The following is a 72,089-nucleotide window of genomic DNA, read 5'->3' as shown; positions in this document are numbered from 1 at the left end:
CAAAACTTATAGGATGGAGTAGGAAGTCCCTACCTTGAAGCGAAGAACTCGAATGGAGAAGATGACGAAAACCAAAGTGCTCCAAACCCAAGATTGTTCAGATTAAACGGAAGCCCTCAACCCACTCTATCTTTTTAACAAAGGGCTTAGGGTAGAAATACACTCTAAGTAGATCAAACCTAAGAGAGAAGGTGTGTATGGAGAGGGAGAAGACGGTTCTAGGGTTTTAAAATAAAAAAGGAGATGAAAAATGATCCTGAAAGTCGGATCTCGGATTTTTATACCAGTCGCCCCGCTCGAGCGTGGAAACCCCCGCTCGAGCGCCACTCACAGACTCCCGCTCGAGCGGCCAAACTCCCGCTCGAGCGGCTAATGCACTCTCCCATAAGTTTTTGCAGACAGGTCCCCGCTCGAGCGCCCAACTCCCCGCTCGAGCGTCACTCACGACTTCCCGCTCGAGCGTCCAATCCCCCGCTCGAGCGGCCAACACTACACAGAACATACTGGATGGGTGTATTCCCCGCTCGAGCGTCCAAACCCCTGCTCGAGCGGACAAGCCAAAATCTGGGCAACTAGACTTGGTTCCTAAGCTCAACCAACCTGCTCCAAATCTTCCCAATACAACCCAAGACTCAACATAAGAGAATAATGAATGACAACAATAATTATACAATGACGGAATCTACGAAACCTAAGTCCGAATACAATAATCAGATGGGAAAAGACCGAGGTCGCTATAAGAATAAACAAAACATGCGAGAGGAGGAAAAGAAGTGGATAAAACAAGTAGACTACATGATGCTATGATGAACTAGTATCCTAACATACTTGAATACTGAATACTGAAAATAAACAGAGTATAGGTACTAAAATAAATAAAATATGAGAGTTTTACCTACTGGTTTGCTTAAACCGAAGAACAATTCAAGAAACGGGAAGAAAACCAAGCTCTTCTTGCTTGCAAACCTCCCTCAAGTTTAGGTTTCTGATATAGTTTAAGTTCTTCAACCTTAGGATGATTTTCAAAAGTCTAGAGTTGTTGTGCGTAGGTTATTTTCGGAACTAAGGGAAGGGAGGGAGAGAAAGTGGGTGTTTTGCTCTCAAAACTTACAAAAATGCTCCAAAAATCTTAATCCTTTGAATGGGGGGGGGGAGAGACCTTGTTTATAGGCTTGAGGAATCGTGGGGCACAAGTTAGGGCAACCTCCATTGCTTCCTTTGCCGCGCTTAATAAAAATGCACCAAGATTGAGTTACCAAAAATACGCACAACTAATGTGTGCACGCACTTTTTTCATTCGTACACGTGCCATGCATGCACAAGTGCAGGGTCTCATGTCGTTGGCTTGCTTGTGGCCCAAGTAAGCCCGAATTGCCTTCTAACTTAATTGGCTGTTATTCTTGAGAATTGAAATTTATTATAAGCTTTGCTTGATCACTGCTTCCGCTGTATATTATGATCATGCCATTATTTTACTTGTGTATTTGGAATGGAAAAAGGGACGGGGTGTATGCGTGTTTACTGGGAATTCCAAGCTCTTGATGTGAAAACGAGTTTTACACCGAGGACGGAATCCCTGAAAACTATGAAGAGCCATTGCTTCCCTAGAGATTAGAATTTCTATTTCTTGTATTTAGGATAATCTATTTGTATCAAGAAAACTGATCTGTAATTAATGACTTGAAAACTTTTATCTATTACTATTATTAATATTTTCTTTTAATATAATTATTTATATTTTGTGCTTAATTATCTGTATAATGTTGTGTATCCACTAGTTAAACCCTAGTATATTGTTGTATTATATTACCTTGATGTTCCCAAAATTTAGGACGTAACAGTTGAATTGGGGGACCTAACTCCCCCATCTACAATAGCAATTAGAGAGAGGCAGTACAAGTTAGAACCCCCCTTTAGGTCATCGATGGGCTGCTAGAGACAAATGTGAACATCCTTTGGGATGTCAAATTGTTGAAGAAGGTCGGCAAGGGTAGTGGGAGATTCAAGAAAAAGGCAGTAGTAACCCATGAAGTCTAAAAAGGAAAAAAAAGGAATGAGAAGGAAAGAAAAAAAAAAAGACTTACATTCACCGAAAAAGCAGAACTAGGTTTTCTGTGCTAATGGAAGAACGACGGTCAAAGTCTCTCTCTACTTCTTCTCATCTCTCACTCTTTGCCTCTCCAAAAAGTGATAATGTGTTGTGGAGGGTTTAAGACGGCTGATAGAGGGTATTATACCCTTTGAATTAATGTGATAAAATGTGCATATTGCTTTGCCTGACGCACGCATCAGTTTGGATCCAATAAATGAATGGCGTGTATCCAAGTCAGAAGAGTTGTGTCAGAAGAAGAGACGCCTATTCAGAAACGGTGGTGCGAAGGCTCTTTTGAAATCATTGCGTTGATTCGAATCTCAAGAAAAATGGACAAAAGCCTGAGTAGCCCATTCCCAGTAGGAACTCCAACTTCTTCTGAGTCTAGGAGTTGAAAAAGCCAGAGTTGGGGGGCAATTGTGGGAGGAAAAAATGAGCTACAACGGAGCAGGTGTAACACTTGTGTTCTTTAAAATATATTTTATTTCCATTACTCCTCGTTATTGGGTGTTTGACATGTTGTATCATTGTATTGGTGGAGTGAGATTTGATTTAAACTTGTTAGAACCGTTCCTTCAACCTTAGTTTTGTCAGAAAGTGACTTGGGAACCTTGAAATTCTATTCTGGGTGTCAATACTTGGCCAGAAGATGTCGACACTTTCTTCTTTTCCCTTTCTTTATTTTACCTTCTATTTTATAAAGCCGACACTTGGCTGGAAGGTGTCAACACTTGCTTTTTTTCCTTTCTTTCTTTTGCTGTTATTGTTTTAGGTTGACACTTGCTGAAAGTGCAAAAAGGTTTCAGCCATGTTTTTGGGCCCCACTTTTTAGATTTTTGACCAAATATTTTTTGTATTCTTGAGCCCTTTGACTAGGGGTGTAAATCTGGCCCGGCCCATGTCGAGCCTCACGAGCTCCTGCCAAAATTCGGGCCGGGCCAACCCACAGGCCAAAAGCTAGAGCACGTCGAGAGCTACATTTGGGTGTAAGTGGATCGTGATTTCGCAAGTAGGAATGCCTTTAACCTTATATATCTATATTTTGATATGACTGTGTGATTTTTCCTTAAATCTAATGAGGTATAAAATTAATGATTTTTATAAAAAATGGATAATTCATAAAAATAGGGTTTCACTCAACCCTCTTGAATTACTTTGAAGGTTTTGATAAGATTAGTGATTGGCTTGAGGACTCATTGATTAATAAAGGACATGAGCAAAATTTCCAAATTTTACAAAACCCTAGAGTATGATTTTGGTTTCAAATTGATGTTTAAGATGAAGTGGAGTTGGTATTTTGTTAATATGTTAGGAAAGAATGTGGTGGGATGAATTTTGGGAATTTGTTGTGATTAGAAGTGATTATGTAAATTATTTAGAAACTACATGTTATGTTGTGTGTTGTACTTTGTACCTCCATAGGAAAATTAGGTGCTCACGTGCCCGATTGTGTGAGAACAATAAATGTGAGAAGTGTTTTGAGGTGTCCATGTGTTCGATCATGTGAGGATGATAAATGTAGAAGGTTTGAGGTGCCAGTTGCCCATTCATGTGAGAATGGAAAATGTGGGATTGTTCTTAGAAAAATTTACACATATATACATATCAATTAGCTTTTAATGAAGGCTCTTTGATGCATTTGTTCATTCGTAAGGGTATGAGGTAATGGGTTTTGATGTGATCATATTTATATCAAATGTTTATATACTTTGTTAAATGTGTTTCTACTGAGCAACTTTGCTTATTCATATCAAAATTAACATTTCAGTTCAAGATGAGGGAACAGTACCCATTGAGTAGAAAATGAAGAAATTTCTTTTGTGGAGCACTGATGCTCTTGTGATTTTCCTTTCGTGAAATAGCTTTCGAGCTAATTTGTCTGGATAATATTCTTTTTTTTTTCTTTTTTTTTTTTTTTGTGTAATCACAACCCTTGTCTTGAAAAGATGTATGCCCTTAAGGTGTTTAGTTGTATTTCTCTGTCTAGCTCTTTGAACTACGAGTGTTCTAATTTGTATTTTGCAACAATGTTTTATTGATGTAAACATGTATTCTTTTGGAAAAGTTTAATGAGAAAGAGAGGTATTTGGTCACTACACCGATATTTCCAAACCTATACTCTTATTTTTATATTAACTTTTATTATGAAATGGTTATGAGTTAAAAAGGATTGTATATTGTTTAAAAATTGGGGCGTTACAGTAGGACCAGAAGTCCAAGTCCAGAATAGAAAAATAATAGGTCTAGAGGACTAGAAGTTGAGAATCAGGGGAACAGGTCCAAAAAGACCAGGACTAGGGAACTAAGTCCAAGTCCAAACATGTAGAACTAGAATCAGAGGAGCAGAAAGTGTGCCCTTGAAGGGCAGACTCAGTCAAGGTGTGTTCCTAAATTCTTGGTCGAACTAACTCTTGGAAATTTGCGCCTAGTGGAACATGATCCTTAAGGAAATAGGGTTAACGTAAGGAGTGGAAGGAGAACAAACAGCTCACAACGACTAGTAGGAACAGAGTATAAATACATAGAACACACAAGGTTCAGGTACGCAATCAATTTTACCTATACTTACACTCGATTTTTATGCTCCTCCACTTACAAGTTTACTAACTTAGGCATCGGAGAGTCTCCAGGATGCTCCCTAGCTAGACCCTTTATCTTCTTTGAGTGTTTTTAGGTTACATAAAGTTCAATAGCCGCCGAAGCACCGCCGGAGCTTGGTGGTTTGATTTTTACCCACCACACTAATAAACATATAATTGCTTTATGCAATTTCGTGATCAGTTGGAGAGATTACCTCCTCACCACACTTCCTACAGACAAAATCGATATTCTACTGTGTGACAACAATTTTTAGCTAAATACTTCAACTGGTTTATTGTTAATTATAAAGATAACATAATGTAAAGTCTGTGATTATTTGAAAAAAGTAAATTATGGAGCATAATTGCCAAAATGACATGTTACTTTTTATGAGATTATATGATGAAGCAAAATCTAGACGAATTAGATGTAATGCTAGAAGAGTATGATGGTAACTATGATCTTAGTGATGTTCATGGGTGACGAATAAGTATGGAATCTAGATAATGCTATGGACTGACAAAACTATGGGCAGATTAATAAAACCACCTGTCGGGAAGACCACATTACTAGCATGTCTTCATTTTATTTACTATGTAAAATACTTTATTATTATAAACATTGAAGTTTGGATTTGAAGTCCAGTGGTGCCTATACAATGATCTTCAGTTGTAACAAAGGAGACATGAATTCCTTGGAGTACTTTTGAGTTAAGAAAGAAGTGTAAATCTCAAACCTTCCTAGAATATATATATATATATATATATATATATATATATATATATATATATAAGAGGCTCTAAAGTTACAACATGAAACCCATATTTTTATAAAATTAAAATAATATATTTTCTAATTTTTTTGTATCATTATTTATATTATTTTGAATTTAATATTTTGTATATTTTTATATTGAAAATTTATCCAAAAAATTTTTTGCTTCATATTATTACTCAATATTATTTTCTAAGCTTTTTGATACTTTTATTATATTTTTTCTCGGAATTTTTTCAGACCAAATTACATTAAAACATAACATTTTTGTACCAAAGCCCCAACTTGTAGCCCAAGTTGATTTTTGTCCATGTCCAACACCCTCCTTCCCTAACCCTCTCTCTCTCTCTCTCTCTCTCTCTCTCTCTCTCTCTCTCTCTCATCTACATATATATATATATATATATTTATTCATCATCATCCCTCATCCTCACCACCTCTGAAAACCAAAGTTTTAAAAATTAGACTGGTGAGCAAACCAAAAAAGGGATTAGGTGGATAGGCCATTGGTTCAATTGGGGGTTAAACCGGAATTGAACTGTGACGTCATAAATCTATTAAACATTATATTTAAATAAAATTATAATTGAAAAAAAAAACTAAAAATGTTAAGTTATCTTAAATATTTCTCCTAATATTTTTTATTTTTTCACTAAAAAATATAAAAATACATTTTAAAATATATTAATTTTAATTTGGGAAGAAATCCAAATATTCAATGTTCCCTTCATATGATTTTAATTCAAATAATTTGATTGAAAGAAAGAATATCAAAATTTCAAGTCTCCCTCCACTAAATTTGATTGAAATAATTGAATTGAATACCACATGGATTTCTTGAGTATTTTTAGAAGAATTTTTGTTCTTATAAATAGGTAAAGACTTTCACAATAATTTCAATCTCTCAATGGGATTCCTCACAAGAGCAGACCCTTAAAAAAGAGTTTTGAATTAAAATTTTCATATATATATATATATATATAATAAGAAAGAAAAAGTAATAAAAAAAGTATTCTAAAATATCCATACAAAAAAAAAGAAAAATAAAAAGGAAGAAGTCCAAAATTTTCATTTTCAGTAACTCGGCTTGTTCATCTAAACTGTGACTAGGTCATCTAGTTTACCGATTCAACTGCTGGTTTTACCGATTCTCCCTAATGCGCTATTTTTTTTTTTTTTACTTTGAACGGTTCAGAGGGTATATCTGGATTGAAAGCTTGACCCGTCGACGGTTTAACCAATCGAGCCAACTAATTTGGTACTACTTTTAAAACCATGCTCAATACTCTCTCTTTTCCTTCTCTTCTCCCTCAAGAACCATCACCACTGACTTCACCTTCACCGCCTGAACCACCACCCACGAGCTCCATCATCATCGCTGCTCTTCATTACCAAACTCACCTGCATCACTCTTCATCACAACAAGGTTTCATTGCCACAATTACCATTACGCAATTGTCATGACCTCCATTAGTTGCAAGCTTCTCCACGATCGTCGCTACTACTGGACCGCCACCACCATTATCACCTAACTTTGTTACCATCTAGAAACACTCTCCATAGTGTGCTATAGGTGATGAAAAAGAAGAAGAAGAAGAAGAAGAAAAAGAAGAAGGAGGAGGAGGAGGAGGAGGAGGAGGAGAAAGAAATAAAATTGGAAATGTTTACTTTGAATTTTCAAAACTGGTTTTTGGACAACTTTCAGCATGCCGAAACCACCCATTACAGGAAGGAGTGAGAAGGCAAGATAGCATAGAACAAAGTACGAAAACAAGGTGAAAAGATTGGCGAACGAACGGAGTAAAACCATTAAGAATCGAGAAAGTTATGGAGTCCAAAAATGGATCGAAGAAAAGTCTGAAATTTGAAAAAATGGGTTGTGTGTGCTGCTGGGTGGCTGAAGATGAAGTTGGATTTTATCTAGTGCTTCTCAGCCTATGGTGCTACGGTGTATCCTAATGCATTTCGGCTAATCGAGCGGTTCGATGACTTCAAAAATGACCAATTTTAGGTTTTCTGGCATGTCAAATCTATTTTTTGGGTTAGATCTTGTAAATTCTGAGTATAAGATTATGATCGACAATAGACAAATTTGAGAGAATCATTTGGAAGATCAACAATGAGATTGTGTCCAATCGACATGAAATTTTAGAAAGACGATCATGGAGCTAGGATGAGCGTATCCAGTGGTTACAATTGTAAATCGAACAATAAAAAAGTTAAATAATAAATCGTTAACAATCTACCCGAAGTAAGAACATTTTAACCCTTCCTTTCTCCTAACTTTGTTTTACTTTTTCTTGGTTCTTTTACTCTATTTGTAGATGATGATATATGTGATATTATATGTTGGTTAGATAGTATAGTGCCTGAGAATGGTGATTATAGCTTGATTTATTATTTGCTCGGTCAGTTGTCCCTATTGTTTTAGAAATTATTAAAATAACAAATCTTTATGAAATCAAAATCTTTTTGAATAAGAAATTCTTTGGTGTATGTATAGCATGTATGAATTTTGATAAAGTCTAAAAAAATGTGTTGTAATAGGCTAAATAATTCTTCAAAGTTTTTGAAAAAAAGTATCTGAAATTATGTGTGAAAGTGTTCTTAATTGTGAATATGCCATATCTCTTTTGTGATTTAGTTTCATGATATCGTATATGATTATTTTATGAACTTATTTTATCATGTCTTAGTTGCCTCATAATTAGGCTTGGTCAATATTGTGCTGATTATGCATTGTTCTAACCAAAACTTAATGAAACTAATTAAGAGGAAACCTAATGGGATGGTAATGGGGTTTGCAATCACTTGTAATAATTTTATAAGATAATTGAATTTGTTTCAACGATAATGGATTGAAAAGATAACTGTAAATTGTAAGTGCTGGTATTGTAATGAGATGTGATATGACATGTTTCTATAGAGTTGGAATGTGTTTCCTATGGGTGAAGTCTTGCGCAAGTGTATATTCAAACCCTAACGTGGCACATGAGGTATTCTGCCTGCTTAATGGAATTGGAAGGTATAAGGCTGGCAATGAGGGTCTCACACAGGGAGAGTCAAGGCTGGTTGGACCATAAGGCTAGCCAAGCCCTGGCTTTAGGCCTCTAAATTTAGGAAGGCCCAATTTTTTTAATATAATGTTATAGGTCCATGTGATTCATTATTTATTTTTTGAATAAAAAAAGCCCAAAACAAAACAAAAAGACCCAATTTTTTGATATAATTTCATAGGCCCATGTGTTTTTCTATTATTATTATTATTATTATTATTATTAGACAAAACTAATATATCTAATAGAAAATGTAACAATTGTTTTTGGGTGATCGCTCGAGCTGTCATTTGGTAGCTCGAGCAGAGATTTATAGCTCCCAGTATCTCGTAGGTTTGCAGGCGAGACTGCTCGAGCGAAGGAATTGTCACTCGAGTGTAAAATATGAGCTCCCAGCATTTTCACAATAGCTCTGCAAAACTTCTGAGACCTTGCGTTTACTGCTCTAGTGGTGGAAAGTTCACTTGAGCGGTCCCTTTGCATTTTGGTACTTCGCTCAAGAGGTGGAAGTTTCGCTCGAGTGGTCATGTCGAGACAGCATATTTTAAACTCTATCCAAATACATTTTTGACACACTTTTCCATCTTTCTCTTTCTTTTCTCCCCTTTTTCGAAAACCCTAACCTTAAAACTCTAGATTTCATCTATCAATAGCAAGAATCTATCCTTGTGTCTTCATCAAAGTTGTTACCCTCACCAAAGGCTACGTTTTGAACCGATTAGATCGCATTATTTTGGAAGTTCATTGTGTGGATCTTCATCTCTCCCTCCACAACTTTGAGGTACGAATATCTTTAGGCTTGTATATTTATATTTTGATCTAAATAAGTGTGAATCTTGTGATGTATAGTACTATAGAGATGAGTGATATATATATATATATATATATGGATGGGTATGTGCAATAAGGTATTTATTTGAGAAATTGATGATGGATTATGCTTTCAACTATAATAGGAAATAAATGTGCTTGAATCAAAGAAATGAAACATTGGTGTAGAAAACCCCCAAATGTTTATATGAACCCTAAGGGATTGTTCATGAAATTGATGAGGTTGATGATTGATGGTTTAAATTTGGGAATCCTTGTGATTGTCGGTGTTGTGTGAAAATGTAAATGTTATGAAATGTGTTTGAGATGCCCACTTGCCCGATCATGTGAGGACAATGAATGTGGGGTTGTGTTTGAGGTGCCCACTTGCCCGGTCCACTTGAGGGTGGCGAATGTGGGAATGTTGTGAGACATTCACTGGCCAGTTCGTGTGAGGATGACGAAAGTGGAAAGGTTTGAGGCGTCCACATGCCATCCGTGCGAGGACGAAAAAAGTGTGGAGGTTGATTGTGAATTGTATTTTGTCAAATAAAACTTATAATCCCAATGAACATTGGGCATGCATAGAAAAGTCATGCATATTTAAATCAATTGTTTATATACTAGGTTAAATTTATTTTCTACTAGGCAAATTACTCATTCCTATTTTTTTTACTAACATTTCAGGTAATGAAAAGCCCCAAAACCATTTATGAAGAAAAAGATACTTCTTTTCCTTTCTGTTGAAAAAGCCTAACCTTTTGTGAAACATAATGTTGTAATGAAACGATGAAACTCTTTTTCTACTTTTATTTTGAGCTTTGTAATTTTGTATTAATGTCCTAATGTAACTAGTAAACTAGAAGGGCAATGTAATTGGTTTATGATTTTCTCTAACTCACTGAACAGGGAGATGTATTGTTGGAATTGTTTTGTATGTAAAATTTGCAGTTCAATGAGAAAGAGAAACATTTGAATGGAATTGTACTGTGGATATATGTGTAGAAAGTATATTTTAACTATTCTATGTACATGATAATTGGTGGGATGTTACAAATTGGTATCAGAGCAAACCAGGTTGAATACCTAGAGCTCGTGGGAAGTGACCTTGTCACATTGGGTTATCATGCTAGGATGGGGAGTTGATGACCATATTTGGTTATGGATTTATGTGAAAAGATATGGGATCAATTCTCTAGGATATGACTTGTGTTCATTACATTCATCGAAGTCCCTTTGGAAAGGCATCTGATCAATGCTTTTTCCACTAGAAAATACTTGGACATCATGAAATGAGTTGATATCCTAGTAGAAAGACCTGTATGTGTTTTGTTTATTTACATGTTTAATTGTTGGGAATGATATTAAGACTTGAGGAGAAAGTGATGAACTAGTATATGAATCGTGAGTTAATCTTTTTCATGTCTACCTTATATAGGATGTCTGGATGTGGTGGGGGTTGTGGCAGGCCTTCGTAGGGGTGGTCGAAATATTCCGACGCAACCAGAGATCCCTCCTCAAGAAGATGGAGTGGTTCAAAACAATGTGGCCACTCCACTGGCCTAAGATGTTATGGGAGTATTGGCTCAAGAGATGGCCAGAGCCCTCAGGGAATCAATGGATATTCCTAGGGCCGAACAAGCTACTAGAACAATTAAAGGGAAGACTAGAGTTTCATTCCTTAAAAAGGAATTTTTTTGTTCAAATCCCGCCAAATTTCTTGGGGGTGCTGAACCGTCAAAGGCGGATGAATGGCTTGAACAAATCGCCAAATCTTTTGAGATCTTAGACATTCGAGACGATGAACTTTGGGTGGTACTCACTCGTTACCTGTTGAAGGGGGATGTTAGCCAATGGTGGAAGTATGCTAAGGGTCGAATTAAGCATACTTGGGAGGCATTTTCTCATGCCTTTCAAGAGAAGTACCTCTCTTCCACTGCAAGGGAATGTTTGCGGAGAGAGTTTGAGGAACTTAAACAATCCGACTCCACAGTGGCAGAGTTTGAAGCTACTTTCACAAGCCTATCTCGTTTTGCACCTGACTTGGTAGCTACTGAAGAACGTAGGTGTCTAGAGTTTGACAAGAGACTGAGGCCAAAAATTTTGATGAAAGTGATGGGAAATATAATCCAAGACTATGATCGGTTAGTTGAGTCCGCGGCACATATTGAGATTATGTTAGAAGGTGAGGAAAAGAAGCAGCAGCTTAAGGGACAAGGGCTTACCGAATCTCGAATGGGTCCTATGGCATCCAAGAAGTCAAAGAGTTCTACATCTTCTCATCTACCACTGTTACTGGCGGCATCACAAAACTCCATGTTGGGAAAGAGTACGAATAGTACGAGACAAAGTGGGATCACTTGTTATCAGTGTGGTGAGCGGGGCCACAAATCTATTACATGTCCACGAAAGGGTAACCAACAACGTCAATCTTCTACTCATCTTCAGAACTAGACCTTGGGTGAGGGTCAATCACCCATTTGTTATCAATGCGGCTAGCCGGGTCATATGAAGAATTTTGTCCCCAGCTTACCAGAACAGCTAGTGCTTCAGGATTTCAGGCCGGATAGAGCCAAAGACAGACTCATCATCTAGTTCAGTCTGGACAAGCATCTCGAGCTATACATAGAGCTACCTTTGCACAATCCGTACCACATGCCTATCAACAAAGGAGTGAGCAAAGTAAATAGAGGCCTCAAGGAAGAGTTTATGCTATCACCGCATCTGAATAGTCGACTGGACCTATGGTGATACGAGGTACATATCTTATAGAATTACCACCACATCGGGAGGTCGAGTTTTCCCTGAAGACCTAGGGTGGTTTGTGGGTATTTAGATGTTTTCCCTAAAGACCTTATCGAATTACCACCACATTGGGAGGTCGAGTTTTCCATAGACTTAGTGCTGGGTATCGCACCCATTTCCATGTCACCCTATCGATTCGTTCCAGTAAAGTTGCTTGTTTTGAAGGAATAGTTGCAAGAGTTGTTAGATAAGGGTTTTACACGTCCTAGCACCTCGTTATGGGGAGCACAGGCCTTTTTTGCAAAAAAGAAGGATGATTCCTTGTGGCTATGTATCGATTATCATAAACTAAATATAGTCGCGGTTAAGAATAAGTATTTGTTGCCTAGAATATATGATCTTTTTGACCAACTCAAGGGCTCTCAATGTTTTTCAAAGATAGATCTAAGATCGGGCTACCACCAATTACGTGTGAAAGAAGAGGAAATTCCGAAAACAGCCTTTCGTACTCGTTATGGCCCCTATGATTTCCTTGTAATACCATTTGGTTTAACCAATCCTCCTGCCACCTTTATGGACTTGATGAATCGGGTTTTCCGTGAATATCTTGACAAATTTGTGGTAGTTTTTGTGGATAATATTCTTATATATTCACCCTCCGAGGAAGAACATGAGGTGCACCTTCGCATTATGTTGCAAGTACTTAGGGAGCATAGATTATATGCTAAGTATGAAAAGTGTGAGTTCTAGCTTTCTGAGGTGAAATTCTTGGGCCATGTTGTTTCTAAGGATGGAGTTACAAAACATTCTTCAAAGATTGAGGCGGTACAGAATTGGGAGCGACCTAGGAATGCATTTGAGATCCGCAATTACTTGGGTCTTGTCGGTTACTATAGACGGTTTTTGAAAGACTTCTCCACATTAGCTTCTCTGTTGACTAAACTAACGAGAAATGGGGTGAAGTTCGTTTGGGATGAACAATGTAAGAAATCCTTCTTAGAGCTGAAGACTAGATTAACCACTACACCGGTCCTAGTCATCTCAGAAAGGGGTTTGGGTTACACTGTGTACTATGATGCCTCTAGAGAAGGTTTCGGATGTATTTTGATGAAAAGGGGTAAGGTAATGGCCTATGGTTCGAGCCAACTGAAGAACCACGAAAGGAATTACCCAACTCATGATTTAGAATTAGCTTTAGTTATTTCTTCCCTCAAATTATGGAGACATTATTTATATGGGGAGAAATTTGAAGTGTTCTCAGATCATAAAAGCCTTAAATACTTATTCTCCCAAAAGGATTTGAATTTACGTCAAAGAAGGTGGATGGAAATTTTGGAAGACTATGATTTCGAATTACACTTCCATCCCGGAAAAGCCAACGTGGTAGCCGATGCCTCGAGTAGAATATCCATGAATACCCTGGCCAGTCTTGTAATTAGGGAATGGGAAATGTTGGGTGATTTGAGTGAATTTAATTTGTATCTTGGCAAATCTTCTGAGCATGCTACTTTGTTTTCTTTCCTTGCACAACTGACACTTGTAACTCGAGTTACGGAGGCACAACAAGGTGACTTGGAAGTAAAAACAATCAAGGAGAAGATTACGCAAGGTAAGAAGGAAAAGGGTTTGAGTATAGATTCTGATTCTAATGTCCAGTATCTAGACTATGTCATTGTACCTGAGTCATATAGAGAAGAAGTACTTTGAGAATTTCACCACTCTTGCCTTGTAGTACATCCAAGGGGTACAAAAATGTACCATGATCTTGGTCGACAATTTTGGTGGAGAGGTATGAAGCAAGATATAGCATCATTCATGTCCAAATGTCTAACTTGTCAGCAAGTCAAGGCAAAACACCAATGGTCCACCGGTTCATTACAACCCTTGCCTATCGCAGAATGGAAGTGGGAACATATTAGTAAGGATTTTGTTTTGGGCCTCCCTAGAACACAAAGGGGTAATGATGCGGTTTGGGCGGTAGTGGATCGATTAACTAAGTTACCTCATTTTTTTACTATGTATATAGGGGACTCTGTTGATTATTTGGCAGAACTTTATGTTGTCAAAGAGATTGATCGGCTTCATGGAGTTCCTATGAGTATTTTCTCAAATCGAGACCATCGTTTCACCGCATGTTTGTGGCAGAGCCTACAAACTATTATGGCCGCACAGTTAACTTTTAGCACTACGTACTACCGCAAACTAATCGATAATCCGACCACACTATCCAAATCTTAGAAGATATGTTGAGAGCTTGTGTGCTAGATTTTAAAGGTTCTTGGGAAAGATGCCTACCTTAAGTGGAATTCACTTACAATAATAACCATCAAGCTAGTATCGGAATGGCCCCTTTTGAAGCTTTGTATGGGCGACCATGTAGGTCACCAGTGTGTTGGACCAAGGTGGAAGATTCAGCTATGCTTGGATCGGAGTTAGTTCATGAAACCACTAAGAAAATAGCTCTCATTCGAAAACAGTTAGTTACGGCTCAAAGTCGATAAAAGAGCTATGCAGACCGAAGAAGAAGACCCCTCTCTTTTGATTTAGGCGATCACGTATTCTTAAAGATATCACCTATAAAGGGTTTAATGAGATTTAGGCAAAGCAGCAAGTTGTCACCAAGGTTCATTGGCCCCTTTGATATTATAAAACGGGTGGGAGAAGTGGCTTATTGCCTTGTGTTGCCCCCGCAATTATCTGGAGTGCGTAATGTGTTTCATGTTTCTATGCTTCGCAAGTATGAACTTGATCCTTCCCACGTTTTGGACTGGACGAGAATGCTTCTTACGAAGAAAGACCAATAAAAATTTTGGAGACTCGAGAACAAGTTTTGAGCGCCAAAATCATACCTTTAGTGAAAGTATTATGGCACCACCACGGAATGGCCGAGGCTACTTGGGAGTGAAAGGATGAAGTTCGTGAGAAATACCCGGATTTGTTTTCTGTCACATGAACTTCTTGTTTGTAAATCATTGTATGGGTGATTGAAAAGGGATGTGAATGAAAGAACTCTAAATTTCCATGTATGTGTTTGAAGTTAACTTTCCTTTTTCTTTGATTTTAGAAGTAATGAGGTTGAGATTATTATTAAAGTGCTATCAATCTTGTTGGAAATTGTTAGAATCGTTTGGCAGGAACTATGCAAATTTCAAGGATGAAATTCTTTAAGAGGGGTAGGTTGTAACCGCTGTTTTTGGGTGACCGCTCGAATGGTCATTTGGTCACTCGAGCGGAGATTTGTAGCTCCCAGTATCTCGCAGGTTTGCAGACGAGACCGCTCGAGCGAAGGAATTGTCGCTCGAGCGTGAAATATGAGCTTTTAATGTTTTCACTATAGCTCTGCAAAACTTCTGAGACCTTGCATTTACTGTTCGAGCGGTGGAAAGTTCTCTCGATCGGTCCCTTTGCATTTTGGTACTTCACTCGAGAGGTGGAAGTTTTGCTCGAGCAGTCATGTTGGGATAGTAGATTTAAAACTCGATCCAAATACATTTTTGACACACTTTTCCATATTTTCTCTCTCTGTTCTCGCCTTTTTCGAAAACCCTAACCTTAAAACTCTAGATTTCATCTATCAATAGCAAGAATCTATCCTTGTGTCTACATCAAAGTTATTACCCTCGCCAAAGGCTACGTTTTGAACGGATTAGATTGCTTTATTTTGGAAGTTCATTACATGGATCTTCATCTCTCCATCCACAACTTTGAGTTAGAAATGTCTTTAGCCTTGCATATTTATATTTTGATCTAAATAAGTGCGAATCTTGTGATGTATAGTATTATAGAGATGAGTGATATATATATATATATGGGTGGGTTTGTGCAATAAGGTATTTATTTGAGAAATTGATGGTGGATTATGCTTTCAACTATAATAGGAAATAAATGTTGTCCCGATCTAAACCCGCCCCTATAGGTTTAGCGTTGCAACCGGCCAATAATCCGAGATTACCAAAAGTCTTCCTGTATAAATCAAAATAATCGGGGCTAGCGGAAGCTTATAGCATAAAGACAACAAATATTCCATTGAGCTGTGTAACTATATGCACAAATTCATATGTATATAAACGTTAATTTACTGACTATACAATACATACGTAATATCAGATACAAAAATATCGTTCATGTACATATATACATATAACAAAAGCCCAAAAATATGATCACAAACTATACAATGGTCTTCTGGACCTAGTCCCAACTTGGAGGCACCAAAAACTCAGTAGGGCTTCAACGGGTGGCCCAGCTAAAAGACCCCTTCTAGGCTTGATCTCCAGGACGCTCACCTATACATATATATACAAACAGTGGGCTATAGCCCGGTGAATAACGTTAAAGTAAAGAGGTTAGCGAGTGAATTTCATACATTTCTTAATCATAACACAAATTATATCATAATCATTTTCATATCAGAACATAATAGTGGTACATCCAATAGAATAGAACATATCGTCTTCCGACTAGAGTAATCGGTTCTGGATACCGATTAAACACATCACCACATTATCACGTGGCTAAGAGATCTTGTAATCACTTATTTGTCATGGACCCGTATTAACATGTTGTCCCCCATGACTTGGGACCATTCCTTGGATGCCACAGTAGATTCAAAACCAAATATTTGTTCACATTTACAAAATACCATTTTAGAAAAACATAACTTATCAAATAGCATTTAAAATATATTTCATATAAACATATCTTTACAGTAATGTTACTCACAGTGCTTGGTCGGATGGTCCACCTTAACAACTTAATCTGCAGAAACATATCCAAGCATAACATGTCATAACATATTCAATTTATGCAATTGGTTCTTAAACCAATTCGTTAAATTGTTTCTATTTCTTCTTTAATTTCCTTCATGTTCATGCTATGCATATGGATGTGTATTACACATGAAAACCATACAAATGAAGGCCCGGAAGATAGAAAAATGGAAGGAAAACGAAACTAGAAAAATTGCCCTACAGGCTGCACTAGCGGTAGTAAAGCAGAATGCAACTTTGAGCAAAAGAGGCCCGGCCGCTCGTGCGGTGGCCCAGGCCGTTCAAGCGGTCTGGGTGTAAAACCAATCCGAAAATCTACTGAAATTTAGAACTTCCTCCTTGCAAAATCAGCTTCAATTTCATGAAAATCAAGGCCCAAGACTCTTAAAAACATGTTGAATTAAATATATCTTACACGAACAAAATCATAATTTCAAATCAAAACTCAATGTTTCATGTAAAGGATCAAAACCTTGATTTGATGTGTCAAATCATAGTACATGCACATTTGAATTCCAAACCTACAAATTCTTGGAAGTTCCTTCTCATTCCAAAATCCATGCAAGAAACAAGTGATTGAACATGAAGAATGCCATGTATGCAATGTTCTTGAGCTAATTTTCCACAAACAATTCCGCTCTTTTATGTTCACATAGGTGTTCAACCCTAGACTTGTCTTCAAACTCTTAAATAACCATGAATCATTCATTCAAGGCTTCAATCTTTTAAGATGATAAGTGGAAAAACTCTAATCTCATGAAATTAGCAAGGAATTCTTACCTTAGAAGGTTGATCTATGGAGATTTGCTTCTACTTTTTCCTTGATCTTCTTCTTTCTCTTCTTTCCTTCTTGAGGCCTCTAGAATTCTCTCTGTCTCTCTCCAAAAGATATTTTTGTTAAACTAAATCTACCACTAAGGCTCATATATATACAATATTGAATTAAATCCAATTAATTCATTTTGAATCAAATTTTTACAAAACTTCTCATTAAGTCCTAAAAATCATGTCGATCATAACTATGTACTTAGTTTTGGTTTTTGGCGCCTTTAAGACCTTTAATTTTCCGTTTAAAGTTGTAATTCCAACAAGTTTTTCTACAATCAACAGATATAAGTTCAAATCCTTCTAATTCATACCATTAGACATGCAATTTCACAACAACACATAATCAAGTAGCACATAACAATGAAATCAGATGACTAATTAATTAGATGCATGTCTGTGTCTTTACAAATGTGCTTGAATCAAAGAAAGGAAACATTGGCGTGAAAAAATCCCAAATTTTCATATGAACCCTAAGGGATTGTTCATGAAATTGATGAGGTTGATGATTGATGGTTTAAATTTAGGAATCCTTGTGATTGTGGTTGTTGTGTGAAAATGTAAATGTTATGAAATGTGTTTGAGGTGCCCCCTCATGGGGTTGTGTTTAAGGTGCCCACTTGCCCGATCCACGTGAGGGTGGCGAATGTGGGAATGTTGTAAGGCGTCCACTAGCCGATTCATGTGAGGACGACAACCGTGGAAAGGTTTGAGGCGTCCACATGCCATTCGCGTGAAGATGGAAAAAGTGTGGAGGTTGATTGTGAATTGTATTTTGTTGAATAAAACTTATAATGCCAATGAACATTGGGCATACATATAAAGGTCATGGATATTTAAATCAACTGTCTATATACTCGGTTAAAGTTATTCTCTACTAGGTAAAATTGTTCATTCCTATTTTTCTTTTCTTTTTTTACTAACATTTCAGATAATGAAGAGCCCCAAACCCGTTTATGAAGAAAAAGAAGATAAAGATATTTCTTTTCCTTTTTGTTAAAAAAGCCTAACCTTTTGTGAAACTTAATGTTGTAATGAAATGATGAAACTCATTTTCTACTTTTATTTTGAGCTTTGTAATTTTGTATTAATGTCCTAATGTAACTAGTAAACTAGAAGGGCAATGTAATTGTTTTATGATTTTCTCTAACTCATTGAACAGGGAGATGTATTATTGGAATTGTTTTATATGTAAAATCTGTAGGTCAATGAGAAAGAGAAACATTTGAATGGAATTGTACTGTGGGTATATGTGTAGAAAGTATATTTTAACTGTTCTATGTACATGATAATTGGTGGGGTGTTACAGAAAATATAATTCTGAATATCAAAAACTTAAGAAAAATAAAAAAATCTTATTCAATCTTAAAAAGGAGCTCTTGATAAATTCATTACAACTAATAAAAATATAACAAAAAATTTAGACGAAAATTCTATGGATTAGCTAGATTATCAATTGAAAAGATTTGTTAGCAAAACTTGAATATAAAGATTTAATTAATATTTTTGCATCTCAAAAAGTTAGAAAAATAAACTTTAAATAAAATTTTTATTAAAACAAATATTATATAAAAGTCCACAATTTTAATTATTGCTTTAGGCCATAAATTATCTAGAGTCGGCCTTGGAGAGAGTATCCTTGGAAGACCGTTCCCTTGGGGTAGACCATGATGTCAGCACTCGAGTATGTAACCAAGGTGTGTGGGCATCCTTGGTAGTTGTGCTGTAAGCGGCACATGGGTTATTATGCGATAAGCGATGCATTGGTATTTTTTTTAAACGAAGGGGGAGTCAGAATTGCCCGTGATTAGTGTTAGTGGTTGGGCAAGAATGACATTCCATGGGAGAATTGCGTAGAACTAACTTAATTGACTGAATAATATAAGAATTGGAATTGATAAGAATTGTGACTATACTTTTGAATGCTTTCACGATGTGATTATTATTATTATTGTTGTCATCATGTCATCTGATGGATAAAATATTTTTGCTTGATTAATGCTTTCACTGCATAATATCATCATGTGCATTCATGTTTATCCTTACTTGTTATTATTGTCATATCTGTACTTGTTCATATTATCAAGAGGTTTAGAAAGTAGGGGTTGGGTATTCTTATTGGGCTTTGCAGCTCACGGCTTTTGGCATGACGTTCAATATCAGATTCAGAAGGATTCATTAGCAAGGAGGATTTTGTAAAAGAGCTCAGGAAGTTGAGGCAAGCATGGGCTGATGTCAGTGTTTCTATTCCATGTTTACTTTACTTATAATTTGTAAAATTAGGGCAATGTTGTCTGTAATATATAAACTCTAATGTATTTTTATTTATTATTGGATGTGAAACCTTAGCAGGACCCTATATTTCTTTGTTATTATATCCCCTGATATTGTCACATACGATCAGTTATATATTTCCATATTTATGCAAAACTATTTATGCAAAACAAATGAAGACAAAAGGAAATTATTTATCCTAGTAATCTAGCAAATAATCAATGTTTCACTAATTTAATAAATTGTTAATTCCCTCACTATTAATCATACTAATCAAACAAAACCTAATAATATTAGATGGACCGTCCACTGTTCTCCAATTGGGCTTTGGATAGAGCCGAGATTCTATTTGCACCCAATCAATCATTAAGTATGCCCAATTTCTTAGTATAAATTATTTAGGGTTATAATTTACTCTCAATATCTTAAATTACCCTTTAAGATACATCTAAATAATAAATAAATCAAAAAACCTAAATTATGTCACTTTGAAAAACCCTTTCAAAACTCTTTTGGGTATCTCAAAATTGTGATGATTTGGTAGATTCGTACACATACATAACTGACATTTGGATTCCTTCTTTTTGGTTGTTCGTAACTATGGCTGAGACGGATGAAGAACATAACAGAGATGTAGCAATGGTGATGGAAAATTTGCCATATGTAAGGGTAAGTTCCAAAACGTCGTCTCCATTCAAAAACCCTTATTGCTTGTGTGTCTTTATCACATCTACAGGATTTCCTCATTGACGAGGTGTCATCTTCTTATTAAAGCTCCATATGATCTCTAGACAAAAAACTTGGAGAGAGGATCTGAATCTAGATGGAAAGCAAGATATTCTTGTGAAATTTCATCAACTTCAAAGTCCTAAATACAATCACACAAAACGATAAAAGTAAAATATCTATATAATAATGATGTTAATGATAATGGTGAGTTTTGGTGGGGTGGATTGGAGTTTTAGAGTAAGGAAGAAGATGAAGAGAAAATAATTGAAACTTGAAGAAGAAGATGAAGAGAGTTGAATATGAAAAATACGTATAAGTGATTTGGTGGTACCATGTGAAAAAAAAAATATTATTTTAAGATTTAATGTGTATTGTTCTTATTAGTAAATTTACATTAGGGTATAAGCTAATTCTATTTACACACTACGAATACTCTCAGTACATACCATTAGTAGATTAAATTTATATTCTAATAATATCCTTTAATGAAACGACCATTAAGGACAACATGGAGTGTATTCTACCCATTCAAAAATTCCATATTTAAAAATACAAAATACTCTATACACACCATCATACCTATAGGGTTTAGGGTTTTAACAAATATTTCTTCATCATCATTACCATTAACATACACTCATGATATCATTCATTATCAATTAACTCACTTCATTATCTACTCCATAATACTTATTTTTCAAACTCAAAACATTATTGCTTTTGAAGATTTAGGGTTTAAGAACATTGAAATCAATTATTTTTGAAGATTTGCACACCATGGGTGACACTGAGATGGTTAGTTCCGATATAAATATTGAAAACGTTAATTTGAACATTAAAAAAGCTAGTTCATGACTTAGTTTTTTGGTTTTTTATTTATCTCGTTCGTATGTTGGGAAGATGAGTTTGTTCGTTGTGTTCAGATAACCAGAGTTGAACTTTTACATAATGTTCGATTATATATATTTGAACAAAACAATTTTGTTTAAATTATTAAGATTGACCACATATTAAATTTTCATACGTAAAAAATTGAACATTTTAAGTTAGTTCGGTTAAAATAAATTAAACTTTTATTCGTTGTTCAAATATAAATTTTTGAACACATTAAGTTTGCTTAACTTTGTATTTTCTAACACATGACTAATTTGATGAATTTGTTAAATTTTTTACATAATTATGTACCCACTCAATGTAGCAATGTTAAGACTGATTGTGTTATTGACTACAAAAGTGAATTTGTTACTAAAGAGGTACGCTCATGTTTCTTCATCTTCACCATTAACATATACTCATGAATCAAGGGTGAAAATGGCAATTTGAAATGACAACGAGAGATGAGAGTTCAACACCAACAATGAAGGTCAGCACTAGCGAAGATGGAGGCCGAATAAAACATTTCATCGGCAATTTGAAACGACGAGACGAGACGACAAGACAAGACACGACGAGAGTTCAACACCAACTATGGAGATCAACATCAGTGAAGATGGAGGCCAAATGAAACCTCTGCCAGCAATGAAGATCAAGACCGATGAAGATGGTCTCTGTTTTGAAGATGTGGGCTTTTTGTTGTATATAGTGGTGAAGATGAAGAGTTTTTGGTGTGTGTAATTGTGTGTATTCAAATAGTTAGTGGTGTGTTAGTATAGGGTTAGTAATGGAAAGTTAAGGTGTGAAACCCTAAATATTATTTTGTGTGTGTACTAAATAATGATGTGTACTAAGAGTATTAGTAGTGTGTAAATAGAATCACCCTAGGATATTATAGGAACTATATTTTTTGAAATTTGAATTGGATGTACTAAATTACTATTTGGGTGTAAATAGAATCACCCCAAACATTGAGAAGCCCCAATACCCCAATCAAATCTTTAGGCCATTAACAATCCACTTGGTCAACTGGCCACAAAAAAATAATAAATAAATAAATAAATAATATTCTCCATAGAGCCAGTAGACCAAAAAAAATTGGTTATATGAATGAGAACACTAATGGGACGGTCTTATTGACCAGATTTATTCACCTATAAGTCCTGCTCTTTTTTTAACCTATTAATAAACTCAAGATGCCCTCTCCTTCTTCATTCTCAACTATAAATACTGCAATAAGTCCACCCCTCCTCCAGTAACCATGTCCAATCACTAGCGACCATGTTCGACCGCCAGCTTCATTCACCGGCTGCCAACTCTGACCATCAGCGAATCTCCGGTGATTTTTTCTAGCAATGATTTTTTACAATTATCCAACCATTTTTTCAAGCAAAACAACATCATTCTCCACTACATCACTAATCCCATCACATCCTCAGATCCAGTGGTGACAAGAAAAAGGAAGGAGCAAGTAAATATCAATGATATATAAACACCCAACACTTTTTTTCAGACACTTAATAAAATCACTACCTCTCACTCTTACATTCACACACATAGAATACACACTCACTCACTTATTTATTCACAGATACACACCAATATACTTAAACACCCCCCCTCCCCCGAAAGAAAAAAAGAAAAAAAAAAGAGATTGATAAATTTATCATTGTAAATTTATTCATTAATAACCAGATTTTACAAATAACAAATCTTTACAAACAGATTGATGGAGATCCATCAATATGTACACACACACACACACACACATATATATATATAGAGAGAGAGAGAAAGAGAGAGAGACTCAGTCTCATTGGTAGGAGCTTCGACAACTATGTCATGATCAAATTGATGTCTAAAAATGGCCAAATTTGAAGTCACTGGTAAAGATCAGAGTTGGAAATGACTAGATCTAAAGGTCACTAGTGATGGCAACAAAGGAAGAAGATTACGGTGAGAAGTGTGCGACGTTGACAACGACAAAGGAAAGTGGTGTTGTTTAGATCAATGACGGTAGATTATAGATCAGTAACAATAGTAGCGATTGGTGAATAGTGGTGGCGACCAAACAACAACGGTAGTGGCAAGTGCACGGCATGAAGACAATGGTTTAAGTCTGACTGTGCCTGTGACAACCCCATCACGTATTATACTTTTATTTATTTAATTTTGAATGTTAATTGTGTGGTTGATGTGTATTTGTACTCATATCTGTTCATTGATGAATTATCTGTTGTGATCGCTGCTTTAAATCTAAAATTGAAGGTTTTAATGACTTCAGAAACCAAAATTGTTCAGTTTAATTAGGATGACATAATTTTTAGAGCCTATTGGTAAGTTTGATCAAAAATTGATTCAATTCAGAAAAATTAAGTTTTGATTAATTAACTTAAGCCTTAATTAGCTAAGTTAATCCTTAATTAGCATCTTAAGTTAATCAAACCTATATATATGAAGAGATGAGTTGAGTCATTCATTTGAGGGCTCAAAATTCAACCGAGATACATTTTAGAGAGAGAGAAAGAGAGAGAGAGAGAGAGAGAGAGAGAGAGAGAGAGCTCAATTTTAGAGAGAGAAGGCTTGATCTTAAAGTTTTGCAAGGAAATTGAAGAATTGTGAAGAGGAACTCAAGTTTTTTCTAGAATTAGTGCAATGGAAGACTTTAGGTATGTGTTTAACTCTTAATTTATGAATTAATGTCACCAAGTATGTGAATTCAAGAAGATTATGAGTTTAGACACAAGAATTGAGCTTAGGATGATGAATTTGAAGTTAAGATATACATGCATGCATCAACATGAAAAGCTTCATCATTTTTTAGCATAATTTTGTTACCATTGTTTGAATTGAGAGTTGTATCATACATGCATCCATGATTCACATTGCTTTAAAGCTTAATTTCATAATTTGAGAGTTGTGGAAGAAGAATTTGAAAATGGTTTCTACACGCATGAGGATTTGAGTTTCATTGTTGAAGAATTCATGGAGTTTTAAGTTGTTGACTTCATGGAGTTTTGAAGAATTCATGGAGTTTCTACATGCATGAGGATTTGAGTTTCAATGTGGAAGAATTCATGGAGTTTTGAGTTGTTGACTTCAATTGGGTACATGTTCATGTTTTTCAAGGAGTTTCTAAGTGTTTTGACAAGTCATGCAAGAGTTTTTGCTTTAGAATTGAGTTTGGCGCATTTTTCTTCATGTTTTGAAAACCCTGAATTCGGCTTAATCGCTCAAGCGATGAAGTCACCGCTCGAGCACACAATAAGGGCTTCTAGTATTTTTGCAAACCATTGCACATGGCTCGAGTGACCTGAGTTTATTTTGCACATTGGCTCGAGCGACCATCAACCATCCAGTACTTTTGCAGACATGTGGTCTGCTCGAGCGACCAATAATGTGCTCGAGCAAAATGTCTTGTTTCAGCATATTTTGAAAAGTTACATTATGTCTATATTTGCATCCTCTCTTCCTTCCAAGCATCCTTAGGCATGAAATAAGCCTCATGATTGACTTATTAAGTAAGAATTGAACACAAAGAAATTAATCAAGAAAAGAATGATCCGATTAAGCAATGTGATCTAATGTGTATATGTGTTTGTATGTTATGTGTGAGAACCCGAATATACAAATCAAGTAAATAATTATATAATAATAATTTTACAAATCTCAAATATTTTATTATGAATCTTTAAGTGCAAATTAAATATTATTGGCGGATCTTTTAATTAATTTTAAACCTAAAATAAATTTATGGTGAAAGTCATTGATTTAGAAGCAAGATTTATTATTAAAAAAAAAATGGAGAAGAGGGTGTGACTTGAACTCTAGACCACAAAATTAATAAGTTAGGCTCTTACCATTTGAGTTGCATGTAACTTATATATGTATTTTGTATATTTATCTATCTATTTGACCTAAGTGTGCCCACCACTAGTATAAAATAAAATAAACACAAACCCTAACTCTTGTTATAATTATTTTCCACAACACTAGCAGCCCTAGCAGCCGTGGGTTTATGAAGGAAAGAGAGGGGTTTTTCAATCATCAAGATTATTGTTGTAGCCAAGAAGGAGAGCTTGGGGTGTGTTGTGCTGTGTGGCCTCCTAGGTTTTCTTCTCTTCTTTCTTTGTTCTTTATCCTAATAATATTGTTATTTAATTCATTGATGGAGAGATTGTAGGTGTGTGTATTTTGTGTATATATATATATATATATGCTGTTAAGAAATCTGAGGAGTTAAATTGATGTATAAAGAATGAGTGTAATTCTTAGTTCAAAAATTCTGCATAGAATCGCAAACTTTAAAAATCAAGAAACCATATCAAACGGATGAATTTTGAACTGAAATTTTTACAGTAGATCAATTACATATTGAATTGCATATCTGAATTTTTTCATAATTTTTGGGAGTCAAAATCCATATAAATTGAGGTATTCAAATCTGTCCAGGAAACCAGTCCGAAACAGTAAATTCGGGAGTGTTGTTCTCTTTGGGTATAAATCCAAAAATTATCAAATTAGTGTCATTAGAACCGGTTACGAGTCTAGTTTCGTACGTTTTTGGCCTTGCATTGATTGCTTGTGTATATTAAGAGAACCGTCAATTTCTTTAAAGTGCTGCAGAAAACAATCTGTTTTGGATATAATAAATTGTAAATAATTATTTTGATAAGCAAATCAAGTGAAACCAATTGGGTTTGAAACTTAGGATATATTAGATCATATCTGGAGGTTTTTGGAATTTTTTGAATAGCGTGGAGTGGGTTTTGTAATTTTCAAAGTTAGCGAATAGATTTGGAAAACTTGTTTAAAACTCTGTTTCATTTTAAAATTATTTTTAGTTAAGTTTCGATCGGAACCCATGTCTTGGGTGGTTTTAGACCTTTAAGAACATGAACTTAGGTAATATTTAAGAGTAACGGTGGGTTGGGTTGAGCCGTGTTAGTACGCTTTAGTTGAGGTTACTTAGTTCTTATTCTCTAGTATTTTTAAATTAGTAGTGACGTGTAGTTTTCATACTTAGTTCAGGGCACTAGTTTGACTTTTACACTTTATTCGAGGATTATATTATTTCATTTTCAGGTGAGCAGTTTCATACTACGTATTTTTATAAATGTTCCCCTACCCTGAACTGTTGGAAAATTAAATTGTTGTTTCAAGACTAAACTGTTTTGATAAATTATTATATTATCAATTGAATCAAATTATTTCTGAAATATGTGTGAACTTGGCATACTGTAAACTATTTGTTTTGGTCTCATGTTTATAATGATGAACCACCATGTTTTGCGAAACTGATGTGTATTGATTATTGGGACCATGTGTGTATTTAGTCCAGGGAAATTATTCCACTGTGTGTGGTGACTCTGGCCACTAGGGAACAGATCCAAGTTGGGCCGTGATGACTCTAGTGCTCAACGATTGTAAGGAAAAGACCTTTAAAAACAACTAGGTGACCTTCAATCGGATCGTCTTTGAGAAAAGGCCCAGGTACCACCCTAAGGATGACTCTTAGTTCGGTATTGGATCCAACGGGGCTTATAGCCTTGAGAACTGTATGGCAGATTATTTGTTTTTATTGGTACCCAGAAAATTATTGGTGTTCATGTTATAATCTGTTTTAAGTGGAAAATGTCGTTTATCATGTTCTTCCGAGACATGAGTATTTTAAGTGTTGAACTGTGGAACTTCTTTTTTAAACAGATTGTATTTACCAAACTGTATGTCAATCTAGTTTCTGTGATATATATCTTATTTTGGAATTGAAACATGTTTTCAAAACTGTATTTACTATCCATGTTGCTACTCACTAAGCTATCAACTGACTTAGTTGTTTACCATTTCCAAGTGTTAGAAGGACTTAGAGTGGACTCATGGCGTAGCGGGGACTCAATTGCATGGACCTCTAGGGCATTTATTTAATTTGTTTTAGGTTGCTTTGTCGAGTTTTGTGCATACATTGTAGTTGGGTTTTATTTAGAATTATTTTATTTTGTGGGCGATTTGTGTCCCATTTAGTATATATATGTTTTTAGGAAGTTGGTTATGACATGTTTTTCACTTGTGGTATGTCACTAGATTGAGTGTTGATTTATTTATTTCTGGGCTATCATCACATTTATTCTTTATGGTTTTGGGTTCATGTTTAGGCTTACGTGTGCCTTGGGCTAAGTCCCTATGGGCCACGGCCGATCATGCCCGAATTTAGGGTGTGACATTATGTAGGTTGATCCATGAAACAGTGTCAACAATCAAATTACTGTGAGTAATATCTTAGTAAAAATATTTTCATATATGTTATTTTTTAAATGCGTCCAATGTGGTTAGGTTTTCGAACTTATGATTTTGTGATATGAATGAGCCTTCTATCTGTCCGATCAACATGATATCTACAAATGTGATTAATGAGATACGAATGTATGAGATAGACCCAAGGTCGTTTCGTAGATCTGATAAAATGGACCCAAGGTCGTTCTGACTATCTGATGAGTCTGAATTATTTGTTATGCGTTGACCAAATGGTCATTATACAGCTGTAATGAATTGGACCCAAGGTCGTTTTGCCAAGTATGATCTATTATGTTTTGCACATCTGTTATACATTGGACCCATGTCATGTATTGGACTCGAGGTCATTCCGCTATGATACGAAATGGATATGAGAATGATTTTATCTAAGCATTAGATCTCATTTATATAACCTCTTTACTTTGATGTTATTCACTGGGCTTTAGCTCACTCCGTTATATATATGTATGTAGATGAGCAACGGGATGTCCAACCTTAGTGAACCTGTGCAAGATTACTCGAGTTTTTGTGATGTCAGCCAAGGAGCGCCTCACAAATGAGGCTTTTGCCTTTTGATCTTTTATTTTCTTTTGTTGCTCATGTTTGACCGTGTTTGTACATAAGCTTTTGGATTTTGTATGATGATGACTTGTGAATGATCTTGGACATATAATATCTATTTGTATATGTATGGATGTGTGTTATTAACGTATTAAATGTTTTTGTTTATACCATGTATGCACGGCTCTTTGGACAAAACTTTATAATTATGCTTCCACTTTTAGCCCCATATATTTAATTATGATTTGGATTTTGTCTAAGGCTATAAATAATTTCATGATTATTGGCCGATTATGATCCAAACCTCTAGGGGTGGGTTCGGATCATGACAGTGCCGATGCTCTACATGCAATAAAATCTCCCTCCATGGCTCATCCCTACTTCAACTTATGTCAGGAAATTAGGGAGCTGCTAGCTGGTGACTGGCAGTGTGACCTTCAACTTGTCTGGCAAGAAGCAAACAAGTTTGTTGATTTTCTAATGCTCATCACTAGAAAACCCAACATGAAGTGATGAATTCCCCCCCCGGGCCTTGTCCAAGTTGTTAAATGTTGATAGGCAAAGAGCTATTCTCCTTGGGCCTTCCCTAAATTAGTTCTGGCTTCAGCCTCATTTACACCAAAAAAAGAAACGAAAAAAAGAGCCTTCATAAAGTCATTTAACCAAACCCGAAGTTTTATTTCTCAATCTCAAGTTTTTCAATCTTTTTATTTATTTAAATTCAGTTTATTTATTTATTATTATTATCAATAGTAATTTCCATTAAAAGTAAGGTTAGCCAAATGGCACTTCCAAGGAAATCAACAAGAAGCTTACACCGAACTAAGGGAAAAGAACTTTTTTCAAAACAAAGGAAAAATTCCCAAATGAAGCACCAAGGATAAGCTATGTATGAACATAACATTCATACTGAAAGCAAAAGTCGATCATAAAAATTTGACAATAGAATAAATCTGAGATAAATATATATGCTACATGCATTTGTGTGGGTAAGCTACAAACACACCAAAAAACAGAGAAGAAAACACAAACCCTCAAACCCTCAAACCTATGACATCCAGGCAATGGTGGCGGCGAATCCAACGGATCTAGGTGATGGGAGGCGGCAGATCCGATAGAGAAGATGTGAAAGGCGGCAGATCAGGTTGATGGTGGCCGAACAAGAGACAATGACGTGGCGGCAACGCCGGAGTGGAGCGGAGGAAGAGAGAAAGCAGATCTAGTGAAAGCCATGGCCGGAGTTAAGGCGACGGGAAGAGAAACACCTCACAAAAAGGAGGAGAATGGTGGAAAGCCGAAAGCTTCCAATTTATTGAGCAGAAAAGCAAGGAAAAGGAAGAGAAAGAAGGGTACGAGGAGGGGTGAAGAGGCTAGAGGCCGCCGGAACCCCCCTCCCCCACCGCGGTTGCCGCTCATAATTGAAACCTTAGGGAGAGAAAAGTTTAGAGTGATAAGCTCTCAAAGTTTTAGAGAGAGAATGGACAAGTAAAAATAATTTTGCTACTTAAATTCAGTTTGTTTGAAAACAACTTGCATTGCAAAACGAGTTTTTAAACTCCTCGTGGTACCAAAGACTTTGGAATTGAATACGGCCTTAATAATCACATTAAGACTGTATTTGGTTCATAAATTTGAAAATGAAAAGGAAAAAAGTAGGTGAAATGTAAATGAAATATAACTACTTTTCACACATTTTCCTTTTTCCTTTCAAATTTATATCAAAATTCATGAACTAAACATAGCATAAGGAGTATAGCTACTACTATTTGACACACAAAAATAAATAAATAAAATGAAAAAACCCCCCAAACTGTGCAGAAAATACCAAATGAAGAAAAACTTGCAGTCTGCATTTTTCAGGTGCCGAGTCATGCTGAATTATGATTTATTTTATTTTATTTTTTTTAGATGGTATGCTGAATAAGGATTTATCATAAAAATTCTGGAGGGGGGTTGCTAACATTTTGGAGATTAATATTCATAATCTTCAAAAGCACCCACCATAGATTTAGAAGATGCCATACGAAAAACAGATCTGCTACGCTAAGCATCCACTTTTTCAGTATTTTTCACCAATTAATGAGTGAAAAATCGAAAACTGGAATCCAAATCCTCTACCTGTCTCCTTATTTTTATGGTAAGCAAGGCCATCTGGACCATAAGGCCAGCCAAAAGCCTCCAAGTTTAAGAAGGTTTTTTTTTTTGTGATATAATGTAACAGGTTCATGTAATTTATTATTTATTTTTTGAATAAAAAACTCAAAACAAAACAAAATGGCCCAATTTTTCGATATAATATAATAGGCCCATGGGCGTTTTTTTTTTTTTTTTAATGATTATTTTTAAAGAAAACAAATATATCTAATAGAAAATATAAATCTGGATATGAAACACTTAAGAAAAATAAAAAAATTTATTCAATCTCAAAAATGAGCCCTTGATAAATTCATTACGACTAATAAAAATATAACAAAAAATTTAGACAAAATTTCTATCAACTAGCTATACCATCAATTGAAAAAGATTTGTTAGCAAAACTTCAATATAAAGATTTGATTAATATTTTTACTTCTCAAGAAGTTAGAAAAATAAATTTTAAATAAAGATTTTATTAAAAAAATTATTATATAAAAGACCTCATTTTTACTTACTACTTTAGGCCACAAATTATCTAGAGCCAGCCTTGGATGGTATGTATTCAATTGTCTGAGTAACATTGTGATACAGGGACCAATAGTAGTTGTCATATGATGGATGAAGTTAACCCAACCCCCCCTTGTTTGGCAAGATGAGAAATAAGGTTAACTCACCCATCCCTTTTGCAGAGCCTCATTGGTTATGGAACCACCACGTGCACATACCACGGTGGTACTCAAGACTAAGTAGGTATTTGGTATGTATTAAAAAAGTGCCCCTATTTTATATACATATAATTATTTGGGTCACATTAATCAATATCAATCAACATTTTGAAAAATAAAGAGATTATGTGACCCAAATAAATGCACTTATCTAAATAAGTGCATTTTTATAGGTCGTGCCAAAAACGTCATCTAGATAGTTTGTTGTTTTGCAAGAGAATGGGTGCTGAGCCTCAAATCTTTCACCTAGTGGTCATATAAAAGCTGGGATACAATTGGCCTCGAGGACTACAATGCCCCAGGTGAATTTGAAAGACTAGATATTTCATAAATAATGTTATAAAACCAAGGGAACACCTAACAAAAGAACACATTGAACATTCCTTGATATTTCTTTCTAACAAAGGGATAAATGAAAGAAAATTATAATATACTTCAATAAACATTAAACATTCATAAATCTGCGAGTGAAACCATTACGAACAAAACTACGAGTCCATTTTAATCACTTTCTGAAAAAAGGAAAAAAGAAAACTTGTTCATCAACCTAAGCACAAGTTTTAGACTAAAACAATCCATGATCTAGAAATCACTGCTAATACTTCACGGATTACTATATTCCACAAGTTAACCGTTCAGAAAGATAATGGGCTAAATCATGAACCAAGTTCATTTAGTTGGGAGGTTCGCCAACCTGTGTCAGTAAATTGGGCTTCATTTGCAATTTCGGGGACCGATACAAACTTACAGAGTGCTAATCACACTGCACTAACGTGGTGGAAATCAGTACCACCCAGATTCATGCCAATCATCATCTTCATCAACCATTGAGTTGATAACAGCTAGAACAAGCCTGAAAATAAGGATTTATTATTAGCATTCAGAGAGAGAGAGAGAGAGAGAGAGAGAGAGAGAGTTCAATCAGCATATTTAACTGCAAATTTGCAAACTCCTTTTACCATTCAATTGGGGCAAGTGTCGAAGAGATGAATCCTCTTGCATGTGTCCATACTGTGATAGTGTTTGGTTTTTTGAAAAACTGTACTGTTTTTAGAACTTCTCCTGACTTAATTTACTTTCTGCTCTTTTTAACAATCTTTATTTATTCATTTTGATAAACCAATTTTGTCCTTATTATGCCAATGTGTTGCATGTTAGCAATTCATTGGTGGCATTAGAAAATAAATAAATAATCACAACATAGTTTATTAGTGGAACAATTACATTGTATTACTGTCAGGGATCGAACTACCTAAAGAAAGTCAGAATTCTTGAGGAGATTATTTTCATTTTTGTCAACAGTTCTTTTTTCCACAAACATCTAAGGCTCTGAAATCAAAGCACAACAGGCATTTGAACCCCAGAAACTTCTTTCCATCCCCTCTGCAACACATGCAACTACCTAGTGCACAATAACTATTTTCTTTCTTTTCCTTATGCTTCCCTTCCAGATCTTCCACTCGACTCAATTTTCCACTGGAAATATTTGGCCATCTTTTTTTAAAAGTCAACTGGTCCCAATCCAAATGGAGTCTAGTTGAAAGGTTGCTAGTTTGTACTACAGGTCGTAGAGTATTCAAAAAATCACTCCAGGACATCAAAATCCCTGAGATTTAAAGAATTGAGACACCATAACCTACGCTTTCAATGCGATGCCCATTCTATTGTAATCTGTTCCTCTGCTGTCACTTGATGCTTTTGTAGTGTGGTTACAAATTTTTGTCAATACTAAAGTAACAAAAATAGAATCAGCAAGCTGTCTTTGATTTATCAATCACATTGCCTTAAAGATACTCTTGTTGAATAAGTTACTCTTCCCAATCATGAAATTATGATCTCAGTAGGTCATCTATAGCTTCTCATCTAGTTCTACCATTATCCCAATGATACAGCATTACTTTTGCTTTAGTTTTCAATTGGTTCAACAAATACAATCACTAATTAGATTCCAATACTAATGCTAAACCTTGCATTCAATAGCTATCATCAGATCCAATCTGATTTTGCATCATCTTTTCTGGCTTTGATGCTCAGTGTTAATCGAATATCTAGGTCACAGCAGTCTAACTTTGGCAAACTTTTACAGCAGCTTCCAATTGCAATTTTTCATTGTTGAGTACAGTCCTGCTGAATTGTTTAGAGTGCTTCGAATCTACATTACTTGCCCATTGTAGTCCTAACATTCCTAACAAGAATTAAGAAACAAGAAGAGAAAGGAAAAAAAGGCCAGGGAGAAAAAGAAACTGAAGTAGAAAGGAGACGAGGGAAGGAAGAAAGAGAAACTGAAGTAGAATGAGACAAGACATAAAGGCAAATCCATTTTACCCTTGGCCTCAAAGCACTTTACCTCCATGTCTTTCAAAAAATAACCAAATACCTTCCACGAAATTTTGGTCATTTTGCAATTTACCTTCCTACATTAATAACTTCATCCAAATTGATGGAATTTGTGACACACGCACAAAATTGAGAGTTGATATGGAAAACAGAAATTCAAAGTTAAAATACAATGTAAAGTGATAAAGATACCCTTATCTTCATATTCTAACCAAAAGCCCTAACCTAATCATCTTCTTCCCGAAAATCAAACCCTAACCCTAAGCACCCCTACCATTGTGTAACACCCCAAATAATGCCACGTGCCACAACCATATTATTATCCATCTTTGAATGTCCTAAGTCAAATTAACTATCTCATTGCACAAAATACTTAAAGTGAAGCTTAGAAATGAGTAGTTAGGAAGCTTTGAACATGTGAATTTTATTGTCAACTGTTAAGACTTAGGAAGTAGTCACCTCTTGAACTTAGAAAGTAAACATGTACCACATCAGAAGTATTTACACGTGACGCGATTGAATACTTACCTTAATTTAATTACTTACATTTGATTAGAAGTAGAGATATAATTTGTTAAGCTAACAACTTAGAAGATGAATATAACCGTTAGATTACTTAATAAGTGTATATGTTAAGAATAGAGAATTTAGAAACAGAGAGTGTATTGTAATAAAGAACATAACTGTAAAATTTAATGTCTAAAGAGAAATAGAGAGAGAATAAATTGTATGTATTATTGATTGATCTTGATGTTCTATTACAATGATTCATGATTCCTATATATAGAAGAGGTTGAGTGTGTAGTAGGTAAGGAGTAGGTGAAGTGGAGGTGGTAGTGGTGTAGTGGGTTAGGTTTAGTGGAGTAGGTGAGGTGGTAGTGGTGTAGTGGGTTAGGTTTAGTGGAGTAGGTTTAAGTGGGTGAAGTAGGTGGAGAGTAGGTGAATTTTAACAGCCCCCGCAAACTCAAGGGGGATAGGAACTAACCAACTTGAGTTTGGAGAAAGTAACAAAACAAGAAAATACATAAAAATAAAAGAGGATAAGAGACACTGTATGGTCGTGTCAGACCATTGGTGAAGACACTGGATGGTGGTGTCATAACGTTGTAGAGGACACTGTATGGGGGTCTCATAACCATGTAGAGGACACTGTATGGTGGTGTCATAACGGTGTAGAGGACACTGGATGGCGGTGTCAGACCGATGTAGAAGACAGTTTATGAGGTCATGTCGGACCGTTGTAGCAGACACTGTGTGACAGTTTACGGAGTCTTGCTGGACCCTTGTGGAAACTAACCGGAATCAATGTCGGGACAGTTTACAGAGTCTTGTCGGACCCATGAAGGAGCTAACCGGAATCAATGTCGGGACAGTTTACTGAGTCTTGTCGGACCCATGAAGGAGCTAACCGGAATCAATGTCGGGACAGTTTACAGAGTCTTGTCGGACCCTTGAAGGAGCTAACCGGAATCAATGTCGGGACAGTTTACAGAGTCTTGTCGGACCCTTGAAGGAGCTAACCGGAATCAATGTCGGGACAGTTTACAGAGTCTTGTCGGACCCCTAAAAAGTCGCACCCTCAAAAGGTGTGCCCAATCTTTCAAAAGGCGTGCCATCAAAAGGCGTGCCCAATCTATAAAAAGACGTGCCATCAAAATGCGTGCCCAATCCATAAAAAGGCGTGCCATCAAAAGTTGCGCCCTCAAAAGGCGCGCCCACTTCATCAAAAGTCGTGCCCGACAGAAAGCGTCGAGCCATCAAAAGGTGAGCCGGAGACACGGCGAGGCACGTGAGCGACAGAGCGGCGTGTCGGCCGCGTCGTCTGTGTCAATATAAACCAATGCGGAGGCGGAGGAAACCAAACCAGACTGAAACCTCTGAACTTGTTATTCTGAAACAATCTGTAAATACTCTGTATCCAACCCTTCTCGGAAACACTCAGCAACCCAAAAAACATGGCCTCTTCTTCCCGTTCAGCTACCCAGAATATGGCCTCTTCATCCCGTGGTCTACTCACTCTCTTTCCCGACCTCAATGAGTCAACAAGAGAGAGAACTGGTGCGGTGGCCAGTGAACCTCAACCAAACACCTCTGTGTTTGCTCCGTTGAACTTTCCGATGCGGTCGGTGGAGCAAAAAATGGCGGTGCAGTCGGATGTGGAAGCCAATCAGTATACATTGAAGTCATGTGTGGAAACCATGATTGCGGTTACAAACTTGTCGAACCGGCTGCAGAGTAGGGCAAATGAGGTGCAGCAGTTAAACTCCCAGCTGGCTCTGCTCCAACGCATGTATAAGGATGCGCGAGCAGAGATAAGTGTGCTAAAGGCGGAAAATAAGGAGCTGAAGCGGAAGGCCACCGTGATGTTCCGTTTTGGAGGTCCGCCATATGCTGCAGTGGAGGAGCAGGGAGTAATGATCATGCCTAGTGGAGTGGGAAATACGGAGGCAACACTGGCAAGGGCCGCCCAGGACGGAGGCAAGAAGAAAAGACCGGCGGCAGAGTAGAGAAGAAAAATCCCACTGTGGGTGGGTGTTTGTTTGTTTTTTTTTTTTTTTTTTTTTTTTTTTTTTTTGTGTGTGTGTGTGTGTGTAAAATTGTGATCGGGGTTGATCCCTGAGATGAATAAAATATGGGTGTATTGTGCAAATCCGAATGGCTGGAAGCTACAAGACTCAGCAGAAAAAATGAGAGGGAATGAATATATATATATATATATATTTTTTTTTTAAAGAAAAGATAAAAAGTTGAGGTTCAAGGAAAAGTTGGGCGGTGGAAAGAAGAAAAAGAAATATATATATATATATATATATATATATATAAGAAAAAGAATCAATTTGTGTTTCGTTTTCTTTTCAAAAGATGGAGTAAAATAATAAAAAAAAAAAAAGAAAAAGAAAGTTGAGTGGGGAACAGGAGTGTGTGGAAAGAAAAAAGAAAAAATATGGGTTGGAGAATCTGAGCATCGGAGAAGATGAGAGGAAAAGGAAGTGGAGTGGTATATGCCAAGTGGTACAGCAAAATCTACGTCCCAAACTTTGTTTCAGCGATGGAAAACATCAGTGTACAGATGAGAACATCTGGATTCGGAGTAGCTGTCACAGGAGAAACATAATCCCTCTTCTTAACAAACCGAGCAAAACCAAACAATCCCAATAGGAGCGTCCAGAAGGACAGCTCGGAGATGAAGTCTCTCACGGCTGCAAAACCGATTAAGCCAGCTACTGTAAGAAGGTATGGTTGGCTGTCTACAGAGTCTGGAACAGAAGCTTCAGCAATGGCAATTACGGAAGACACCAGCACGATGATCAGAGTCAGCTCTGGAATAGGAATATATGCTATCACTGCTGAGTAGAAAGCTCGAATGGTGTAAAGTGTAGTTTCTATTCCTCTGATCAGAGAAGTTACTGGATCACCAATGAAATGGAAAATAAGGGCCAGTGCAAGTTTTAAGAGGTATCCCACGAACTGGGTAATACTTGATAAAACCTTTTTCCAGTTGGACAACTCCCACAAGACTGTTCTCCAGGCATACAAAAGGAAAGCAAGAGCTATGAACCAAGGCCACCTAACAAGTGGGCTTGGGGCTTCCTTGGTCAAGGGCCTGAACTGGTCAGGCATGGTACTGTGCCCAGAGTGTACCCAGTAAAGGGTAGTAGAGAGGGATGACTGTGAAGAGGACGCTTTCGAAGCTGCCGTTGCCGACTTGGATGACGCCGATGAAGGTGGTGATGATATTATAGCGAAAGTGACTTTCGACATGAATGAAGTGCCTACAAGGGTTCCACCAGATAGCCCTTTGGCACCTCAATGGTATAGACTAGAGCATCGGAAAGGTGAGACCAAGGTGAAAGGAGAGGAGGTATGTGTTGAGGTCCGGCGGGCGGCCAAGGCGAGACTGCCGCCCGCCGGTGAAGCAGAATGACTAGGTTGTTAACCTTGCTCTGATACCATGTAAAATTTAATGTCTAAAGAGAAATAGAGAGAGAATAAATTGTATGTATTATTGATTGATCTTGATGTTCTATTACAATGATTCATGATTCCTATATATAGAAGAGGTTGAGTGTGTAGTAGGTAAGGAGTAGGTGAAGTGGAGGTGGTAGTGGTGTAGTGGGTTAGGTTTAGTGGAGTAGGTGAGGTGGTAGTGGTGTAGTGGGTTAGGTTTAGTGGAGTAGGTTTAAGTGGGTGAAGTAGGTGGAGAGTAGGTGAATTTTAACAGCCCCCGCAAACTCAAGGGGGATAGGAACTAACCAACTTGAGTTTGGAGAAAGTAACAAAACAAGAAAATACATAAAAATAAAAGAGGATAAGAGACACTGTATGGTCGTGTCAGACCATTGGTGAAGACACTGGATGGTGGTGTCATAACGTTGTAGAGGACACTGTATGGGGGTCTCATAACCATGTAGAGGACACTGTATGGTGGTGTCATAACGGTGTAGAGGACACTGGATGGCGGTGTCAGACCGATGTAGAAGACAGTTTATGAGGTCATGTCGGACCGTTGTAGCAGACACTGTGTGACAGTTTACGGAGTCTTGCTGGACCCTTGTGGAAACTAACCGGAATCAATGTCGGGACAGTTTACAGAGTCTTGTCGGACCCATGAAGGAGCTAACCGGAATCAATGTCGGGACAGTTTACTGAGTCTTGTCGGACCCATGAAGGAGCTAACCGGAATCAATGTCGGGACAGTTTACAGAGTCTTGTCGGACCCTTGAAGGAGCTAACCGGAATCAATGTCGGGACAGTTTACAGAGTCTTGTCGGACCCTTGAAGGAGCTAACCGGAATCAATGTCGGGACAGTTTACAGAGTCTTGTCGGACCCCTAAAAAGTCGCACCCTCAAAAGGTGTGCCCAATCTTTCAAAAGGCGTGCCATCAAAAGGCGTGCCCAATCTATAAAAAGACGTGCCATCAAAATGCGTGCCCAATCCATAAAAAGGCGTGCCATCAAAAGTTGCGCCCTCAAAAGGCGCGCCCACTTCATCAAAAGTCGTGCCCGACAGAAAGCGTCGAGCCATCAAAAGGTGAGCCGGAGACACGGCGAGGCACGTGAGCGACAGAGCGGCGTGTCGGCCGCGTCGTCTGTGTCAATATAAACCAATGCGGAGGCGGAGGAAACCAAACCAGACTGAAACCTCTGAACTTGTTATTCTGAAACAATCTGTAAATACTCTGTATCCAACCCTTCTCGGAAACACTCAGCAACCCAAAAAACATGGCCTCTTCTTCCCGTTCAGCTACCCAGAATATGGCCTCTTCATCCCGTGGTCTACTCACTCTCTTTCCCGACCTCAATGAGTCAACAAGAGAGAGAACTGGTGCGGTGGCCAGTGAACCTCAACCAAACACCTCTGTGTTTGCTCCGTTGAACTTTCCGATGCGGTCGGTGGAGCAAAAAATGGCGGTGCAGTCGGATGTGGAAGCCAATCAGTATACATTGAAGTCATGTGTGGAAACCATGATTGCGGTTACAAACTTGTCGAACCGGCTGCAGAGTAGGGCAAATGAGGTGCAGCAGTTAAACTCCCAGCTGGCTCTGCTCCAACGCATGTATAAGGATGCGCGAGCAGAGATAAGTGTGCTAAAGGCGGAAAATAAGGAGCTGAAGCGGAAGGCCACCGTGATGTTCCGTTTTGGAGGTCCGCCATATGCTGCAGTGGAGGAGCAGGGAGTAATGATCATGCCTAGTGGAGTGGGAAATACGGAGGCAACACTGGCAAGGGCCGCCCAGGACGGAGGCAAGAAGAAAAGACCGGCGGCAGAGTAGAGAAGAAAAATCCCACTGTGGGTGGGTGTTTGTTTGTTTTTTTTTTTTTTTTTTTTTTTTTTTTTTTTTTTTTGTGTGTGTGTGTGTAAAATTGTGATCGGGGTTGATCCCTGAGATGAATAAAATATGGGTGTATTGTGCAAATCCGAATGGCTGGAAGCTACAAGACTCAGCAGAAAAAATGAGAGGGAATGAATATATATATATATATATTTTTTTTTTTTAAAGAAAAGATAAAAAGTTGAGGTTCAAGGAAAAGTTGGGCGGTGGAAAGAAGAAAAAGAAATATATATATATATATATATAAGAAAAAGAATCAATTTGTGTTTCGTTTTCTTTTCAAAAGATGGAGTAAAATAATAAAAAAAAAAAAAGAAAAAGAAAGTTGAGTGGGGAACAGGAGTGTGTGGAAAGAAAAAAGAAAAAATATGGGTTGGAGAATCTGAGCATCGGAGAAGATGAGAGGAAAAGGAAGTGGAGTGGTATATGCCAAGTGGTACAGCAAAATCTACGTCCCAAACTTTGTTTCAGCGATGGAAAACATCAGTGTACAGATGAGAACATCTGGATTCGGAGTAGCTGTCACAGGAGAAACATAATCCCTCTTCTTAACAAACCGAGCAAAACCAAACAATCCCAATAGGAGCGTCCAGAAGGACAGCTCGGAGATGAAGTCTCTCACGGCTGCAAAACCGATTAAGCCAGCTACTGTAAGAAGGTATGGTTGGCTGTCTACAGAGTCTGGAACAGAAGCTTCAGCAATGGCAATTACGGAAGACACCAGCACGATGATCAGAGTCAGCTCTGGAATAGGAATATATGCTATCACTGCTGAGTAGAAAGCTCGAATGGTGTAAAGTGTAGTTTCTATTCCTCTGATCAGAGAAGTTACTGGATCACCAATGAAATGGAAAATAAGGGCCAGTGCAAGTTTTAAGAGGTATCCCACGAACTGGGTAATACTTGATAAAACCTTTTTCCAGTTGGACAACTCCCACAAGACTGTTCTCCAGGCATACAAAAGGAAAGCAAGAGCTATGAACCAAGGCCACCTAACAAGTGGGCTTGGGGCTTCCTTGGTCAAGGGCCTGAACTGGTCAGGCATGGTACTGTGCCCAGAGTGTACCCAGTAAAGGGTAGTAGAGAGGGATGACTGTGAAGAGGACGCTTTCGAAGCTGCCGTTGCCGACTTGGATGACGCCGATGAAGGTGGTGATGATATTATAGCGAAAGTGACTTTCGACATGAATGAAGTGCCTACAAGGGTTCCACCAGATAGCCCTTTGGCACCTCAATGGTATAGACTAGAGCATCGGAAAGGTGAGACCAAGGTGAAAGGAGAGGAGGTATGTGTTGAGGTCCGGCGGGCGGCCAAGGCGAGACTGCCGCCCGCCGGTGAAGCAGAATGACTAGGTTGTTAACCTTGCTCTGATACCATGTAAAATTTAATGTCTAAAGAGAAATAGAGAGAGAATAAATTGTATGTATTATTGATTGATCTTGATGTTCTATTACAATGATTCATGATTCCTATATATAGAAGAGGTTGAGTGTGTAGTAGGTAAGGAGTAGGTGAAGTGGAGGTGGTAGTGGTGTAGTGGGTTAGGTTTAGTGGAGTAGGTGAGGTGGTAGTGGTGTAGTGGGTTAGGTTTAGTGGAGTAGGTTTAAGTGGGTGAAGTAGGTGGAGAGTAGGTGAATTTTAACAATAACATCAAGCGTGAATAAGAGACCTTAAGGAAGAGTACCAATGATGAAGAACTTAGGAATCCTTATTCCTAGAGAAGAAACATTGGTGTAGAATTTTGGGAGAACATTTTAGAGTTAGGAGACAACTTTGAACTTGAATATTGAATATCTAGAAATCTTAGAAACCTTAATTGAGGAGCTTAATGGTTTTAGTTTAATGAATGGAGTCCTTTGGGCACTTTGTTAAAAATTAAGTGAGATTAGCAAAAGTTAAGCGAGATTAATTAGGCTAATTCCGATTAAGGACTAAACATGATTAATTAAGACGAAGCATGGTTAATTAAGCTAATGGAATAATTAGTGAAACACTCAAACTAATTAATTCATATAAAATAAAAGCGAAGAATAGAGAGAGAGAGCTAGAGTTCTTGAGAGGAGAAGGAGGAGGAGAAGGAGAAGAAAAAGAAAAAGAAAAAGAAGAGAAATCAAAAGAACTACTAATCTATAGCTTGGAAAATCAAGGAAAATTCACCAAAAGTTAAGAAATTTCACCATCTATCTTGTGTTGTTGATTTGACCTAACTAGAAAATCATTTAGAATAGGTTTTGAAGGATTGAAGTTGGGGTTTTGGTGAGAGTTTTGAAAAGAGGATAAATTTGGAGATTTGAAGAAGAAATCATGTTTTGATTTGTTTTAACTTTGCATTCATGCATACAAATGAGTTTTCATGAATCATATATCATCTATTCATGTTTTGGAACTCCTAAATTATTATTTGAGGGATTGAAATGGAGGAAATGAGAAAAAGTTAGAAAAAGAAAATGAGTTTGAAGATTTGTTGAGAAAAAGTATGATTTGGTTTGTTTAACCTTGAATTTATTGCATATTAACATTTTTCCATGAATTCTACATCATATATTTATGTTCTAGCACGTCATATAGCAAGATTTGACGCTTTAGGATGGAGGAAATGAAGTTAGAACACCAAGAACACCTTCAGCCCGTAGTTCTGCTTGACAGCCGCACGTGTGGCCAAACCCACCGCACGAGTGGCCAGAACCAAAACAACACTGCATAAGCCACCACTCAAGCATTCATTTTCGGGCGCACGAGCGGCCATCCACTGCTCAAGCGACGAGTGGCCAGACAGGGCACTTGCCCAACTTCATCCTCTCATGCCTTGCAACTTCAAATAGGCGTATCTCTCATTCGGACTAGGTATTAAGTAATTCTTGAGTCTAAATTCAAGCCCTGAAAGTCTAGTTTCTAATAGTAGTGGTTTCACATCCAAATTCCAAGCATACAAAAAGATATGTTTAAATTAGTGAAGGTTATTCACTTTCTTCTTAACCATTTCATGCTTTTTTCTTCCCTAACTTAGTTTTCCTTCATTTCTTCCTATTTCCCTCAACTCGAAACATCTAAACATGATATTTTCAATGCAAAACATATGACATTGTTGTAGGGTACTTGGGGCTTTTCAATATACACATTTAGTACATGATTAACCCTTGATTAAGACTTGAATTTGAGCTTAGAAAGGCACTAGCTGCTTTGAGGAAAGATTAGGAAACATTAAGTTAAATCACGAATATTTAAGGCCCTTCAAAGTACATCTTTGGCACATGCTTTGCACTTGATTAACATGTAGGTAGAGATCCTTTAGAAAATGTTAAATTAAACTAAAACACTTCAATTGATTTAAGAACTTGCAGGTTGAGATCTTTTCAATGCCTTGTTTATACTTTGTGTAGGTTAAGCTTTGGAGAAGGGGAAAACCTCATTGTTCGCAAGCCATTTGTGAGTAATATTATTATAAAGTTATGTTCGAAAACTAGTTTTGGAAGCTTGACAGTATAACATGATTTATTAAATTCCTATTTTGATTTTGAATGAATGGATATCTTATTTTTTGTTTAAATCTATCAATGGAAGCCTTACATAGTCCTAGCCATTGGGGGGCCATCTAAATGCACCATGGTCATATTTGAGCTCCATCGCCACCGACGTATGGATTGTCTAATCGGTACCCAGGTCGATTATTCTATTAAGAGGTTCTAATGGGTGTACCATGTTATCATGTTTTGATTATGAAATATTCTGATGAGAAATGTTCAAATGCTTTTAAAAATGTGATATGATATTATGCTTTGCAAATGAGATTGGAATTCATTCATTTACCACTTTACTACAATATTATTCACTGGGCAATGGCTCACCCCTCACCCCTATATGTATGTAGGTACAAGAGATGCATCGAGAAGTTAGCTTCGTGAATTCATGTTTGTATGCTAGAGTCGAGGGTGTTGAAAATTGGCCTTGTACATGTATTCCTACTAAAAGATTATGCAAACAAGAATGATGTATGTTTCATTTCATATAGCTAAGTACTGCTCTGAATAGATGTTTTAATAAACTTAATGGACTCAACTAAAGTAATTAAAGGCTTCCGCAACTTAAAATGAGATTTGCCCCAATTATCATAAGAGTCCAACTTGAATTTTGTTCAGTTAGGCCTTTGATAGTCAGGGACTATTGGTCAGTCACTACACCATCCTGTTTGGGGCGGGTTGGGGTCGTGACACATTGGTCCACCTCCCCCGCCACCCTCTCCCTCCTCCCCCTCTCACCTCATCCACCACCCTGCCATTCCCTTTCCTCCACCTTGTCAGATTACTTATTTGTTATTTTAATATTCAGTTAGGGGTACTAGAGTCATATTCTAATGTGGGAGTTCATATAAATAGATTGTTGATGTAGGGTTTCTTTAATAACCCAACAATAGATATTCAATAGAACGTATTCCTTTCTCCTCTTTTCTCTCTTCCTCTCTAACCCCAATCTTGATTCTACATATTTTTACATTCTAACTTGGTATCAAAGCTTCAATTTTTCCCTATCAAGTATTCATCAAACTCTAGAGATTAACCTGAGGTGACGAGGACGTGCTGATGTCATCATCCGTATGATGACGTCTGCGTGACATCACATTTCGTACGGAAAAATTGTACACTCAAGGTCAGTTTTTCCTCCTGAGAATTAAGGTGATTTTTGTGGAATTTGTTGGCATCATCTGATGTGAGTTTCCAATTTTTGAATAATTTTCTAGTTTTTAGATGTTATATTGTCGATCTCTTGTCTATCGTAATCCCTCTATGGGAGCCAAAATAGTTGTGGGCAGCCCTTTTTGTAATTAGTTTGCTGAGTAGTTGATGTTTCTTACATTTTGTGGCTGATTTCATTGTCGACACCCTATCTTTCTCAGTTCGACACCTTGTTTTCTCATCTTTTTTAGTCTTCTTGTTAGTTTGCTATTTGAGACTACTGGGTTATTGATTTTCATTGTTGGGACTTGCTGTGTTGCTCTGTTTATGTGTTGTGTTGTTGTTGTTGCTTTACTTTGGGCTTGCCATGGCTGAGACAAAAACCCCTGAGATTAAACCACCGATAGCTTGGGATGATGAGTTGCCTAAGTCTATTACTACCAAGAAACTAAGTGGTTTAAACTATCTGGCTTGAGCTCATGCCGTTAAAATTTCCTTATGTGACAAGAAGAGTCACGCTTCCTCACTGAACTTCCTCCTGCCACTGATGATATAACTTATGATGATTGGTGTAGTATAGATTCTTGTGTTATGGGTTGGATCTAGCATAGTTTGGAACCCCATATTGCTATTACCATGGAATTTTGTGACACCTCTAAGGAAATTTGGGACTCTCTTGCTGAGTCGTTTTTGAATCAGAGTAATGTCTCTTGAATCTGAGTTATATGACCAGATTTTTGCAATTTGCTAGTCTGGCCGGTCTCTTCCCGATTATTATAGTGGTCTTAAGAACTTGTGGAATCAGTTATTGCAGCACAAACCCTTCGCTACTGATTTGGCCAAATAGAAGCAACATTGGGAATAGTTTATGATGGCCTCTTTACTCTCGGACTTAGATTTTAATTTATAGGGGTTCAAGGATCAAATTCTCGCCAGTGAGACTTTACCTTCCGCTGCTAATGCCTGTTCTCACCTGTTGCGTTCTTTATTAAGATCGATCCAACCCACCTCTGGTTCGTCTTCCCTGTCCTTGTCCTCTTCTATATTGATCTCTACCAGTGGCAACCGTGGGCCTCCTCGAGGGAGTTTTCCTCGACACTCTGGTCATCAAAGCTCCCATATCGGTTTTCGGGGTTCTTTTGGGGGTAGTTCTTGTGGTATTGGTTCCCGTGGTGGGCGTGAACTTGGTTTTATGTCTCATGGTGATCGGAAATGTACTCATTGTGGTATCGTAGGCCATACTGAACCCTGATGTTAGCAGAATTAGAGTGAACCTAATCATGTGCATCAGGTTATGGATGTTCCATCCTTTGAGTCGACTTCGTTTCCAACTAGCTTTATTGCCTCTCTAGCTGATTCTCATGAGGCACTCACTGAAGCTTGGGTAACCAGCTTGGGGAATGATAGAATATCACCCCCTATTTATAAAAGAAGATTAGGGTTTACAAGAAATGCAATTTACAAGATGATCCCTGAGTGCTATCCCTGAGTGCATAAAATGATTACAGTGATTACAGACAGACCCTAGTGTGCCTTTCGGCGAATATAATATGCTATCACTTAATATAATATGCTAACACTCCCCCTCAAGCTGGTGCGAAGATATCTCTCATGCCCAGCTTGCCTACGATGTCATGAAATGGTTTATTCCCAATTCCCTTGGTGAGAATGTCAGTAAGTTGTTCACCAGACTGGACAAAGGGAGTACAAATGATACCACTAGTGAGTTTCTCCTTAATGAAGTGGCGATCAATCTCAACATGTTTTGTCCTGTCATGTTGAACTGGATTGTGAGCGATGTTGATGGCGGCCTTATTGTCACAGTATAACCGCATGGAGTCCGTCTGATCAATACCTAGATCACGCAACAATAATTTGATCCATAAAAGTTCACACACACCTTGTGCCATAGCTCTAAACTCAGCTTCTGCGCTTGACCTGGCAACCACATTCTGTTTCTTACTCCTCCAAGTAACTAGGTTGCCGCCAACAAATGTGCAATACCCTGAAGTTGATCTCCTATCAGTTACTGACCCAGCCCAGTCAGCATCTGTATAGGCTTCTACACGAAGATGATCATACTTTGAAAAATACAGACCCTTACCAGGAGCAGACTTCAAACACCTCAAGATTCTCATGACAGCCTCAAGGTGAATCTGATGAGGAGCATGCATAAACTGACTAACTATACTGACAGCAACAGCAATATCAGGACGGGAGTGAGAGAGGTAAATGAGCTTACCCACTAATCGTTGATAGCTCCCCCTATCCACAACTTCTCCTCCTTCATCATCCCCTAATTTCTGATTGGGTTCCAGGGGGGTGGCACATGCCTTGCAGCCAAGCATCCCAGTTTCCTTCAACAGGTCAAGCACATATTTTCTCTGTGAGATAAATATCCCATCCTTAGAGCGAGCAACTTCAATGCCCAGAAAATACTTCAAGCTGCCCAAGTCTTTGATTTCAAACTCTTTAGCTAAATATTTCTTCAACAGAGGTATTTCCCCACTATCATTGCCTGTAAGAACTATGTCATCTACATAAACAATAAGTGCTGTAGTCTTACCGTGTGAGGAATGTTTCACAAACAATGTGTGATCTGCCTGACTTTGTTTGAAGCCATATTTAATCATAGCCTGAGTGAATCTCTCAAACCAAGCCCTTGGAGACTGTTTGAGACCATATAATGACTTCCGAAGTTTGCATACTTTGCCTTCTGTTTGATGATCCTCAAAACCTGGAGGAATGTCCATATATACTTCTTCTTCGAGGTCACCATGGAGAAAAGCATTCTTGACATCAAACTGATAAAGCGGCCAATCTAGATTAGCTGCTAAAGAGAGAAGTATTCTGACTGAATTCATTTTAGCCACGGGTGCGAAGGTCTCCTAATAATCAATGCCATATGTCTGAGTAAACCCTTTTGCCACAAGTCTTGCCTTGTAACGCTCAATAGACCCATCTGCTTTGTGTTTCACAGTATATACCCATTTACATCCCACAGGTCGTTTGCCCGGAGGTAACTCAGTCAATTCCCAAGTGCCATTCTTCCTAAGTGCTTTCATTTCCTCAATCATGGCTAGTTTCCATTCAGAGGTAGCAAGAGCATCCTGAAAATGGTTAGGAATGCTAACAGAGGAAATATTGGACACAAACGCTCTATATGAGGATGACAAATGAGAGTATGATACAAACTGTGAGATAGGATGTTGAGTACAAGATCTCACACCCTTCCTCTTGGCAATAGGAACATCAAGATCAATGGACTCGAGAGATTCAAAGTTACCTCGACTCTCATCAGAAGCAGGAGATGGCAGTGGGGTAGCAGAAACGGTCCCGTGTATCCAGTTAACTTGTTTTCTGTCTATGTCCCGGACATAAACATGCCCGTCCGTATTCTTGGTGACAGTGGGTTCTATAGTCCCAGTAGAAGAGGGGGGTTCAAGAACAACTGGTTCCACCATAGGAAGCACAGTAGTAGAGGGTGGTGCAAGAACAACTGGTTCCACCATAGGAGGCACAGGACTCACTTCACACCAAGGCTCCCCCGGAAATGAGGACGGTGACACCGGAGAGGACAAGAAATAGGACTGGGATTCAAAGAAAGTGACATCCATGGACACAAACCACTTACGAGACGAAGGGTGGTAACATTTATACCCCTTTTGAGTAGGAGAGTAACCAAGGAAAACACACTTGAGGGAGCGAGGGTCCAACTTACCACGAGAGGGAGAGTGATTATGGACAAAACAGACACAACCAAATATTTTAGGAGGAATAGAAAACAAGGACTGAGAACCGAGGAGGACGTGAAGCGGAGCCTGTTTGGCCAAGACCTGGGTAGGGAGACGATTAATAAGATGGGCAGCGGTGAGAACAGCGTCGCCCTAATAGGGTCGAGGCACATGCATAAAAAAACACATGCACCGAGCCATGTCAAGAAGATGCCGATTCTTGCGTTCGGCCACCCCATTTTGTTAAGGGGTATTAGTGCAAGAGGTCTGATGGATAATGCCATGAGTAGAGAAATATTGTCCTAACCCAGAATCGATGTATTCCCCGCCATTATCAGAACGAAAGATTTTGATAGTGGCCCCAAACTGAGTACAAATCATCTTATGAAAAGTGCGAAACACAGAGAAAACCTCACTTTTATCTTTCATGAGATACACCCAAGTAGCACGAGAAAAATCATCAATAAATGTAACAAACCAGCGATGACCTTTCACAGACAGAACACGAGAGGGACCCCAAACATCAGAATGTATTAATGAAAAAGGAACAAAGCTTTTATTCAAACTGGGAGCAAAAGAAGCTCTATATTGTTTTCCAAGTTGACAAGACTACAAAGAAAGTCAGACACATGATGATTTGCGAAACTAGAAGAAAATAAATGCTTAAGTAAATGAAAGGAGGGATGCCCAAGACGCCGATGCCACAGCCATACATCAGCGGGGGTAGTAGAAGACGTGGTGGAAGAATAAGCAAGTTTGTCCGGTTGATCTAGGAAGTAGAGACCATTTGCTGCACTACCACTGCCAATCGTCCTCCCCGTGACAAGGTCCTGAAAAAGACAATGATCAGGAAAAAACGTCACACGACAATTCAAATCCTGGGTAAGACGACTTAAGGATAATAGATTAACAGAAAACTTGGGAACATGGAGAACAGAAGATAGATGTATGGTAGGAGTGACTTGGACTAAACCTTTGCCAGAAATGGAAGAAACAGTTCCATCGGCAATCCTAACTTTGTCCTGACCTGAAGAGGGCTTATAGACAGAGAAAAGATCAGCGGAGCCAGACATATGATCTGAGGCACCAGAATCAATAATCCAAGGCAAAGATGTATGACACAGGAAAGCACAAGGAGAAGATGCTAAGTTTCCTGAGCGGGCAAAGGACGAGGAAGAGGTACTGAGAGCAGTAGAAGATCGGCGGTCCAACAATTGGCGCAAAGTATCCTCTAGCTCAGTATCAGAAGCTTGGGTAACAGAAGTAGAAGTAGTATCAAGGGTATCAACGGCACTAGACTGATGAGCCCGGGAATAGGAACCACGTCCCCTAGATTGACCTGACCGACCTCCTGGAGAACCAGACCGATCACTGCGACCCCCGGATGGAGTCCCATGAAGCTTCCAACACGTCTCACGAGTATGCCGCGGCTTCTTGCAATAATCACAAAATACAGACTCCTTAGCAGCAGACGGATGAGGCAGGCTGAGGCCATCTCGAGGAGTAGACAGTAATGCGGAACGGTCAGTAGAGACAGGGGACATCATAGCAGACCGGCGACTCTCCTCATTTTGTACATAGGAAAATGCCTCCTGAAGTGAAAGAAGAGTATCCATACTCAGAACTCGACCCCTAACTGGATCATACTCCACATTTAGGCCGGCCAAAAATTTAAAGACCCGTTCCCGTGCGATGAACTTCTTGTACCCGACAGAATCAGTAGGGCAAACGGGCTTATAGTCTTCCAGGTGATCAAGGCGTTTCCAGCCGTTGGTGAGGAAAGTGAAGTACTGAAGAACAGTTTGCTCCCCCTGAAGTGTGCTCTCAATAGAGCGGCGCAACTCAAATGCCTGTGAAAAATTCCCTTTGCGGGAATAGGTAACAGCCACAGCCTCCCAAACATCCTGGGCAGTCTCCATAGACAAGTAGCCCTCACCAAGTTCTGGAACCATCGAATGGATAAGCCAACTCATAATTAAAGAGTTGGTAATCTCCCATTGTTCATAACTTGAGTCAGTGGTACTAGGGGCCTGTATCCTGCCATCAACATATCCCATCTTCCCTCTGCTCTTCAAAAACATAGTCAAACTTTGGGACCATGCTAGGTAGTTCTGACCATTAAATAGAGAGGTGGTGATTTTCAGACTAGGGTTGGGATTCTCAATCATGGCAGTAGGTAGAATGGGACTCTCACTCTTTGGTGTTTGAGAAGAAGGGGACACACTGGTAGAATCTGTCATGGATACAATACTACCGAACCCGCAACACAACTAGGGGCAATCACAAACCTGGAAGGTGGTAGTGATATGACAGGCACAATGACCACTATAAAGATATAACAAAATTAAGAAACCATTTTTTTTTTTTTTTTTTTATATTGATTTTTTTTTTTTTTATATTGATTGATTTATGTAGATATCAGGATATATACATATATTTATATATAAATATATATATATCAGTATATATATATATATCAGGCTATTTATATATATATATCAGTATATATATATATATTTATAGATATACTAGAGTCGGAGATCATACCACAGTGAGGACGACGAGTGACGAAGCTGAGGGCGACGAGTGACGGAGACGACAGAGGAGCTGAGGACGACGAGGGCGATGAGATCGACGAGCTGAGGAGAAGACGAAGACGAGCTGAGGACCTGAGGAGATCGACGAAGCAGGAGATCAACGAAGACGAAGCAGATGATCCACGAAGACGAAGCAGATGATCCAATCGGCTGATGAAGACGAAGCGGCTGATGAAGACGAAGCGGAGTGACGACGGTGGCTGAAGATCGACGAAGCAGATGATCCAACTAGGTACGGTTTTGAACCCTAACCCTAGAGGTGTAGCTCTGATACCATGAAGCTTGGGTAACCAGCTTGGGGAATGATAGAATATCACCCCCTATTTATAAAAGAAGATTAGGGTTTACAAGAAATGCAATTTACAAGATGATCCCTGAGTGCTATCCCTGAGTGCATAAAATGATTACAGTGATTACAGACAGACCCTAGTGTGCCTTTCGGCGAATATAATATGCTATCACTTAATATAATATGCTAACACTCACTACTCAGATTAGCGAGCTTACCGCACTCGTTCATTCTCTTCGGCCTGGTCTACCTTCATCCTCTACAATTACTTCGGCTAATTTAAGTAATATTGCATGTGTGGCTCGTCCACCCAACCTTGGCTTATAGACTCTAGCGCTAGTTCCCATATCTTTGATAATTCGTTTCTTTTCGACACTCCTAGGCCTATTACCTATAATATTATACTTGTCGATGGGTCTTCTCAACCTATCAGTGGTCAAGGTCCTCTTCACCCCACTCTATCTCTCTCCTTACCTTCTGGTCTCTATGTTCCTAATTTTCCATTTAATTTGCTTTATGTTAGTCAGTAAACAAAAGCTCTCCACTATTCTATAAATTTTTCTCCTACTTCATGTGTTTTATAGGACCTCCAGACCAAGAGGATGATTAGTTCGGGGCATGAGAAGGATGGCTTATATTTTTTGGATACTAAGAGTTCTCGTCATTTGTTTGCTGTTTTGAGTGCTATACTATCTCCTCTACAGTGGCATTTCCGCTTAGGACATCCCTCATTAGCTAAGCTCAAGTTAGTTGTTCCCGGTTTGAGTTATTTGTCTCAAATTGAGTGTGAAGGATGTCAATTTGAAAAGCATCACCGTAGTTCCTTTCCTAGTCGTAGTGTTAGTCGTGTGTCCGAGTCCTTTGATGTAGTCCATATAGACATATAGGATCCTTCTAGAACTCCCACTGTTATTAGCTTTCTTTGTTTTGTTATTTTTGTGGATGATTACTCTAGAATGACTTGGTTGTTTTTAATAAAACAGAGGTCAGATTTGATTTCAATCATTTCTAAGTTTTATAATGAAATCTTTATTCAATTTAGGAAATATATTAAAATATTTTGGCAAGGTTCTGAAAAGCGGTTGTAGTCGCCGTAACCGTAACGGTGGCGGTGGCGCAATTGCGGTTGCAGGGTGTAAAGGCCGTAGCATAATGGTTGTGGTAACCGGAACCGTGAATTTTTTTATTTTTCGCACATTTTAAAAAAAACTTACCGATACGCATATTTTTTTTTTTTATGATCATATTTATTGGGTTTAAAATAAATATTGATCAATATTTGAAAATTTTTAAGTATGATCCAATATATTTCATATTTTTAAATCACTATAAACTGAGTTTTTTACATTTTATTTTAAGGGTAAATTACACTGACACCCCCTGAGGTTTATGTTTATTACAGTTTCCCCCTCACCTTTTGAAAATTACATCTCCCCCCTTGAGATTTAAAGTTTCATTACAGATTTCTCCCTCAACCCTTTTAATTTTTGTAAATACCAATTTTACCCTCATTGGGTAAATTACATTGACACCCCTCACATTTTCAAAATTACAATTCCCTCCCTAAGGTTTAAAGTAATATTACTAATTGCCCTCCTCAGTTAGTATTAGTTGGAAAAAAAATTCATTAAAAAAAAATTAATTGGAAAAAAATTAATTGAAAAAAAATTTTGTTATTAAAATTTTTAAATTTTTGTTTAAAAACCAGAGTAAACTCATTTTTTGAATTTACGTTTTTTCCTCAAATTTACAAACTAAGACAACCATTTATAAACCAAAAAAACTATCAAACAAGTTTTTATGACAATTTTTTAAATTTTTGTAAATATAAATTGAAAACTGAAAATGAAATGGTTACCTAACAGGCTTCAGATGGTAAAAATATCGTAAAATTAACAAATAATTAAATAAGTTACCAACATAAGAAATGACTTATCAAAAGATTCTTAGGCTATGTGTGGTTTGATTTTTAGAAAAAAAAAATTAAAATTAAAAATTAATTTGGTTAAGAAATAAAAAATAAATAAAAAAATTATTTTTTAAACGAAATGAAAATTATTTTTTATTTTTTATTTCTTAACCAAATTAATTTTTAATTTTTTTTAAAAATTTCTAAAAATCAAACTATACATAGCCTAAGAATCTTTTGATAAATCATTTCTTACGTTGGTAATTTATTTAATTATTTGTTAATTTTACGACATTTTTACCATCTAAGACCTATTGTAACCATTTCATTTTCAGTTTTCAATTTTCAATTTATATTTACAAAAATTTAAAAAACTGTCATAAAAACTTGTTTGATAATTTTTTTTTTTTATAAATAGTTATCTCAGTTTGTAAATTTAAGGAAAAAACGTAAATTCAAAAAATGAGTTTATGTTTGTTTTAAACAAAAATTTAAAAATTTTACTAACAAAATATTTTTTTCAATTAATTTTTTTTTTCAACGAATTTTTTTTCCAACTAATACTAACCGAGGGAACAATTAGTAATGCTACTTTAAACCTTAGGGAGGGGATTGTAATTTCTAAAATGTGAGGGGTGTCAATGTAATTTATCCAATGAGGGTAAAATTGGTATTTAAAAAAATTAAAAGAGCTGAGGGGGGAATCTGTAATAAAACTTTAAACCTCAGAAGGGGAGATGTAATTTCCAAAAGGTGAGGGAAGGAACTATAATAAATATAAACCCCAGGGGGTGTCAGTGTAATTTACCCTTATTTTAATTAATGACTTTATATTATACAAAAAATCAATCACTAACTATCCCTCTTCTCCCATTTTCATCTTCCCTCTTCTCTCTATCTATTGCTCCTCCATCTTCTCTTTTTATCTTCCCTCTTCTCTCTATCCCTCTTCTCTCATTTTCAACTTTTTTTTTTGTGTATTTTTCAAAAGAAGCAGTTCGAAACCGTTACATAACGGTGCGTAACAGGCCATTACGGTTGTTACGGCACCGTTACTGCCGCTACAGCAGCCGCTACGACCAACACACCTGTGAATCTCAATCACACTGCAAAAACGACCGTAACGGGTGGCGGTAACCACCATAACTGTTATGTAACAGCGTTACGTAACGGTTGCAGCCGCTTTTTAAAACCTTGTATTTTGGTCAAATAATGCCTTAGAATATGTGCAGTCTGTTATGAATACCTTTTGTGATAATCATAGTATTATTCATCAAACTAGTTGTGCTTATACGTCCCCCCAAAATGGTGTTGCTCAGCAAAAACACCGTCATTTGTTAGATGTTGCTCATACACCCTTGTTTAACATGCACATCCCTAAACAGTTTTAGGGTGATATTGTGCTCACTGCATGCTCTCTTATGAATCACATGCCCTCGGTCGTGTTACACAACCAGTCTCCCTACTTTCATTTATACCCCGAGTGTTCCATGTTTTCCCTGTCTCCTTGTATTTTTGGTTGTGGCTTTTGTCCATGTCCTTGACCCGGGCGTTCATAAGTTATCCCCCCGTGCTCCCAAATGTGTTCTTAGGTTATCTTGTACTTCGAAAGGTTACTAGTGTTATCACCCTAAGTCTCATAGGTCCTTTGTTATTGCTGATGTTACTTTTTTTGACTCCACTCCTTTTTTTTTTCTTCGTCTGGGCAACAGTTGTCCGTTGATCTGTCTTGTTGTAAGGGGGAGTCATCCTCTCCCACACCTACTTTTTCAATGCTGTGTGTCCCCTCATCCTCTATCTTACCTCCCACCAGTCTAGACCTTACCCCCAGTTTAGATCCTGCTCCGTTACCTCGGTCTCCTTTACAGGTTTATTAGTAAACCCAAGCTCGTCGCATTGTTTCTTATGGCCCAGCCAATTCATCCCTTGTATCTCGTATTCCTTCTATTGATGTGGCCTCTAATGATCTTCCTGTTGCCTTACATGTAACACTTGTGATTTATAAGCCTTTGGGATGCATTTAATTCCATTATTTTTGTTATTGAATTCCCTTGGTTGGTGTATATTGATGTTGGTTGAGTTAGAAATTCGATCTATACTTTGATTAGGATGTTCAATTACATTCAGACCTGCTGAAATTATGCCTTAGAACCTTGAAATCATGTTTTAGAACCTTGAAATCATGTTTTGGGTGTCGACACTGAGCTCTTGGGTGTCGACACTTGCCTTCCCTCCCTCTTTCTGAGTCTTGCTGTTTTTGGGTGTCGACACCCTCTCCTAGTGTCGACATCATCTGGCCTAGATTGAATCTAGTGTACACTGCTTGCAAGTGTCGACACCAGGACATTATGGGGTCAACACCTGCAGCGTTTTTTTTATTTCTCTTAAGCCTTTTGTTTTCTAGTGTCGACACCTAGGTTCTCTGGTGTTGACACTCAGCCTATGTTTGAGCTCAGCCCTTTGCGCCCTTGTACGCGGGCGACGACACCCTCATCAAGGTGTCAACACTTGACCAAAAAAAAAAAAAAAAAAAGAACACTTCAGCCACGTTTTGGGCCCCACTTTTTGTGATTTTTGACTTTATATTTTATATATTCTTGGGCCCCACATTCTCCCCCCCCCCCCCTCCCACTATAGATAGAAGCATTCTCTCTCTCTCTCTCTCTCTCTCTCTCTCTCTCTTACTTTCCTCCATTTTTGGAGCTTCAAGCTTGGGTTTCATCTACTTGGGGGCGAAATCTATCCTAATTCTTGAGGGAAAAAGTTAGACCACGTCAAGGGCTACGTTTGGAACAGATCGGATCATGTTTTCATTATCGTCAAAGTTTGAGTCTTCAACCTTTCTCTCTCTTCCTTGAGGTAGGAATACCTTTTAACTTTGTATATCTATATTTTGATGAGAGTACATGGTATTTCCTTAGATATAAAGATGTATGAGTGTAGACACAAATTTTGAAACGTGAAGTGTTTCAACACATTTCAAAATTCATGTTACAAATGTTCACTATTTAGTTTTTGGACCAAACACTGTTGATTATTTGAATAGCAAGTTTCTATTTCCGATTCGCATTTCAGATCGTTAATTACACATTTTATTTAAATGAAACGTCCGATTAATGAAGAACAAAAAAATGAACAAAAGACAAAGTAAGGAAAAGAAATATTTTATTGAAATTGTAGAGATTTAGAACCCTTAGATACAAAATACAATATTTGGGTTCGGAACCCTTTACCTAAAGCTTGACATCGTATCAAATGCTTGCAGTGTAGTGTAAGCTCTCGACTTCTTCTTTCTTGTAGTGACTTCTTTAGCTTTTAATTTCTCTCTCTCTCAGATCTTCTAACTTCTGATTTTCTCCCCTTTTTGTGTGATGATCCCTCATTTATAAAGGGCCATCCAGGTGATAAGAGGGCCTCATCCTCAAGTTGAATTTCAAATTTCAAATTTCAAATTGAATGATAACGCCATTTTGAATTTTGAATGATAGTGACATCTGAATCTAGATGTAACCATATTTGATTATCTATATTGTTCCTTTGGACTTATCCTATGGTGTTATTACTGTAGGCTCTACAGGTATCATCTTTTGTAGGCTCCATGTGTCATTTGAGTATCTTGAATAACGTCGCTGAGATACGATGTCATTTTAATTATGCACTTCACGGATCAAGTTGATCATTTTAGGAAGCGATTACCTACGACAATCCTATCATAAGTGCTATACGTGTCATTAATTGTTTGATCGTATTTGAAATTTGAACATAAAGTTGGTTGAAATTTATGTGCCAACAATGAGAAAGATGGTTTTGATCAAAGAGGTGTTGATGTTTGAAAATAAGGTTTTCACTCAAAACTTTTGAAATAAGTTTCTGTGTAAAAGTGGTCATCTATTGATGATTCTTTGATAGATGATGGAAATGAGGAAAACCCCAATTTTTTTACAAAACCCTAGTTTGTTATTTTGAATCTAAAGGAGAGATTTAAGAGTAAATTCATGCTTGTGATGACATTGAGTTGATGATATGTTGATACATTCGGAAATCTTGAAATGATATGAATCTTGGGAATTATGTCATATTGATGGATGATAATGGAAACTATTGAAAACTATGAGATTGTAATACCTCTTCCCCATAGATTATAATGTTTATTTCTCATAAAATTAAAAAGGGACTTTAGGCAAATTATTATATTTGTGAACTCATGCATCGCATTGCATTTCATGGTTTTGAGCTCATATTGTTTTATCATAATAGATGTTGGAATATTGGAAAGGGGGTAAATAGCATAGTAATCCGGGTAGACAGTTGGTTTTGGAAATGTGTTGAGTATTGTGTTAGTATCTGCGTAAGGAGTCAAGGTATCCAATTGCCCTTCTGTGCTTGAGGCCAGTAAATGTGGGAAAACGATTGTTTTAGGTGCTCAACTGCCCTTCCGTATTGAGCCAGTAAATGTGAGGCTATTTTGACATATAAAATCTATGTATATGTATCTCATTCTTACCTTGGGATTCTAGTGCACACTACCGCTCTAAAATCGATGTTTTGTTGAATTTAAAAGTGCATTGACGTATCATTCTTTTGAGAAGAAACAAAACTATGAATTTTGAGCATGACATTGCATTGGCATGATCATACTGTTATCACATATTTATATACTTTGTTAAATGTATTTCTACGGGACAATCTCGCTCATTCCTATCATAAAATAACATTTTAGGGTTTGATGGGACTTAAGGCTTGGTTTCGTTTGGTTTGGTTTATGATGTAATTCCACCCCGTTGACAAGAAGGTGGAAGATTGGATGGAGCACTGAGGCACTTTTTGAATGCTTACTTGTGATAGCTATCGAGCTTATTTGTTTGGGAATGTGTTCCACTTTTCTATAACCAAGACCCTTGTCCTGAAAGTTGTAAGCCATTAGGGCATCTTTATTTGTATTTCTCTATCTCTTTGAACTACTATTGTAATTATTTTGAACTCTAAAAAGATCCAAATGAAATGGAAACTTGCAATACTTTTGGGAAGTTCAATGGGAAAGAGATTCATGTTTTCTACTCATATCTTCATTGTACACCCTCATCTATTGTGAAATGGAAATAAGAATAAATGATTGGTAATTAAAAAATTATTTAACTATCAGGGCATTACAACTTGGTATCAAAGTTAACCAGGTTTGAATACTTTGGTCCCGTGGGACGTGGCTTTTGCCATAATGGGCTTACTATGCTAGGATGGGACATTTATTGGCCTTGTATGTTTTATGTGTTTATGTGACTATGTGAGTATGGAATTAAACTTAATTTGCGTCCATGAAATTGTTAGAAGTCCTTTAAAAAAGCACTTGATCAATGCTCTTTCTACTTGGAAGTCTTTGAACATCGTGGGACAAATCAATATCTTATTCATATGTGCACTACGTGACTATGTGTGCTTATTTGGTTTGCCTTATGTGATGTATGTATAGGTTCTTACTTAACTTGTGTGTGACGTGTGAGGTGGCATGTGGGTATATGAATTGCGAGTTTAATCTTGTTTCAACTTTCATATGGGATGTCAGGACATGGTAGAGGTCGTGGTAGTCATGGTGCTCGGGATATTCCCATGCAACAACATATTCCTCCACAAGGAGTTGGCCAGACAATCGGGCCAAGATGCCATGGGGGCATTAGCCCGAGAGATGGTCGGGGCTCTTTGGAGTCCATGGACATCCTTAGAGCCGAGCAAGCAGCTAGGAGAGCTAGGTCTTAGGTGGTCTCCAGTGGGCCAAGTCTCCACACGAGTCGATTTCTCTCGTCTCTTCTCTTTCTCTTTGTCACCTCCACATGCAGTTGCATGTGCCAGGAGTGTTATAGACTTATCCTACATTGTTTCTCTAAGCTAACCAAGTTCAGTTCATACAATCTAGAGGCTATTCCACCCATTGGCAATCGGTTTGTAGTTAATTGACAATTTTGCAATTAAAGTATCACTAATTCAATGCCTAGGGGCATTAATTCTAACATTGGTAACTCCCACTCGTGTTATCATCATAACCTTACAGATGTGGTTGGTGTCCATAGAAATAATTGGAGGTTTCAATTCAATATCCAGTGTACTACTACAGAATTTGCAGGATGTTGATAAACAAAGCCATAAGGAACAGGTGGCCCAAATGTACCATATCCATAGTTTTGAGATGGAGGATAAGCTACAGGAGGTGGTTGGTAGTAGTGGGATGGTGATGGTGGAGGACAGTACATGAGGTGGGTAATGGTGAGTGTTCCAATTGGATTCTCCAATTCCAAGCTCTCCTAAATGATGCATGATAGGATGATCATCAAAAATATTAGCATCCCTTTCCAACCACATGACCCCCAAAACCACGCACACTACACACTTCCAAATAGCCCGAGCTTTGTCACTTAATCCAAAACCTCTAAGATCAAGACATAATAAGTGAACACAAGAAGCAGGAATCACCCAATCCACCTCCACTGAGCGGAACACCCTCCACCATAAAGATAAGGAAATAGGGCAATGCAAAAATAAATTATCAGTACTTCCTTTGCCCCCTACACATGAGACATCATTGAGGTAGTAAGGAACAAATTGGTCTTCTCTTTTGAACCATGTCATTTAGTATTAAATTCCTTGGGAACCAAGGTCCAGAAACATTTTAACCTTAATAAACACTCAAGCATTCCAAATCATCTTGTAAGGGTCAAAAAATGGAACTGGATCATCAATTAACTTAGGACTTGCAAAGAACAATCAAGATAAATGAATGGTCCACTGCCTTTAAAGAAAGGCAACCTTGGAGAGAGACTATCAAGAATTTCCAAAAAGGAAGTAAGCTCATTGATCTCAGAGTCAATTAGATTTCCAAAAAACTGAAAATTTCAAGAAATTGGAGTGAAATTAGATAAAAATCATCGAGGCAATTGAAACATTGTGAGCTCTAGAGAGGCGATAAGGTTGTGGGAACAAAAGAGAAAATGGACTCTCACCCCTCCAAATACCATCTTATAGTCTAATAAGCTCCACATTACCCAAAACAAGACTAGTGAATTGAGAGAAACACAAAAAGCCTATGAAGACACTTCTAAGAAGGCATTGGATTTTATTGAAATTATCAACTTTAATTTGGAGTAAAATGGATCTTTTTGGTAAAATTAAGTTGATACAAATTCCCACCTGGAATAACATATACCAATCAAGGATAGCTCTGTCCACACTTGGAATTGCAGGCTATCTAATCCCTGTCATCAATTCTTTGGAACTTTATTTATTAGTTATGATTCATGTATAATGGGTTTAATGGGCTTAATAGAACCAACTAAGTGATGCACAGAGATTGACCCAGCAGTCAAGCAGGTTGAGTGCCTAATCCCTTCTTGTCTTGTACCTTAGCCTCGTGCCAAATTCTTCAGCAATGACGAGCTAGGCCTTGTCCAATGAGTCAAATTTAGGATATGGGTTCATGGACCCTAAAACCAAGTGGGGCCTCTTGAGAATTGGGCCACCGGTCCATGATCACTACACGCTTATGTGTGGCATTAGTGAATTCTCTTACGGGTAACGGACCCAATTGTGAGCTATATGAATTAATGGATCTAAAGACATGTGGGCCTCAAAAATAAAAGGGCTAGATGATCATGAGCAGTCAAGAGAGCTTTTTGGATAATCGAGCATGGGTTTGGCAAGAGCACGCCTGTAAGAGCTGTATTCTCACAACCCGCAGTAACCTTATCCATTATCTAGATTTTTATAGCTCACTCACAGTAAATGGCACGATATTATGCACCTCTCCCACTGAAAGGATCTATAATTTCCTCTAGTTACCCAGGCCGCCTCAAAGCACAAAAGCACACATCTCACATAACCCAACTGAGTTGCATCTGCCTCACAAAATACAATAGAATCATTTCCAAACAATAATGAGATATCGCCAACACTAAATCATCCACCCTCCACATCCTAACCCCCACTGCCCTACCAAATATACGACTTAATGCCATTAAATAAACAATAGAAGAGACTGAGGCCCATCCTACATCAAACCTCTATAAGTATGAAAGAAACCTGCAAGAGAAACAACACTAACAACATCAATGTGAAATGCAGAAACAAATCCACTTTCTCCATCTAGCACCAAACCGCATCCTCTTCATCACATAAAGAAAGTGTCAATTTACATGACCATAAACCTTCTCTGTCCAATTTGCACACCAACCATGGAGATCCCACTTTTCAATCTCAAATCAATACTCTCATTAGCCACTAAAAAACTGCATCCCAAATTTTCCTTCCAACCACAAAAAGCATTTTTGTAATTCTAAAACAACTTCCCCCAACACAATCTTATCTTTCTTTCATCTCTTCTATCTTTGTACTTTCTCTTTGTTTTGCCCATCACATGCTTTAAGTAACTCCTATGAAGTTCAGGCTACAACAAGGTTCATCAAATAATTTACCAGACTTCATTCATTCATTGAAGGAAGCAACTAACATCAATCATGGTTACTCTTAATATATGAGCAATCACCTTAGTTTCATTTAGTTTTCTGGAGGTAGCATTTTGGCTTTGCAGCTTTTAAGTTTTAGGCTTTTCTTGTACAAACCAAACTCCAGGTTCAAATTCATGAACCATAATGTAGATAGAAGCCATGGCCAAGAGAATGTCCTTATCAACTAAGAATAATTCCTTCCAAATAAGAGGCAATATGTGTGAATTACAAAAAATCCATAGGCAGTGAGCTATATTTTTGAGGGAACATGTTAAGTACGGCCACCTTATAAACATATTAAAATGCTTCAGGCATGTTTCAACAATACAACCACCAGTAATGGTGTGGGCTCAGATATTACAAATAGGTTAGATGACTCAATAGGCTTCATCATAATCTAGTGGACCCAAATATCCTTAACATCTACGTGATTAGATTTTTTGTTGCTATAGATAAGCAATGAGATCAAGTATAGTCAAATGAGAAGGGAAAAGGACAAAACATACAGGTCAAGATATGAAAGGTAAGCTTCTAGAATTCAAGAAAGGACGAGCGAATGTCTAATTCTTCAGTAGTATTGAAATGGAAGACCGATAACATGGCAGATAATGTCGCCGTATATAGAATTCTAGACCCAGGAAGCAAGCAGAACATTCAATTAGCAAAAATGTAAAATAAGAACTGCATAAATTCCACTAAGAAATTAATAAATAAAGAATCGAAGCAAACCTGAAAATGACCAAGACGAAGAGAAGTAAGTAAAAGGCAAGCTTGATAATTCGATACTTTTTCTCTGCACTAAGAAACCTAAAAACCTCAGTGACATCAATAAGATGCTGTCGCTTCATAAATCTGAAACATAGGAAAAGGAGAAGGAACAAAAAAAAAAAATGCTTCAATTTAAAAAATAAATAAACAAAATGTAAATTAAATAAGAAGAAAAAATCTCAGTAGACATAATATTATGCTTAATCTAATTGCAGACAAGTTTAAAAGCATCACAGGCAAACTCTGGCAAGGGCAACATTAGAAGCACAGCTGCACAAGGCAGATTAATAAACATTACAGGCAAGTATAATCAAACTAAACAAGTGACATCAAGAGAAGGCTTCATTGAAAAATACAGAAAGTTAAATTCCATGACTAAAACACAATTACAAATAGGGTATATAGTAAATGAAGAACATAGCATCCAGAAAAGGAACAAATGGCTTCAAGACATCAAAGGAAAAATAAAATTTTTGTTTTGTGTTTTGTCTTCATCAGAGTAGCTTTAAAATTACAATAAACATGGGTGTTTCATTCAATGGCCACTAAATTCATGCATGCAGCAGTTGCGGCAGAAATGAGTGAGGAAGTAGCTTCTCTCCCTGCCTCCAAACTGACATTAAAAACTAAAAATAAAAGCAAATTATCATGCATGATGCATACCAAATATTATTCAAGCAATGTGGACACTGAGCTGGCAGCTCTATGCCTCTATCTTTAATGCTCCTTTCCCTGTTTTTTTAATCCTACCCTTTCATTTGAGTCCTATGAAGAATAGCAGTAACACATTGGATCCCCCACCACTTGATCAGTTCAGACCACACATTCCAAGGAAGTGGACAGTGCAACAAAACATGATTCACATTTTCCAAACCAGACTTGCAGAAATACACTCAGAACTAACATTCTCATCTATTACTCTTTTCTTTTCTTTTTTTTTTCTTTTTTTTTTTATCAGCAAAAAAAACTTTATTGATGATAAAGAACCATGCCGTGAGCACAAAGCAAACTACTCTCATAAATGACAAAGCCTTTATTCTCCCTTTCCATGCCAACCACCCAAAGAATTGAACTTTTGGAGGGCACACTATTCCACAACATATTATGAACCAAGACAGAAGAACAAGAAACATATTCATTTATGAAACATGGGTACTTCAAAAAACATGACATACCGTACCAGGACTTACTGGCATATGGTACCTCGTATAGTACTTTTGCATACGTACCGGATACACGAAACACATACTCAAATTGTTTCTTCTTAATTTTTGGCATACCCAGTCATACCTAGTATATACCCAAGCCGTGCCGTATCTCAGTTGAAACAAAATTTTCTTCTACTATAGAGATAAAACTCCTTTCACTAGACTTCTTTTTTCATTTTTAGTCCTATGTTTAGCATGATTTTAAAATTAAACTATAGTTTGTAAGTTATTTAATATATTATTGACATTTAATTTTGATTTATACCTTTACTTTGACATTAAATGTTAATTATAGGTTGGATCTTAATAAATTAAACTATTTAACTAATTTTTACATTATTCTAAATTAAAAATAAATATTTTTTTACAAACATACCAAGCCGTACCCCGTACCCTACTTTTTTTAAATTTTACCATATTACCAGTAATAGTACTCGTACCCGTACCCATGCTTCATAGATATTCATCTCACATATTAATGGATGACACACAAAACTGACCTGAAGGGAGGCCTTCCACCTTAGACTGTCAGGACGATTCAGGAAGTTTCACTACTTGGGTTCGTAACCAAGGTTTACCCCCTTTTTATTTGACCATATGTGGAACCACCACCACTACTTCAAGTCATAAACAACTCCATATTGGGGCTTAAATTGCATATGATGCGCACCCTTTCCTTTAAAAGGGTGCGTACCATAGACTTGAGCCTACTGAAATACAAGCACATCATATGATCATATCTATAGATTACAAAGATAAACTTCAAAGCTTTAAAAGCTATAACATGGTGGCTTAGACATTAGATAATCCTCATAAACAATTACGAAGTTGTCAATAGATCTTATTGTGTTTGTCAGGTATTAAAATTGTAGGAGTGGTGTGAATCTACCTCAGAGGAAATGATTGCCCACTTATCATACACAAAAAATATATGCATCAGCAACCCACATAAAATTTTAATGTTGAAAGCATATCTTATCATTGATTGAGTGTTTCAAAACTTTCATCTTAAAATAAAAATTTAATCTACAAGTTAAAAGCATAGAGTAGACGGTAACATCAGAGACATTACAGATGAGATCAGCTTTGATGCAAGTAAGAAGAGCAACAGTGAAACAATTGACATAAATGTAGTAACTCATAAGAAATTGAAGATGAAGAAACTCACAAGATGGTATTGTAGCAAGCTATGGGAAGGGTAAGAAGGAACATGAACCAGTGTCCCGTGAGGAGGAATAAAGCGCAGAAGACGCCATGCAATACAAACTCAGGGACAATCACAGCATTAATGCGAGCTGATGACTCGTATGGGTTCAAATAGTCGGCCTCCAAGTCCGATAAGCACACAATCTGCACTAGTTAATCGTTTATCAGACACTACAATTGCAAAAACAACAACAATCATAGTCAATTTGTCTTCATTCAGATTTTCAGCAACCAAATGAAGGGTTTAGGGTTTATATAAATTAAATTGTAGATGATGATCTTGAAGACAGTGTACCTGGTAGAGATTCAATGCGATGAGGCCCATGGTCATGAGGAAGAAGATGACCCACAAAATTGCTTCCCACACCATGTTTATTGCTTCAAACACTAGTTTGTTACTGATTTCTAAACGTCACCAATTCACCATACCCAGCGATCCCCCCACACACACTACAGTCTGGAAAATCAGACTGTCTCTCGGTAGAGCCTTGTCCTAAAGCAAAGGAATTATCTGTCTTCCAAAAATTTCAACTGGACTGTATGCTTTAATTTTGTCGATTGTTTTATGTAATTAGTGGTGCTGCACTTGCCTTGCACGTCATACGTAATTTTTTTTTTTATCAATAGTTAATATTATAGTTGTTATTATCCAGTGATTATGTGTGTAATTTAAATGTATAAATAATAAAAAATTAAATAATTTAAAAAATAATTAAACAAATTAAATTCTGAATTAATTGTTTACAGAAACTTTAAGTCGAGACTTGTATTCGCTCTCGTTCCGGTACTTCGAGATTTACTCGCGCCGACTTCCCAAGATGCAACAATTACTATTTGATTTGCAGTACTACAAAATCAAAACTAGCGAACTAAACAACACTATAACTCTCTCTTTCTCTTCATATAGACTAAATGCTGGACAAATGTAGGAGCACGGGAAGACGAAAAGAAGAAGAAGATGGAAGAGATGTTTGGGAAAAATAGGATACCTTGAATTGTTGGAATGCCAGGCTATTTATAGCCAACCATGCACCTGGTAGGCCTTGGGGGCTGCTCGGCCATGGCTGGAAAGTCACAACCAGAACGATACCGGTTCAGAAAAATTTGAAATTTTGGCACAAAATTTTAATTATTTCCAAAATTTTCCTTCAAGAATTTGAAAAAATTCAAACGAATTTTGTCCAAAAAATTAAAGTTAGGACCTGACCTCGGCTCGGCCGATTAGATAGACGGTGGTGGCGCGCGTGTGGTGGTTTTGGGCCAAGCCTACGTTGTCCATAACTCCCTTTCTTACAAAACTCGGGGTGCCTCTTGGGGTCCATTCCAAGTATGGCAAGCTAGAGTTTACATACTCATATAAACTCTCTCTTTGTTTCAACATGAGACAAGCCAATTAATGATTAAACCCACACTGTCTCTTCAACTTCCATGTTCACGAACCCGAAAATGCGCGTTGAATTCTCATTCATTCGGAAATGGTTTTGAGCAACCAAATACACGATATTATTCACTACGCGACATTAAATATGAACCCATTTTGAAATGTCAAAAATAACGCTTGGGTCCAACCTTAATTAATGCTCAAAGTTTAGCAAAAAAATAAGATATTTACAAAACCATTTTCCAACAATCTCCCACACATGAATGGAATTTATGATAACGGGCATGCAACAAAATGCAAACAAAGAAAGAGTACATTAAGAAGATACACTACATCAAGATAAGTAGCTTTTGGCTTTGAACCTCCTCTAGTGAAAGCCTATCGAACTTACTAGCTAACCAATGGACGTGATGCTTTGAACTGTTCAGCTGTTTGTGTAAGCTAAGACAATAGACTACACATAGTGTATCTGCAGACACAGTTTGGTTCTTACGACTGTGTTCATTTTGGCCCTGAATAACACCTGGCAATTCATGAGTGCTCTAGAGAATTTAGCTTTCTCAATTCTCACAGAACCGACCTAGTTCACACTCATATAGGTAACTTCTTATTAAGAATATCCTGCCATACCTCACTTGGATGTCCAAGCTATAAGAATCATTAAAAGCAAAAAGCAAAGCTTGTCCTACTAATGCTGCAGGTATCACTTATCTTATCATAGATATGGGTAGGAGTAAACCTCCGTAGTGATATATGAAGTTATCCATAATTCAATTGTCCCTTTGAACTTAGATCGTGGGATCTCCAGTCAACTAGGTTGGGTTGCCATTATGGCGACTATTAAGTAATAGGCTTTAATCTCATTCCCTTCAATAAATGGTACATTTGCTCTCTGGCTAGCCCTTTAGTCAATGGATCCGCAATATTATCTCTTGACTTTACATATTCTATGGAAATTATTCCATATGAGAGCAAATGCCGAACGGTGTTATGTCTTCGACGAATGTGTCGAGACTTACCGTTATACATATGATTCGGTGCCTGTCCTATTGCTGCTTCACTATCACCGTAAATGCATATAGCTGGTACAGGTTTAGGCCATATTGGATTGTCTTCTAAGAAATTACGAATCTATTCTGCTTCTTCTCTTGTTTTATCTAATACGATAAACTCAGATTTCATTGTCGACCTTGCTATGCATTTCTGCTTGGAGGATTTCCAAGAGACTGCAGCACCTCCTAAGGTAAAGATGTGTCCACTAGTAGATTTTGAGTCTTTAGTATTCGATATCCAATTTGCATCGTTGTACCCCTCGAGCACTGCTAGATATTTGGTATAATGTAAGCCATAATTCTGGGTATGTCTTAGATACCTAAGAACCCTAATTATCTCTTTCCAGTGATTTGACAATTGATTACTTGTGTACCTACTCGATTTGTCCTAGTGCAATTCATTAAGTATATCAAGCTTCCGATTATCCGAGAGTACTCTAATTGTGATATGTCTACACCTGTATTCTTTAACAAATGAAGACTAATGTCAACAGGTGTTTTAGCAGGACAGTCATCATGCTTTCCAAATTTCTCCAAAATCTTCTCAATATAATGAGACTGAGATAAAGCATATCCTTCAAATGTTCCAGTAATTTTTATTTCTAGAATTACATATGCTATTCCTAGATCTTTCATGTCAAACATTTTGTTCAACATTTTCTTTGTGGATTTAATCATGTCATTATTGCTTCCAATAATGAGCATGTCATCCACATAAAGACAAACTACGATATAGCCATTGTCTATGCTTTTAACATCGACACATTTGTCACATTCGTTTATCTTAAAACTAACTGAAAGCATAGCGTGACCAAACTTTTCATGCCATTGTTTCGGAGCTTATTTTAATCTATAAAGGGATTTGACAAGTTTACAAACATTTTTCTCTTAGCCAGGAATTTGAAACCCTTCCGATTGTTCCATATGGATTTCCTCATCTAACTCGCCATTTAAAAAGGTTGTTTTAACATCCATTTGATGTATCTCTAGATTATATAATATTGCAATCACTATTAGCATGCGAATAGATGATATTCTTGTCACTGGTGAATAGGTATCAAAATAATCTAGGCCTTTCTTTTGCCTGTATTCCCTAATAACAAGCCTAGCTTTGTATTTATTTATTGAACCATCTGCTTTTATTTTTCTCTTGAATATCCACTTATATCCAAGAGGTTTATATCCTAGCGGAAGATCCACTAGTTCCCAAGTATGATTTTGCAAAATAGATTCAATTTTACTATTCACGGCCTATTTCCATAATGGAGCTTCTAGACCTAACATTGTTTCCTTGAAGTTTTAAAGCTCATTTTCTAATAGGTATGTCAAAAAATCTGGACCAAAAGATCTAGAGATCCTAGCCGGCTTGCTACGTCTAGGTTTATTTTTTTCATTATCATTTTGGTCTTTACTACTACCCATAGCAATATCAAAAGTTCTTTTTATTTGAACTTGTCTCTTTAGTTTCCTTACAAGGAAAAATGTGTTCGAAAAACAACGCATTCTTTGACTCAATAATAGCATTTACATGCATATCAAAATTTTCAGATTTATGAACTAAGAATCTGTATGCACTACTATTATTTGCATAACCAATGAACACACAATCAACGGTTTGTTGTCCTATCTTAGTCGTTTTGGGACTAGGGACTGCCACCTTGGCCAAACACCCCCACACTTTGAGATAATTATACGTAGGTCGTTGACCTTTCTATACTTCATAAGGTGTTTGATTAATTTTCTAGTGAGGTATTATATTAAGGATAAAGTTAGCAAACAAAATCACTTTCCCCCACAAGTTCTGAGGTAACCCTGAACTAATCAACTTGACAGTCATTATCTCTTTAAAAGTTCGATTCTTTCTCTCAACAACACCATTAGATTGAGAAGAATAGGGTGTAGTGGTTTGGTGAATAACACCATGTTCAGGACAAAATTTCTCAAATGGTGTATCATACTCACCACCTCTGTCACTCCTCACTACTTTAATAGTTTTGCCAAATTGATTTTCAACCTCAAGCTTATATTGCTTAAAAGCTTCTAAGGCTTTATCTTTACTTTTCAATAAGTAAACATAGCAATATCGAGTGCAATCATCCATAAAAGTAATAAAATACTTTTTACCTCCTCTAATTTGAACAAATTTTAAATCACAGATATCTATGTGAATTAAACCTAGAGGTTCAGTACTTCTTTTTACTTTATTAAATGATGCCTTGGTGAGTTTTGTCTCAATATAACTCTCACATTTGTGATTAGGATCAAACTCCAAGTTTGGTAAACATTCTAAAGAAACAAGTCTACGTAAAGAATTAAAATTTGCATGTCCTAATCTACTATGCTATAAAAAAGAAGACTCAGCAATATAAGTAGAAGATGTGTTCTCATTATTATTAGCCAAATTTGGTACAACAGTTAGTACATTGAGCTTAAAAAGCCCATCACTCATGTAACCTCACCCCATATACATTCACCTCTTGGAGAGTACAACCTTGTCAGATTCAAAGACTAATCTAAACCCATTCTTGATTAACAATGACCCGGAAATCAAATTTTTGCGAATCTCTAGCACATGGAGTACATTGTTAAGAATGAGCTCTTTTCCCGAGGTCATTTTTAGCACAATCTTTCCTTGTCATTCTACAGTTGATGCAGAGGAGTTTTCCATAAAAAGATGTTCTCCATTCTCTACCACTTTGTAGGTTGTGAACATCTTCTTATCTGCACAAATATGGCAAGTTGCTCCAGTATCCACCCACCACTCCTTGTGATTGCCCACCAAATTAGCCTCAGAGACTATTGCAGTAAGATTGATGTCTGTCACTCCATCGAAAATATAGAAATCCACGGCTATGTTGGCTTGTGCTGGCTTTTTGCTTGAACTCCCACCGTCCTTGTGAACGTGACAATCCTTAATGCGATGTCCATCTTTGCCGCACACCAAACACTTGCCTTTGAACCTCTTGTTGAGCCCGTTGTTGATCCCATTGTTAATCTTTCTAGTGGATCCTTGTTTGGAACCATTGACATCATGCTTCCACTTCTTGTTGTTGAATTTTGACCCTTGTCCTTGTTCCACAACATTTTCTTTAGCCTGCATGATATGGTTTTTCTGACTTCTTGTCAATACCACGGTTGTCTTCCCCAATTTTGAGCTGCACTATCAGTTCCTCTAATTTCAGCTCCTTGTGCTTATACTTTAGACAATTCTTGAATTCTTTCTAAAATGGCGCTAATTTGTCAATAATCGCCGTTACTTGGAAAGATTCACTGAGAATCATCTCTTCCGCATGTATGTTATGGAGAATTAATTGGAAGTCTTGAACCTGACTAATAACCGTCTTGGAATCCATCATTTTATAATCCAGAAAACAGCCGATAACGAATTTCTTTGTATCGACATCCTCTGTTTTATATTTCAAATCTAGAGATTCCCACAGCTCTTTTGCGGTGCTTTTGACATTATACACATTGAACAATGTATTGTCCAACCTATTAAGGATATAATTCTGATACAAAAAATCACCATGCTTCTATGCTTCAACTGCGACAACCACTTGCCAGTCAGTTTCTTCCTCGTTCAGTGCTGAAGCTTTTTCATGAGTAAAGCAAGCCAAATTCAATGTAGTAAGATAAAATATCATCTTTTGTTGCCATCTTTTAAAATCAGTTCCATTGAATTTTTCTGGCTTCTCCCCATGATTTATAGATACCGCCAAAGTCATTACTGGCACAACGAGTGTGGGCGTTGGAGTAAGAACAGTCTCAGTACTATTTGTTTTAGTAGTCATATTTTTGATGAAATAATAATGCAATAACCACAAATTTATACAGAATAACTTTACTCACGAAACAGACAGAAAAATATTCTGTAACAAAATTCTAATGATAAACAGTATATTACTACTATATTATCAAAGAAATCATTAACTAGTATATTACTACTATTTAAGAAATTAAACAGTATATGACTACTATTTAATTTTTCAAAACAAAATATTCGTCTGTATAACACACAAATAAAAAAACAGAAATCTATTTTAAGATTGTTATTACCCAACGGTTGTGTGTATGTAATTTAAATGTATAAATAAAATAAACAACAAATAAATTAAATAATTCAAAAAATAATGAAATAAATTAAATTCTGAATTAATCACTTACAGAAATTTTAAGTCGAGGCTTGTGTTGGACACAATCTCCTTAAAGTAGATTTCGCCCCCACTCCGGTGCTTCAAGACTTACTAGCGTCTACTTCCCAGGATGTAACGACTATTGCTTGAATTGCAACACTACAAAATCAAGTCTGGCGAACCAAACAATGCTATAACTCTCTCTTTCTCTCCATATAGACTAAATGCTGGACAAATGCAGGAGCACAGGAAGACGAAAAAAAGAAGAAGAAGAAAGAGATGTTTGGGAAAAATTGGATATGGCAGGCTATTTATAGCCAACCATGAACCTGTTCGGGTAGGCCTTGGTGGCTGCTCGGCCATAGAAGGAAAGTCGCAACCGGAATGGTATCAATTTGGAAAGGAGGCGAAAATTTGAATTTGAAATTTTGGCCCAAAATTTTAATTATTTCCAAAATTTTCCTGCAAGAATTTGAACAAATTTAAACAAATTTTGTCAAAACAATTAAAGCTAGGACCCAACCCAACCCACAACCTACACCCGCGACTGGCTGGGCTGGGCCGACAGATCGACGGCGGCGCACACATATGTGGTGGTTTTGGGCCAAGCCTACTTTGTCCATAATTTCCCTCCTTACAAAACTTGGGGTGCCACTTGGGGGCCATCCCATGTATGGCAGGCTAGAGTTTACATACTCATATAAACTCTCTCTTTGTTTCAATATGGGACAAGCCAATTAATGAGTAAACCCACATTGTCTCTTCAACTTTCATGTTCACGAACCCGAAAATACGCGTTGAATTCTCATTCATCCAGAAATAGTTTTGACCAACCAAATATACAATGTTATTCATCATGCAACATTAAATATGAACCCACTTTGAAATGTCAAAAATAAGGCTTGAGTCCTACCTTAATTAATGCTCAAAGTTTAGCAAAAAATAAGATATTTACAAAGCTATTTTCCTACGTATCTTTTAAATTAGTATGTTAGTATTATAATTATATGAATTTCTTAAATTAGTATGTGATATATATACAAAGTATGAAAACTTGTATGGATAATTTATATTCAAAATATAACCAAGTAAGAACTAAATGTGTATTCAGCTGAAAATTTTAAATGATAAATGAAATTTTTTATAAACATAAAATGTGTACATGAGTTACATTTTATTTTTCTTAAACTTCATAGCAGATAGGGCAATTCATGTTTTAACTCGTCTAACTTTTGTTGG

General features: G+C 37.2%; 3 protein-coding genes and 1 long non-coding RNA gene across 5 annotated transcripts; all 4 read right to left on the bottom strand.

Annotated features, from left to right (window-relative positions):
• Positions 1 to 16,119: 16,119 nt before the first annotated feature.
• LOC145804424 (uncharacterized) lies at positions 16,120 to 25,099 on the bottom strand. The gene is made up of 2 exons (XR_014346120.1): positions 17,607 to 25,099; positions 16,120 to 16,815 (listed from the first exon to the last, which is right to left on the bottom strand). It is a non-coding gene; the product is annotated as an uncharacterized LOC145804424 (long non-coding RNA).
• A 6,554-nt stretch (positions 25,100 to 31,653) lies between these two features.
• On the bottom strand, positions 31,654 to 64,877 carry LOC114312492 (Cornichon family protein). Of its 2 annotated transcripts, XM_082898263.1 has the most exons (5): positions 64,580 to 64,844; positions 64,247 to 64,428; positions 61,832 to 61,954; positions 61,609 to 61,730; positions 31,654 to 32,093 (listed from the first exon to the last, which is right to left on the bottom strand). In XM_082898263.1, exons 1-4 carry the CDS (start codon positions 64,652 to 64,654, stop codon positions 61,634 to 61,636), a joined length of 477 nt encoding a protein of 158 aa, XP_082754389.1. In that variant the 5' UTR covers positions 64,655 to 64,844; the 3' UTR covers positions 31,654 to 32,093; positions 61,609 to 61,633. The 2 variants fall into 2 exon arrangements, with proteins under 2 accessions (XP_082754389.1, XP_082754390.1); XM_082898264.1 differs by lacking the exon at positions 61,609 to 61,730 and having other exon boundaries at positions 64,580 to 64,877.
• On the bottom strand, positions 36,504 to 37,551 carry LOC145804426 (uncharacterized). Its single transcript, XM_082898262.1, has one exon. It carries the CDS (start codon positions 37,337 to 37,339, stop codon positions 36,602 to 36,604), a length of 738 nt encoding a protein of 245 aa, XP_082754388.1. The 5' UTR covers positions 37,340 to 37,551; the 3' UTR covers positions 36,504 to 36,601.
• LOC145804425 (uncharacterized) lies at positions 39,379 to 40,809 on the bottom strand. The gene has a single exon (XM_082898261.1). The coding sequence runs from the start codon at positions 40,597 to 40,599 to the stop codon at positions 39,862 to 39,864; it is 738 nt and encodes a 245-aa protein (XP_082754387.1). The 5' UTR covers positions 40,600 to 40,809; the 3' UTR covers positions 39,379 to 39,861.
• Positions 64,878 to 72,089: the final 7,212 nt, after the last annotated feature.

The sequence above is a fragment of the Camellia sinensis genome, chromosome 12 (assembly GCF_055761805.1).
Source record: "Camellia sinensis isolate YWXY chromosome 12, ASM5576180v1, whole genome shotgun sequence".
NCBI lineage: Eukaryota > Viridiplantae > Streptophyta > Magnoliopsida > Ericales > Theaceae > Camellia > Camellia sinensis.
This window is presented reverse-complemented; position numbering and strand designations above follow the sequence as displayed.

Bases quoted from the DNA above. Each gene is read 5' to 3' on its own strand.
- LOC145804426 (XM_082898262.1), bottom strand. From the start codon at position 37,339: ATGTCGAAAGTCACTTTCGCTATAATATCATCACCACCTTCATCGGCG.
- LOC114312492 (XM_082898263.1), bottom strand. From the start codon at position 64,654: ATGGTGTGGGAAGCAATTTTGTGGGTCATCTTCTTCCTCATGACCATG. The intron at 64,429-64,579 runs GTACACTGTCTT...TAACTAGTGCAG, and splicing joins TCGCATTGAATCTCTACCAG to ATTGTGTGCTTATCGGACTT. The intron at 61,955-64,246 runs GTGAGTTTCTTC...CCTATGTTTCAG, and splicing joins GCTTGCTACAATACCATCTT to ATTTATGAAGCGACAGCATC.
- LOC145804425 (XM_082898261.1), bottom strand. From the start codon at position 40,599: ATGTCGAAAGTCACTTTCGCTATAATATCATCACCACCTTCATCGGCG.